This window comes from Bos grunniens, chromosome X, assembly GCF_055505025.1.
Source record: "Bos grunniens cultivar Pamir isolate PY7600 chromosome X, Bosgru_T2T1.0, whole genome shotgun sequence".
Lineage (NCBI taxonomy): Eukaryota > Metazoa > Chordata > Mammalia > Artiodactyla > Bovidae > Bos > Bos grunniens.
The window spans coordinates 115,238,911-115,310,999 of record NC_141194.1 but is presented as its reverse complement, the minus strand read 5'-3'; the positions used below and the strand labels follow the sequence as shown (position 1 = coordinate 115,310,999).

Genomic DNA, 72,089 nt, shown 5'->3' with positions numbered 1-72,089 from the left:
ATGTCCGACTCTTAGCAACCTCATGGACTGCAGCCTACCAGGCTCCTCCATCCATGGGATTTTCCAGGCAAGAGTACTGGAGTGGGGTGCCATTGCCCACTTCCTCTGATGTCCACCCTGCTCAATATACTGCCTTCTCCCAATATTTAAACAAAGTCATTTTAGAATAAAAGAACAGGAAGATGCTGTTGAGATGATAATCAATGTTTCAATATCAGCTACACTTGACTTTTGTCATGCCTTAGCCATTAAGCATGAATATAAAGCCCTAGTTTAACTTCTGACTTTGGGCAATTAATATCTCTGGGGCTTTTTACTGTAAGATCTTCAAGTTTCCTCCCAGCTTTGAAGTTCAGGGAATCTTGTTAGATACTTTTAAATCAAATAACACTTATGGCTTCATCTGCTGTTAAAGAAGCCAAACAATAAGGAGACTGACATGATTTGATTCCAGAGGAGGAAAAGTCATATATCTGGCTCCAATTCTTCCCTATCAGCCTCCCTCTCCATTACCACCTCTTCCAACTCACCCACCACCAACTCACACATTCACAATAAATTGTATAGCTGTTAGTGGTATATTTGCCACATGAAAATCTGTGTCTCCCACTTCCAGAACTGAAATGCTCATTTCCTCAGCTGGTGTTGGTGACTGATTTTTCTCAGCTGAATCAATTTCCAGAAACTTCCCATAGCTGGAGAGAAACACTGCTCCCCAAAATCACATCTCTTTTCCTTGGCGGCTTGTGTCCAATGACTGACTGGTCATGGTGTGGGGGTGGGGGGTGGGACGGTGGGGCAGTTCCATGGAAGGAAGGTGTGGAAGGTGGTTGTGGGGAAGTTGTGGGAGAAGTAATAATGGTCCAAGCCCTTTGGTCCAATTTGGGACAACCTTGCAAAGATATTTCAGTTCCAGAATTCTCTGAAGTATTGGGTTGAGGCTTTTGTTTAGAGGCCTTGATTGCACCCAATATAGCTTCTTAATCTTCTTTCCTTTACACCTCCTGAGGTGATGATCCTGAGAGCACACACCAATAAACTTCTGGCATGCAATTCCCTACCTCAGAGTTTGTTTTCCAGGGAACCCAAGTCATGACAGCAACTACACACCTTCTTCTGGAATCTGGGAGCATTTCTTTCTTTCTTTTTTTCTGCTTCCTTTATTTTACTTTTGGTCACACATGCTTATATAGCTATCATCTTTAAGTAAAATGGTATGTGTGTGTAAAATCACTTCAGTCGTATTTGACTCTGTGACCCTATGGACTATAGCCCACCCACGGGGCTCCTCTGTCTATGAGATTCTCCAGGCAAGAATACTGTAGTGGGTTGCCATGCCCTTCTCCAGGGGATCTTCCCAACCCAGGGAATCGAACCTGCATCTGTTATGTCTCCTGCATTGGCAAGCAAGTTCTTTACCACCACTGCCACCTGGGAAGCCCTTAAGTAAAATAACACATAGTAAATACACATAGTTGAACGCATTTCTCTGTGCTAAGGAAATAATGCTGGTGGTTTATTCACTAAGTCATGTCCAACTCTTTGCGACCTCATGGATGGTAGCCCACCAGGCTCCTCTGTTCAAAGGATTCTTCAGGCAAGAATACTGAAGTGGGTTGCCATTTCCTTTTCCAGGGGATCTTACCAACCCAGGGATCAAACCTGGGTTTCCTACTTTGCAGGTGGATTCTTTACTGACTGAGCCACTAGGGAAATCCCAAGGAAATAATAATAATGTTCCCTAAATTATTTTAGTAGGATTAACTAGCTCCAAACAGTAATGCCTGGAATCAGACACAAGACGCAGATCTGGAGTGGTTTTTGTCTTTGGCTATACAGTGAATTACTCATTTGCAACTGAGTGCCCTAAATTGGAGTCCTGGTCCTGAGAACTTGTATTCTACTATATGTAAGAATGGTCTCCTTATTGGGCTCTTTATAGATACTGGGAAAAACTCCTTTCTATTGAAAACATTTATTTTTCATAATGCATTTGCTCTGTAAGTTTCTGTTCTCAAAGTTAAGTAGCATTTCATACGTCTCTTTGACCTGAGTGTTTGTTAATATATATTTTCTATTAATTTCAAAATCATATACTTCACTGGGCTTGAAATTTGTCCTTAGGGAGATTCTAACAGCAAGTGAGCAAGCCTCTGCCCCAAGGGTCCTATGTTTGCATTTCTAATCAGAGGAGCTCATGCTAACTGCTGAATACCTTACACTGGAATAAAGCAAGAATGATATTTCCATTGCCTTTATACTGTTTGACTAAAGTGACAAGACTACAGTAGAGTCATTAAATGTTCAGTTGTTATTCTGGTCAATCATAAACAATCTATTTGGTTTGTTGTGATGATAGAAAATAACATACTGTTCAAACAGTGTGATTCATCAACCAGTTTCTTGTCATTTTAGTTATGAAATGAGATCAAGACCTCACTATTTTACTCTACTTAAAACAACTGATTGAGAAATCTATTTTCTATAGATATATGTTTTTAACATCATGCCTATGGGTTGGATCTAGATAACTTTCACCAAATAAGGGCATTACAATTCTTCTCACTTTGGCCTTTTCAAGCACTTTTGTGCTCACAGCTGCCAGGTGTTCTTTTTAAAGCCTAACTTCACCTAATTAAGAAATTGGTATCAAAAGTAGGATGAAACTGTAAAAATAACGGAAGTATATTGAGGTTATATAGTTGGTGTTTATAACAGAAACACATGAAAAACAAAATGTTAGTAGCATGTGTTAGGTTCTATTGATTCTGTTTGGCAAGATATTATATAAGAAAGATGACCTAAAAAAGAGTGGTTGGTTTCTGATAAGAAATCTAATGATCAAGGAAGGTTCAAAAAACTGGGGGCTTGTCGAGTTGGAAAAGCCATTTACTTGCATAAAGAAATGATAGGAGACACTATAAAACAGGCTTAAAGACTTAAATGCCCAGTAAAACTTGAGAAGTAAAACTTCTCAAAGTAACTTCAGATAGAGATCAAATTAAGGGGGTGTCATTTCCATGTGCTGTTCTAACTACTTTTAACCATAAGTTGAAAGAGGTCTGGGAGTAAAAGAAGCAAATAAACAAGGAATATTTGAAAGTTATGTCCAGAAAAATCTTTAATTATAGTTATTGACATAAAGAAATAACTAAACAAAAACAGATTTCTAAATTTGGAGGTAACTGTACTGTTAAAGGAGAAGGCAATGGCACCACATTCCAGTACTCTTGCCTGGAAAATCCCATGGACTGAGGAGCCTTGTGGGCTGCCCTCCATGGGGTCGCTAAGAGTCGGACACGACTGAGCGGCTTCACTTTCACTTTTCACTTCCATGCGTTGGAGAAGGAAATGGCAACTCACTCCAGCATTCTTGCCTGGAGAATCCCAGGGACGGGGGAGCCTGATGGGCTGCCGTCTATGGGGTCGCACAGAGTTGGACACAACTGAAGCGACTTAGCAGCAGTAGCAGCAGCAGTACTGTTAAAGAAACCATAAGCCTAGATGGAAGTACCTCAGATCATTTCAGACAAAGAAAGCCAGGTCCTTTAACCTTCCATGATTGGGTGGATGACTTCAAAGCTCTGCAGCCCCTAAGGACAGCTTTCTCCCCGAAACACACTTCAGATGTGGCCAAGGAGAATAATGAACAAGGAGTGGGTCCCCTAGAGGGTAGACCCATTAACCATCTCTGAGTGAAGAATCAGAGTCTAAATCAAGTAATGTTCCCAGTCCAAGTGTAAGGAACCTTCACAGAAAGGAATGTTCCCAGGGGGATTTCAAAATTACCACAGCCTAGTGACTTCTCTCAGAGAAGGCAATGGCACCCCACTCCAGTACTCTCGCCTGGAGAATCCCATGGATGGAGGAGCCTGGTGGGCTGCAGTCCATGGGGTCGCTAAGAGTCAGACACGACTGAGTGACTTCACTTTCACTTTTCACTTTCATGATTGGAGAAGGAAATGGCAACCCACTCCAGTGTTCTTACCTGGAGAATCCCAGGGACGGAGGAGCCTGGTGGGCTGCCGTCTATGGGGTCGCACAGAGTTGGACAGGACTGATGCAACTTAGCAGCATTAGCAGCAGCAACAGTGACTTCTCTCTGTCTCCTATTATTCCCCTTTCTAAATGGGAATTGTGTTAACTTTTGCTGTGGTTAAAATGTCTTCATATATTAGTAGTTTATAACAACAAGTATTCACTTCTCATTCACAGATTTGTGGGTCAGCTGTGGCTCAGTGGGGTTCAGCTCCAGGCTATGGGCTTCATTTTGGGCTGTGTAACATGTTTAACCCTGGGATGCAGGGTGAGGGTACAGCATTTACCAGGGTTGAGATCCCACTGCAGTTCAGGAACAGAGCACTAAAGTGAAAGCTAAGCCACACAAGCACATCTAAAGCCTCTAGTCCAACATGGCACAAGTTGGATTTGCACACACTCCAGTAACCAGAGCAAGGCATGTGGCTATAAACACAATCAGTTTATATGGACAGAGGAAAGACACCCTGTCCACAGTGTTAAGGATAGAAAAAGGGAAAACTGTGAATACCAATTATCATCTTGGGCTTCCCAGATGGCTCAGTGGTAAAGAATCCGCCTGCCAATTCAGGAGATGCTGGTTTGATCCCTAGGTCGAGAAGATCCCTGGAGAAGGGAACAGCAACCCACTCCAGTATTGTTTGGAGAAGGAAATGGCAACCCACTCCAGTATTCTTGCCTAGGGAATCCTGTGGACAGAGGAGCCTGGTGGGCTGCCATCTATGGGGTCGCAAAGAGTTGGACATGACTGAAGCGACTTAGCAGCAGCAGCATCCAGTATTTTTGCATGGGAAATCCCATGGACAAAAGAGCCTGCTGAGCTACAGTCCATGGGGTCGCAGAAGAGTCGGGCATGACTTAGAAACTAAACAACAACCACAACTATAGTCTACCACTAAAATGTTTCGCAATTATTTGTATACTGGATATGGGTGAATACAGGCAGGTAATCTATCTTTTAACCTGTAAGTTACTACATACAGATGAGATGAGGAATACTGTATGTCATTCTGAGAGTTTGGACTTTGAGCTAGGGACAGCAAACAGATAGAATTTAGGGCTGTATCTCTTAAGGAGTGGGGGAATGTCTTCTAAGAGTATAAAGGTAAATGAACCAGTTTGAAGACTAAAGGAAAAACTTGCAAACACAACGATAAGTGTCAGACTATGATTTACCCAACCATTCAGCCATTCCTGTTGAAGCTGCACACGTGAGAACTAAATATAATCAGAAATTGTTTCCTAACTGTAACCCTATGGCTCCCATCTGATCAAACTCTAATCTCCTGACAAGTCCTCAATGCAAAAATTAAATTCTAGGAGTGTCTTAAATATACTCTAGAAAAAATCCCAAGATATATGTCCTGCTTTCCTACATACTCTTACTACTCAGTTACTCATTAGTTTTCATTTGTTCACTGGCCATTTATACTTTAGAAAAAAAGAAAGTGAAGTGGCTCAGCGGAGTCCAACTCTTTGCAACCCCATGGACTGTAGCCTGCCAGGCTCCTCTGCCCATGGGATTTCCCAGGCCAGAATACTGGAGTGGATTGCCATTTCCTTCTCTCGTCTGAGCCACCTGGGAAACCCTCATAGCTCAGTTGGTAAAGAATCTGCCTGCAATGCAGGAGACCTGGGTTCGATCCCTGGGTTGGGAAGATCCCCTGGAGAAGGGAAAGGCTACCCACTCCAGTATTCTGGCCTGGATAATTCCATGGACTGTATACTTCATGGGGTTGCAAAGAGTAGGACATGACTGAGCAATTTTCACTTTCATTTATACTTTAATCTTCTCCCAATTACTTATGTATAGCTATCAGGATAGGCTTGGTTATGCTACACAAACATCTTCCAAATCCAAGTAGCCTACAAGAAGGTTGATTTCTCATTCCCACTCCATGTTCACCATAGATCAGACCCTCTTATTTCACTCCAGGACCCAAACTTATGGAGTTGCCACTATTTAGTAACCATAACAGTGATAGCTGCCATAGCCAATGGAATACAGAAGTTGATGAAGCGTGTACTGACTCATAATTCTTCTCTCTAGAAGGGATATATATTAATTTTGCTCACATTTCATTGGCCAAAGCAGGCCACGTGATCATGGAGAGTTCAAAAAGGCTGAGGAGTTTGATCCTCCAGAAAGAAGGGGAATTTCACATTAGGAAGCAGAAATAAAAACCTGATGCAGTCTAACCTTCTGGTAGACAAATACTGATCCTTTCCTCATCTCACTTTACCCTTTCTCTAAAGAAGATAACCTTAACCACTATTCAACCACTGCTTCAAGCTCAAAATCAAGAATCTCAAAGCACAGAGTATTTTCTATATCAGAGATTCATACCTCTAATATACAATAGTGAAATAGGCATAGAATGACTGCATTGAACTCTCCCATTGAGAAGGAGGAAGAATGGGAGACACTGAGTAGCCACTGACCCACAGCAATAATGAAATCTCAGCATACAGATGCTTAGAGGGGCCCCTGCCCTTGGCTTACAAAAGTATCCTCGGAATAGGCTCTGGTTGCTCTTCCTTCAAGCAGTTTTGCTCTCTATTGTTTGCCTGTGGCTCCTGACTCCACCATCCAGGAGGTTCTTTTTCATCTATCCTTCTAGGCCATATATGAAGTTGACATCAGGATATTGCCTTCCTTGGAAATTCAGCAGCTTTTCTGAACTGCTTCTCCTCCCAAAGAGGCTGAAGTTACAAGTATCATTTTAAGCCTCAGTCACAAACTACGTAGTCCAGACCTTTTGTCTCTCTGGTAGCACGATTTTCTTTTTCCAAAAACTTAAGTTGGTTTCTTATCAACTTCATTCTAGTCAGTTCTATGTGTCAGTAACCACATTTATACCTCTTTTCTTGATACCTAGATTTCTCCCTTCTCCTTAGGTTTGAGTACCTTAGGTCCACCAGTCTTCCACGGGCAAGTCATTCCCTTAGACTCCTTTTTCCTGAGCCATTTTACCCAAATGAAGAGCATCACACATTTAGCTGAACCTTCAAACTCTAAGAAGTTTTTAATAATGGGTGTGAGGATTATACCTTTAATTTGATACTGCACTGAGAAAATAGGTTAAAAAGATTTAAAGATTTTAACAGTAAGTATGGAGGAGACTGGACTTCCCAGGTGGCACTAGTGATAAAGAACCACCTCACCACCCCCACACCACCCCTGTCCCACTGCCAATGCAGGACACATAAGAGATGCAGGTTCCTGGATCCCTGGAGAGGAAGATCCCCTGGAGGAGGGCATAGCAACCCACTCCAGTATTCTTGCCTGGAGAATCCCATGGACAGAGGAGTCTGGCAGGCTACAGTCCATGGAGTCTCAAAGAGTTGGACTTGACTGAAGTGACTGAGTGCACAAGTATTTTGATTTTTACTTGTTTTAATTCTTGAAGTTAAATCTGCTTATTTCTCAAAAGGTTTATTTCACACTGTTTTTAAGTTTAAACTCAGTTTCAAGCCCTAAAATCACACCAATTTCTAGACTCTCAATTCTCTTTCATTTATGTTTACAAACCAGTTACTTATATAAGCTCATCTCTTTTGTAATAATTCAAAAAATGCAGACAAAAGTTACCAGCACATGAAAAATTCTCTTTTTCAACCTCTTTTCCTAAAACTACAAGCTCTTTATGTACATAATCTGCCTTTCAGGCTATCGTAGATCAAATTTTACTAAACTTTTTCTACTACTTGACATGTCTCACAATCTCCTAGCTTCTGACAATTTCCTCACTGCCTAGACTACAACCTTTAAATCAATGCCATATATTTTTATAGATTTTTGTCTCACTATCACCTGTATTCTGATACTGATTTCTATATGGGTCAGGAGACATGAGCTTAAGCTGTGGTGTCAAACAACCCCCAAATCTCAGAGGTTTTAAACAAAGATTTATTTCTCACTCACATAATATTTCAATATTGGATTGGTTGAGAGCAGTCACTATCCAGAATATCTCTGGCTGCCTCAGCAGTTCAAATGCCAAGTCTTAAAGCTTGTGCTTGTGACACATGTCATTGACTCAAACAAATCATTTGGCCATGCTCAAGTTTGCCAAAATAGTAAAGCATTAATTATCCTATAGGGAAGGAAAACAGATCATTGTGAACAGTCAACTACAATATCATTTATATACTTTTCGCTCTTGTGTCATCATTTTCTTACCAATTTATTGGGGCAATGTGCAGATTAATAGTATTAACCCTGTGCCTCATTTTATCCAACCTTGTCAGTTGTCTTTTAACTTTGCTTATGATAAATAATGATAAATTTTGTCATGCATAAATTTTAATTCTTTTTTTTTTTTTGCTATATCCTGCAGCATGTGGGATCCTAGTTTTCCAATCAGGGATTAAACCTGTACCCTCTACATTGGACCACCAGGAAAGTCCCCAGAATTTTTAATTTTGATGTAAGAAATATGTGAGATTACTTCTTCCTTCCTCCCTTCCTTCTTGCCTATATGGCTTCTGGGTTTCAGGTATTTCTTAGAAAGGTCTTATCAATCCCAAATATTATAAAGGTGGTCTGTTATAATTCTTCTCTAATATTTAAATTTTCTTAAATGTTTGGATCTTCAATCAACTGAATTTTTGTTGTTGTTTTTGTATATGGTATGAGGTAAAACCATAACCTTCTTCACCCCCTTCCAATAAGGTAATCAATAAACCACTTTATCAGTACTATTTATTGGGGAAAATATCTCTCAGGCCAGCCTAACAGGTAGTTAGATACATGGCACAAAGCCACGTGTCCAGCTGGCCCAGAGCCTGTACTACTTGTAGTACCACCCAACCATTCCCTCCTCATCTTTACAGATATCATTTTGAGCTAGAATCGAGAAGAACTGTCTACACTTTGATGGAAGCCCTTTCCTGTGGCTGCTGTGAGTTTTCCCCTGCTCTACTCCTTTATTCAATATGATGTCTTCCTTTTTTTCCATCTTGTATAAATTACTCAAAATACTTGATTTCTTTGAAGCAGTCTTTCTTATTTTTTCAATGCTACTATAGATTTATTCTTTAAATACACTTCATGTCTGATATTTCAACTTTGCAAATACGGCAGTTGTGCAAACTATCAAAGCTCAGGGATTGATCCCAACATCTATTATTATGTCTACTTAAAGCTTTCAAATTAAAATTAAAAACTACCAAGGAAGTGAACCTTGATGGAAGAGAAGGAATTTTCAGAGGAGAGACTACACATTTGAGGAAGGGGTAGAGATGGTGGAAAGAAGGTGGCAGAGTTTTGGCAAGATAAAGAAAGTCCTGGAGATGTATGATATTGATGACTGCACAACAACATGAATGTACTTAATGACAGTGAATTGTATGCTTAAAAATGGTTAAAATGGTAAATGTTATGTATGTTTTATCACAATTTTTATAATTTAAAAATATACAAAATAGTATAGACATGAGTCTCACTGAGATATACCAATTAAAATGGAAGAAGAGATTTTATAGAAATCTTAGCAAACTCAGGAGATGTATTTTTATTTTTTTCACTTTTATCCAAAATGAACTAAGCAATGCCATGTATTAAAAATTCATCTTTGATCATTCTCCTGTAACCAATCCAAAAAACTTGCCTGGTAAAATTACAGCTACATTATATTTCAATGAAATTTTTCAAGGCTATTGCAGTAGTATGCAGCATGAAAGGAAGAAAGGAAGACCCAAGATATCTTGAAGGAAGAATCCACAGATCCCTGATGAATCCAGGAGTAATCCCATGGGCACATGCTGGAAGAATGTGTCAATCTGTGACTATTTTGTGGCTGTGTACATGTGGTGTCTTAACATCAGATCATTTCTGGGAAATCACATAGAAATAGCAACCAGCATCTCATCAGAAATTCCTGTTTCTGGCTCAGAAGAACTAGATTAAAAATTCAAAAAATATCCTGCTCTGTTTAGTAGGTGTGATATTGGAGAGTACCTATTACACTATCCCAGATGGTGATTTTACCCTCAGCACATATCTTGTAAGTATTGCAGACACAGAATTATATTAAAAAATCTAATCGACCAAACACCAAATTCAACATTCTCTCCCTGGCTGATAAGAGAAGGTGATGAATCCTAATTTTCCTCTCCTGGCAGTGCCAAGTACTACCCATCTGAATATGATAATCATGATTAGGATACTAAAAAAGAGTGAAAAGCTTTCATCCCAGTCCCTCAATTCTGCTCCCTGCCGATCGGAAACCCTCTAGCCACAGACTTAGTGGGTTGAGTTCAACAGTATTTCTTCTTTGCAATCAAAGCAACAGATAACATGCAAAACCCTGTCCTACTTTGTGATGTAAAGCATCCTCCTTCCCTCCCTCCTCTCTCTCCCCTCCATCTATCTCCTGTTACTGGCTGTAAAGTAACTTCAAATGATTACTGGGTCACATTTAACTAAAAACTACCCCCGCTGCCAAAAGATCTATCTGCCCAGTCTTCTACATCCTCCCTCCTTCTCTGGAGTAGCTCCCTATAGTAAATCCATTCCGTTAGAAACCTGAAGCCATGACTCGCTGTCCACACTGGTAAACCCATTTACAAACAGTAGAAGGAGGAATTCAAAATCTCTGACACAAGGCTTCCAACACCTGAGCTTCCTATACACACCCATGGTAATGAAAGAATCACTATGGGAATAGATGAGAGCTTTAAAATTTGGAGGGATGCCCGCAGTATATCATTTTGGTGGGAGATTTGTATTATTTATCTAGCACTTCAAGAGTAATAGAAGGAGCCCACTGAATGTGAGCTATTTCCCACTCTCAGGAAGCATATTTTCAGGACAACCAAATAGAATATAGGGCCAGGATTTGCTGTAGAAAAAATAGATAAAAAAATTGAGATAACAATGAAAGCAATCATCTCCTACAGCTATAAAAAGAAGCTCCTGTGTTTTGAACATACTGATGCTTTTATTTATCTTATCAGTTTTATGTTTGCTGTTATACTGTTTTTCCTATTGCTATTTATAGGTCAATTTATAAATCATAAAATGTACTACCTCCTACATGTGATGTTTCATATCAGTAGTAACTGCCATAATTCCTTCCTAACTTTTACTAAAGATGAAGATATTCTTTCCACAGCACCCCTATGCAGGATGCCTGGGGGTTTCAGTTTCTGGACTTAAAATTCCAAGAGATCAGATTCCTGTTTCACACTGGCACTATTTAATGTTAAGTGGTAGGCTGAGAGAAACATTCACTCTATTCTTATCACCATTTACACAAAAGGTGAAGGGGAAAATATATACACAGAAATGATTTAACTAGAGACAATGTTACTAGAAATTCTATATATTGTGGTTCTATAATTATTGAATCACTGGAATCCATCCATTCTTTGGAAATCTATGACATTTCTGAGTAAGAGCACCATAGTTGAATTCCAAGTCTACTTTTCCCTTAAAGCATCCTTCTCAGGATTAAAAAGAGCAAATACCTTTTAGTACCATGTATAAGGTCAAGTGAACAGTACGTGAACCAAGAACTTCCAGATGTTCAAGCTAGATTTAGAAAAGGCAGAGGAACCAGGGATCAAATTGCCACCATCCGCTGGATCAGGTTCAATGAATGAGACAGGATGCTTAGGGCTGGTGCACTGGGATGACCCAGAGGGATGGGATGGGGAGGGAGGTGGGAGGGGGGTTCAAGACGGGGAACACATGTACACCCATGGCTGATTCATGTCAATATATGGCAAAACCACTACAATATTTTAAAGTAATTAGCCTCCAATTAAAATAAATAAATTAAAAAAAATAAAAGGCAAGAGAATTCCAAAGAAACATTTACTTCTGCTTCATCAACTATGCTAAGGACTTTGTGTGGATCACAACAAACTGTGAGACATTCTTAAAGAGATGAGAATACCAGACCACCTTACCTGCCTCCTGAGAAATCTGTATGCAGGTCAAGAAGCAACAGTTAGAACCAGACATGGAACAGTGGACTGGTTGCAAATTGGGTAAGGAGTTTGTCAAGGCTGTATATTGTCACTCTGCTTATTTAACTTATATGCAGAATACATCAATGCGAAGAGAAACTAAAGAGCCTCTTGATGAAAGAGAAAGAGGAGAGTGAAAAAGCTGGCTTAAAACTCAACATTCAAAATACTAAGATCATAGCATCCAGTCCCATCACTTCATGGCAAAGAGATGGGGAAACAATGGAAACAGTGATAGACTTTATTTTGTTGGGCTCCAAAATCACTGCAGATGGTGACTGCAGCCATGAAAAGTAACAAAGGGAGAAAAATCAAATCAATAAAATTAGAAATGAAAATGGAGAGATCACAACAGACAACACAGAAATACAAAGGATCATAAGAGACTACTATCAGCAACTATATGCCAATAAAATGGACAACGTGGAAGAAATGGACAAATTCTTAGAAAAGTACAACTTTCCAAAACTCGACCAGGAAGAAATAGAAAATCTTAACAGACCCATCATAAGCACGGAAATTGAAACTGTAATCAAAAATCTTCCAGCAAACAAAAGCCCAGGTACAGAGGGCTTCACAGCTGACTTCTACAAAAATTTAGAGAAGAGCTAACACCTATCCTACTCAAACTCTTCCAGAAAATTGCAGAGGAAGGTAAACTTCCAAACTCATTCTATGAGGCCACCATCACCCCAATACCAAAACCTGGCAAAGATCCCACAAAAAAAGAAAACTAAAGGCCAATATCACTGATGAACATAGATGCAAAAATCCTTAACAAAATTCTAGCAAACAGAATCCAACAACACATTAAAAAGATCATACACCATGACCAAGTGGGCTTTATTCCAGGGATGCAAGGATTCTTCAATATCCACAAATCAATCAATGTAATACACCACATTAACAAATTGAAAAATAAAAACCATATGATTATCTCAATAGATGCAGAGAAAGCCTTTGACAATATTCAACATCCATTTATGATAAGAACTCTCCAGAAAGCAGGAATAGAAGGAACATACCTCAACATAATAAAAGCTATATATGACAAACCCACAGCAAACATCCTCAATGGTGAAAAATTGAAAGCATTTCCTCTAAAGTCAGGAACAAGACAAGGGTGCCCACTTTCACCATTACTATTCAACATAGTTTTGGAAGTTTTGGCCGCAGCAATCAGAGCAGAAAAAGAAATAAAGGGAATCCAAATTGGAAAAGAAGAAATAAAACTCTATTTGCAGATGACATGATCCTCTACATAGAAAACCCTAAAGACTCCACCAGAAAATTACTAGAACTAATCAATGATTATAGTAAAGTTGCAGGATATAAAATCAACACGCAGAAATCCCTTGCATTCCTATATACCAATAATGAGAAAACAGAAAGAGAAATTAAGGAAACAATTCCATTCATCATTTCAATGGAAAGAATAAAATACTTAGGAATATATCTACCTAAAGAAACTAAAGACCTATATATAGAAAACTATAAAACACTGGTGAAAGAAATCAAAGAGGACACTAATAGATGGAGAAATATACCATGTTCATGGTTTGGAAGAATCAATATAGTGAAAATGAGTATACTACCCAAAGCAATTTATAGATTCAATGCAATCCCTATCAACCTACCAACGGTATTCTTCACAGAGCTAGAACAAATAATTTCACAATTTGTATGGAAATACAGAAAACCTCGAATAGCCAAAGCTATCTTGAGAAAGAAGAATGGAACTGGAGGAATCAACCTACCTAACTTCAGGCTCTATTACAAAGCCACAGTCATCAAGACAGTATGGTACTGGCACAAAGACAGAAATATGGATCAATGGAACAAAATAGAAAGCCCAGAGATAAATCTACGCACATATGGACACCTTATCTTTGACAAAGGAGGCAAGAATATACAATGGATTAAAGACAATCTCTTTAACAAGTGGTGCTGGGAAAACTGGTCAACCACTTGTAAAAGAATGAAACTAGAACACTTTCTAACACCGTACACAAAAATAAACTCAAAATGGATTAAAAATCTCAACGTAAGACCAGAAAGTATAAAACTCCTAGAGGAGAACATAGGCAAAACACTCTCCGACATACATCACAGCAGGGTCCTCTATGACCCACCTCCCAGAATATTGGAAATAAAAGCCAAAATAAACAAATGGGACCTAATTAAACTTAAAAGCTTCTGGACAACAAAGGAAACTATTAGCAAGGTGAAAAGGCAGCCTTCAGAATGGGAGAAAATAATAGCAAATGAAGCAACTGACACACAACTAATCTCAAAAATATACAAGCAACTCCTACAGCTCAACCCCAGAAAAATAAATGACCCAATAAAAAAATGGGCCAAAGAACTAAATAGACATTTCTCCAAAGAGGACATACAGATGGCTAACAAACACATGAAAAGATGCTCAACATCACTCATTACCAGAGAAATGCAAATCAAAACCACTATGAGGTACCATTTCATGCCAGTCAGAATGGTTGCGATCCAAAAGTCTACAAGCAATAAATGCTGGAGAGGGTGTGGAGAAAAGGGAACTCTCTTACACTGTTGGTGGGAATGCAAACTAGTACAGCCACTATGGAGAACAGTGTGGAGATTCCTTAAAAAACTGGAAACAGAACTGTCTTATGATCCAGCAATCCCACTGCTGGGCATACACTGAGGAAACCAGAAGGGAAAGAGACACGTGTACCCCAATGTTCATCACAGCACTGTTTATAATAGCCAGGACATGGAAGCAACCTAGATGCCCATCAGCAAATGAATGGATAAGAAAGCTGTGGTACATACACACAATGGAGTATTACTCAGCCATTGAAAATAATACATTTGAATCAGTTCTAATGAGATGGATGAAACTGGAACCTATTATACAGAGTGAAGTAAGCCAGAAAGAAAAACACCAATACAGTATACTAACGCATATATATGGAATTTAGAAAGATGGTAACAATAACCCTGTGTACGAGACAGTAAAAGAGACACTGATGTATAGATCAGTCTTACAGACTATGTGGGAGAGGGAGAGGGTGGGGAGATTTGGGAGAATGGCATTGAAACATGTATAATATCATGTATGAAATGAGTCGCCAATCCAGGTTCGATGCACGATGCTGAATGCTTGGGGCTGGTGCACTGGGACGACCCAGAGGGAGGGTATGGGGAGGGAGGAGGGTTCAGGATGGGGAACACGGGTATACCTGTGGCAGATTCATTTCGATATTTGGCAAAACTAATACAATATTGTAAAGTTTAAAAATAAAATAAAATTAAAAAAAAATAAAAAGACTACTACTCTTTAAAAAAAAAAAAAAAGAAAAGAAAAGCTATGACCAACCTAGACAGCATATTAAAAAGCAGAGATATTACTTTGTTGACAAAGGTCTGTCTAGTCAAAGCTATGGTTTTTCCAGTAGTCATGTATGGATGTAAGAGTTGGAACATAAAGAAGGGTGAGCACCAAAGAATTGATGCTTTTGAACTGTGGTGTTGGAGAAGCCTCTTGAGAGTCCCTTGGACTGCAAGGAGATCCAACCAGTCTATCCTAAAGGAAATCAGTTTTGAATATTCATTGCAGGGACTGATGTTGAGGCTGAAGCTCCAATACTTTGGCTACCTGATGCAAAGAGCTGACTCATTAGAAAAGACCCTAATGCTGAGAAAGACTGAAGGCAGGAGAAGTAGGGGATAACAGAGGATTAGATGGTTGGATAGCATCACTGACTCAATGGACATGAGTTCGAGCAAACTTTGGGAGATAGTTAAGGACAGGGAAGCCTGGCGTGCTGCAGTCCATTGGGTTGCAAAGTGTCAGACATGTCTGAGCGACTGAACAACAACAACAACATAAGGTCAAGGCTTCCAGCCCCTTATGAGGCTGAAGATGTATTATCAGTGTGTTCCATGTGTGTAGCCATGTGTTCCATGTGTGTAACACAGAAACTCTGAGTACCCAGAGTTGACTGAAAAGGAGCAGTCACAGGAGAAGCATGTGCTGCTTCTACATGCAACCAGCCTGCAGCCTTGCATCCAGTACAGAATCTTCTTGCAATGGGTACACTCTATATAAAGTAAAAGGGGAAGCCTCAGTAAGAGAGGTCAGTTATGAAATTTCATCAGTGCTTCTCCACCTAAGTACACATAAGTCATCTTGGGGGTCTTTGAAAAAATGTCATTTCCAGGGGTTTCACACCAGACCAGTTAAACTAGAATTTCTGGAGGTGGGTCTAGGGTAATAAATAGTATTTTTTAAACACTTCAATTGTGATTTTAATGTGCAGCCAAGATTGAGAACCATTGTTTTAGATGTTATTCAAAAGCATTATTAGGGAATAGAGCACACACCTGTGACCCAATTCTTAAAAGGTTGTTAGGGGAAACCAACATTTGAAAGTGCTTAGTGGAAGACATGGGCTTCCTGGATAGCTCAGCTGGTAAAGAATTCGCCTGCAGTGCAGGAGACCCCTAGTTCAATTCCTGGGTTGGGAAGTTTCCCTGGAGAAGGGATAGGCTACACACTCCAGTATTCTTAGGCTTCCCTGGTGGCTCAGATAGTAAAGAATCTGCCTGCAATGTGGGAGACCTGGGTTCAACCCCTGGGTCAGGAAGATCCCCTGGAGGAGGGCGTGGCAACCCACTCTGGTATTCTTACCTGGGAAATCCCATGGTCAGAGGAGCATGGCAGGCTACAGTCCACGGGTGGCAAAGAATTGGACACAGCTGAGCGACTAAGCACAGTACAGAACAGAAGAGGACAAAAAAGCAGTAAGTATTTTTTAAGAGTTTTTTTTTCTTTTTTTTTTTTTTTAAGTAAGTGATGTTTCTAACTAAACGCAGCTGCTTTTAAAATCTTAGGGGTGACTTTCCTTTGACCTCTGTAAATTGGCTTACTTCTTCTTTATAGAACTGTCTATAAAATTTTGTAACCATACACCCTAAAAACGTGATGGATTTCTCTTCCATGACATTCACACTGGCAGTTATTTTATTAAAACGGGGTCGTATATCTACCTCAATTTCTCATGACTTTTCAGCTTTCCTCAAACAGTGGTCCCAGTTCCAAGTAAGTAAAAACTAAATGTTCTAATTCATTAACACAAAACAAGACATGACAAAAAACAAAGTAAAGGTGAAAAAGAGATTTTTTTCTCCCCCTTTCCACCCCGTCTCTTCTACTGAATTAGCCTCACCTGGTTCTTGGACCCTAAGCTGATTTCCTGGCTCCTGAACAATGTCCTGGCAAAAAAAGGCACTCTGTCTTTGGCAGTGATGACTTTGTTACATGGACTAAGCAGCATGTGCCTTATAAAGTCATCTACCACTGTGGTTTCCCCTGATAAATTAACCCACTTCCCTGTGTTTTTAGAAAGGTTCAGTGTAGGCAAGAAGATGTGTGGTGAAGCCTCATCCATTAACTGAGGAAGTGCCCGGTAATAAGAAACAGTTTTTAGTTGTAGAGACCTTTGAGTCTTAAAAGGTGCATGCTCAGGAGGTGGAGCAGAGTAGGAATGTGCAGGCTGGCAAGGGAAGAGTGTTAATTCCAGATCACTGGAATCAAGCCGGAGATGAGAAATAAGAAAGCACATTCAAACAAGAATGGCTGGAAAAGAACATGCAAGAGTGGTACTAGAGATTAGGTAAGAGAAAAGGTTAGTGAGATAGGCAGGGAGCAGATAGAGATGAATATGAAAAGGACAAGAGTAGGAATGTGAAGACCACTAAGGAAGTTACAACAAAGATCCAGGCAGAAGTTGAGGAGGGCTGAAGCTAGGACAGTGACATTAAGAATGGAGAGGGACTAATATATAGTGATAGCAAGTTCATTCTATGGATGTGACCTAGTGATGGAGATGATGCCAAGAGGGAAGAGTCTAATATCTAGTGTATCTTCCAGGTTTCCGGCTTGGGTGCCTGGCTGGAAGGGAGGAGCCTTATACTGTGTTACCCGCTGTTAGCAACAGGAACCTGGCAGTGAATGGTTTAGGGTAAGGTTGCTGAACAAAATACAACACCCCCAGTTAATTTGAGTTTCTGAATAAAAATAAAACATGTGAGGCATATTTAAAGAAAGGTCAGAGTAGAGGTGGATTGTAGTTAATGAGATAGCAGAGGAGATGAAAAGGTAGGACAAACCTTTATTTGAGAGATTATTTTTTCACAGGACCCAGAAACAGCAAACAGTCAACAAAAGATCTTGCTCTTGGGCTCTTACAGTGATATCTTGGCTTACTGTACCATATATATATGATAGAATTTTTCCATTTCAATCTGATGCTGGGTAATTTATTTCATGTTGCCATAGTGAAATATTCAACTTGGGCTTAAGAAACAGTACTGTGGAAGTGAGGAAAAAATAGAATCTTACTGACAGCACATTTACGTACCAATTTGTTTTTCAAGATATTCTGGTCATATTTTAGACCTAGGAAATCATGATTTCCTAAAACATACTCAATTGGATTGATGTTCTTTACTATTCATCTAATTCTGAAAATGTTAATGTTCATGGTTCATTCGATTTCCTTCTCATTAAAGTGGCATTTTTCTTCTTAGCAATTCTAACTTAAGTATGGACAGGGGAAATGAATTTTTATAGAGGCAGGAGGAAGTTGCTAGGCTGACAAGAAAAACGTTCTTTTCCTCACAATATGTTCCACTTTTCTAGAATAAATACTACTTAGTTATTGTCACTAAAATATCTCCAAGTGAAAATAGACACTTGGCTTTCATTTGTTTAGGGCAGTAGATAGAATGATAGTTTGTTTTTTTTTTTTTTAATCAAGTTAAAACATAGATGTAAAGGAAAACAGGAGACTCTAAAAACAAACACTACTGATTGGCATCTATAAGGCTTCCAGAAGCCGTATGTTGCAAGAATGGTCCTCAGAATTGATCAATTTCCATAGGCTGGGTAGCTAAGAGTCATAAGGAAGTGGGATTCTGGAGTGGGGTCTTAGAGAATGAGTAAGATTTAGATTAAGTCATCTAGAGAGCAAGGAGGACATTCTAAGAGGGAAGGTAGCTTGGGCAGATGCACAGAGCAGGATCTCACCACAGTCCCTGCAGGCGATGCTCAGATTATGAACCTACCTGAACAAGAAGTCTGTGTTGGGGAATCAGAGGGAGTCAGTTTGAATAAAAGTGCAGTAATAGAGGGTCTTAAAAGTTATACAGAAGGGTTCTGGCAAAAATGAACCAACAGAACCAATATTGTCCTGAGAATGTTCTAGCAGAGTGGTATGAAGGATTAGAGGCAAAAGATAGGGGAAAGAAAGGGAGACTGGCTAGATGAACAAGCTGTGTGGCTCAACTATGCTAGAGAGAAGGGATCTGCAGATCCATCCTTTCTTAGAACAGTTACTGAATTCTCACTGCATTCTTCTCTTTCTATAGGGCAGAGTGTGTGCACCTAGGGCAGAGTCAGTCATGTCTGACTCTAGACCCCATGGACTGTAGCCTGCCAGACTCCTCTGTCCTTGGAATTTCCCAGGCAAGAATACTGGAGTGGGTTGCCATTTCCTACTCCAGGGGATCTTCCCAACCCAGGGATCAAAACCATGTCTCTTCCATCTCCTGCACTGGCAGGCAGATTCTTTACCGCTGCACCACCTGAGATCTCATACTGCAGGGAGGGGTCAGGAAATTGCATCTGCAAAGGGCCAGATAGATTTATATATACATTATATAAATTCATATACAGTTTATGAAGTCGCTCAGTCATGTCTGACTCTGCGATCCCATGGACTGTAGCCCACCAGGCTCCTCAGTCCATGGAATTTTCCAGGCAAGAGTATTGGAGTGGGTTGCCATTTCCTTCTCCAGGGGATCTTCCCAACCCGTGGATCGAACCTGGGTCTCCTGCACTGCAGGCAGACGCTTTACCATCTGAGCCGGATTAAACAGCATATAGTTTAGGCTTTGGGAACCATAAGGCAATCTCCATTCCAACTACTCAACCCTGTCATTGCACCAAGAGAGCAGCCATAATTAATACCCCAAACAAATGATGTTTGGTCTTCCAATAGAATTTTATTTACAAAGCTAGGAAACGGGGTAGATTTGGTCTGTGTGCCATAGTTTGCCTACTCCTACTCTAGGGCATTTGGTAAATCCAGATTTATAAAGCTTTTGGACAGCTTGGATGAAAAGCACTACTATGTAATTCTAGTTGCCTATTTTCCCTGTTATTCAGACAGTTAAACTCCTTAGCCTATAAACATATATGGGCAGGGAAAATTTTTTCTTGGATTGTTCTTCTCTGGAGTAGAATTAGTGTCATTATTATTGCTAATATATTCTTCCCTAGTCATCTGTCTCATTATTTTTATGACTCATGTCCCTGTGATGAAGGCAATAAATGGAATGGGTAATGTTCATAGAATGTGAGCATAATAGAGGGGGGACAACTTAGCATGTGTGATGGAAATGATTCAAGTCTTTCTTGAAATCTTAGGGTGATATAAAAATAGGACCACATGTATTGTTGTGCTATCAGGCAAGTTTCTAAAGTTTATCTGTCAAATGCATGGATATTTTGATTAAGGTTCAGTTGTTCAGTTTTAGAAACTCTCAGCCCAGGGAAAAAGCAAGTGGGGAATACAGAGGTGGATTAGAAGAGGTAAAGATTAGGTGCAGGAGGATGAGAAAAGAAAGAGACAGAATAGAGAAGATAGGGGATGAAAGGTAAAGAGACTAGTGAGAGAGAGAAAGGAGGGCTCTAGTTTCTGGGTTTGCTCAAGACTGTAAGTAGATCCATGTGTATACAAGGAAGGCTTGCTCATAAAATAAAACTTCCAGAGGGACTGGACTGAATACATATAATTGAAAGACTCTCTTCTGTTGACTGAAGAAATATGCATAACCTAAAAGCTGCAGGGGACCTTACTAAAGCCTGGGAGACAACCTCTTGGATAGCTCTGAGTAGACAAGATATAGGAGTTCCTAGGGGTGGGTGGTACTGGAACCATGGAGCGGTACATCAAACAATTATTGCTAATCACAAAACACAAACATCTCAAGTTAATGAATTTAGTGCTTTTCTTCATATATGAAAGTGTTAAATCACACAGCTGTCTGACTCTTTATGAACCCATGGACTATAGCCCACCAGGCTCCTCTGTTCATGGAATTTTCCAGGCAAGAATACTGGTATGGGTTGCCATTTCCTTCTCCAGGGTATCTTCCTGACCCAAGGATCAAACTGGGTCTCCTGCATTGCAGGCAAATTCTTTACCATCTGAGCCATTCTTTGTATGGGAAGAGATAAGAATCTGGGCTCATTGAAAGTATTTCCTAGATACACATCTTAACTATCCAGGGCCAGTATCCTGTTTTTCTCCATCCTGAATTCCCCCACAGTGCATACAGTTGTGGGAGATTCAGTGGCTAGTGACATGATGGCTAGTCTGGCAGGCCACAGTTTTTGTCTGCACTTTTATTCATCTCAATCTGGTAGGTACTGTCCCAGGCTCTGTACTAGGTCCTGGGTATACGAAGATTGCTGCTATCATCAAGCAGCTTACTGTCCAGTATAAGGAGGTAAGCCAAGCCCCATTATGATATACAGTAAGGATCCTCATCAATTGTACTTCTTAGTCTCTAACCTAGAGAAATTCTAGCACACTTGCATGATAGAAATATACAGCATCTATGTATTACCTAAAAATTGTCAATAACTTAAATATTCACCAATAGAGGCATGCATAAATACGTATGTATCCTCCAAGTTCGGAGAAGGCAATGGCACCCCACTCCATCCCATGGATGGAGGAGCCTGGTAGGCTGTAGTCCGTGGGGTCGCTAGGAGTTGGACACGACTAAGCAACTTTGCTTTCACTTTTCACTTTCATGCACTGGAGAAGGAAATGGCAACCCACTCCAGTGTTCTTGCCTGGAGAATCCCAGGGATGGGGGAGCCTGGTGGGCTGCCATCTATGGGGTTGCACAGAGTCAGACACAACTGAAGCGACTTAGCAGCAGCAGCAGCATCCTCCAAGTTCCATATCATATGGAAACTATAATACCATTTATGTGAAAATAATGTATAAAGAACAATGCCACATTTTCAAAGTATCTCAGTACATACAAAATGTTCTAGACAGATTAATATTAACTATTTAATTATATTCATAATACTTATTTATTAACAAGGAAAATGTATTACTTATGGAATTAAAAGATACTTGAAAAAAATTAGGAAGAGCTACAGGAGAGATATAGATCAATGTGAGGGGAGTTCCTCAAAAGAAGACTAAGATCAGAGAGGCCAGTTCTGCCATCGAGAGCTAACAGAGCATTACGTCAAACAGATCTGTTCTAAAAGACTCTGACACCTCTAAAATATGACCCATGCAACTTTAACTTTTCTGAGTCTCAGTTTTCTCATTTGTGGAAAGTGAATACCAACATCTGTCCTTTGTATCTGATATCACATCGCACATTTCATTAATGGTTTTATCATTTTCTGAAATAAACTGCTTCACTCATTTGTGTTCCTGTTATTTGCCTATTTCCCAATCTGCACATCACACCTTTTTGACAGCAGACTTGTCTTCTTTATTACAATGTCTTTAGGCCCTAAGAACAGTATTTAGCACACAGAAGTTACTTGACCCCTTCAAACTTGTTTGAGCCTCCGGGTCTTTACACACATTCATCCCTTTAAAAAAACTCTTCCTCCCATCTGCTCAGAGCTGGCTCTTTCCTGTCACATAGGTCTCAGTTACAAGGACATCTCCACAAAGATTATCTCTCCTGACAACCCTATCTAACATTGCCTTCCCACACCGTCATGTTCTAACACATGCCACAACTTCATTTTCTGCATAGTACTAATAACTGGAAATTATTTACTGATTTATATACTTAATAACTTACTACTATTTTCTTTTATTTTGTGTCTTTCCCAACTAAAGTGGAAGCTAGTATCAGAGCAAAGGCTTTATATGTCCTATTTGACATATACAGCCCCAATACTTAAAATGCTTGGAACTGACTAGGTGCTCAATAAATAATAAATTAATAAATGAATTAGTGCATGCATACATGAACGTCTACAAGCAAGCCAATAGAGCTATATGGGAGACAACAAGAGAAAGCATGCTAGAGGATGAGACACAAAAGATTTAAAAGCACATGTGGGGCTTTGTAGATCATGTTAACCAGTATTTTTTTCTCCAATTTTGCCGAACAATTTGTGCTCCTTAATATATACATATATTTTTAGAATTATCAGAATGAAGCAGATACCCTCCATTAATCCCCTTGCCCATGTCATCATTATTTGTTAGCTAGACTAATGCACTAGGCTTTATTTATTTATTTATTTATTTTTTGTTCATGCAAAGATCTCATTCTTCAAATTTATTTTTGATGTTAGAATTAATAGGTAATGTATGGTAGATAATCTGAGTCTTATACTTAGTAGCTACTTAAATTGTTAATGTATGAATTTTGAAGTTTTTGTAAAGGTGCAATGAAAATTGCCTCTACTTTTCCATTAATTTTCATCCCATCCAACTTTTCTGTTTTCTTGGCTATTACCATAAAGGCTTTTGGTAGTCACAGTCACTGACTTTTAGTCAGTAGCAAAGGTTTAATTTCATGGCTACAGATGTCCTAAGTTATTTGGGTAGTGTTATGAGAAATCTTTTGCATCTGTGAATGATTTTCATCTGTGAGTGATCATTATCTCACATGAAACAGATTTAAAAATTTCTGTAGATTATTTAATGATGGTTTGTCTACTGAGACATAAAATGCATGTAGGGAAATACATACGTTTTTTTTTTTTTTTAATTTCTTTAATTTCAGGTATACACGTGCTCCCCATCCTGAACCCTCCTCCCTCCGCCCCCCCCATACCATCCCCCTGGGCCGTCCCAGCGCACCAGCCCCAAGCATCCAGCATCGTGCACTGAACCTGGACTGGCATCTCGTTTCATACATGACATTTCAAATGTTTCAATGCCATTCTCCCAAATCTTCCCACCCTCTCCCTCTCCCACAGAGTCCATAAGACTGTTCTATACATCAGTGTCTCCTTTGCTGTCTCGTATACAGGGTTATCGTTACCATCTTTCTAAATTCCATATATATGCGTCAGTATAGTGTATTTATGTTTTTCCTTCTGGCTTACTTCACTCTGTATAATAGGCTCCAGTTTCATCCACCTCATCAGAACTGATTCAAATGTATTCTTTTTAATGGCTGAGTAATACTCCATTGTGTATATGTACCACAGCTTTCTTATCCATTCATCTGCTGATGGACATCTAGGTTGCTTCCATGTCCTGGCTATTATAAACAGTGCTGCGATGAACATTGGGGTACACGTGTCTCTTTCCCTTCTGGTTTCCTCAGTGTGTATGCCCAGCAGTGGGATTGCTGGATCATAAGGCAGTTCTATTTCCAGTTTTTTAAGGAATCTCCACACTGTTCTCCATAGTGGCTGTACTAGTTTGCATTCCCACCAACAGTGTAAGAGGGTTCCCTTTTCTCCACACCCTCTCCAGCATTTATTATTTGTAGACTTTTGGATCGCAGCCATTCTGACTGGTGTGAAATGGTACCTCATAGTGGTTTTGATTTGTATTTCTCTGATAATGAGTGATGTTGAGCATCTTTTCATGTGTTTGTTAGCCATCTGTATGTCTTCTTTGGAGAAATGTCTATTTAGATCTTTGGCCCATTTTTTGATTGGGTCATTTATTTTTCTGGAGTTGAGCTGTAGTGCACTAGGCTTTAAAATGATCATGATTTGCTACATTTTCTCCTTATTTAAGTATCTGGCATGTGTCATACCTAAAATTATGTGCTCAGGCTACAAAGAAAAATCAGATTATCCTTGCCCTCAAGAGGGTCACAGCCATGTTGAAAGATACCTATAGCAAAGAAAATTATCAGCTGTAAGGTTCAATAACAGAAATACCATATGAGAAGCATAAACACAGTTCTATAGAAATACAAAGTTTTTTTGAGTGAGGAGTTCAAGGAAGGCATTATGAATAAGGGAAGACTTTAGCTGGACTTGAAGAATTTACAGCCTATTGATAGTGATGATAAGGGTGACTAATGCAGGCTGAGGGAAGAACAGGGAAGCACAAAAGATGGAAAAGCCCATGGATTGTGTCAAAATTGGCAAATAGCACAGTATGACTGAAGCAGAAGTATAACAAAAGAATAGTGAGATATGGCAAATGACAAACCACTCCAGTGTTCTTGCCTCAAGAACCCCATGAAAAATATGAAAAGGCAAAAAGAAATGACATTGGAAGATGAGCCACCCAAGTCAGCAGGTGTCCAATATGCTACCAGGGAAGAGCAGAGAAATAGCTCCAGAAAGAATGAAGAAGCTGTGCCAAAGCAGAAACAAACCTAAAATTTTAATATTATACTTCTGCTTTAGTCATACCGTGCTGTTTGCCAATTCTGAAACAATCCATGGGCTTTCCCATCCATGCTTTCTATCCTGTTCTTCCCTCAGCCTTCATTAGTCGTCCTTATCATCACTGTCAATAGGGTGTAAATTCTTCAAGGTCCAGTTAAAGTGTTCCCTTATTCATAATGACTTATGAGGTAAACTGGACATGGTCAAGCAGGAGATGGCAAGAGTGAACATCGATATCTTAGGAATCAGTGAACTAAAATGGATGGGAATGGGCAAATTTAATTCAGATGACCATTTCTACTATTGCGGGCAAAAATCCCTTAGAAGAAATGGAGTATCCATCATAGTCAACAAAAAAGTCTGAAATGCAGTAAGTACTTAGGTTAAATCTCAAAAATGACAGAATGATCTCCATTTGTTTCCATTCAAAATCACAATAACCCAAGTCTATGCCCTAACCACCAATGCCAAAAAAGCTGAAGTTGAATGGTTTTATGGAGACCTACCTACAAGATCTAGAACTAACACCAAAAAATATGCCCTTTTTATTATAGGGGATTGGAATGCAAAAGTAGGAAGCCAAGAGATACCTGGAATAACAGGCAAGTTTGGTCTTGAAGTACAAAATGAAGCAGGGCAAAAAGGCTAATGGAGTTTTGCCAAGAAAATGACTGGTCACAGCAAACACCCTCTTCCAACAACACAAGAGACTACTCTACACATGGACATCATCAGATAGTCAATATTGAAATCAGATTGATTATATTCTTTGCAGCCAAAGATGGAGATGCTCCATACAGAAAGCAAAAAAAGACAGGGAGCTGGCTGTGGCTCAGATCATGACCTCCTTATTGTAAGATTCAGGCTTAAACAGAAAAAAAGTAGAAAAAACTACTAGACTATTCAGGTATGGCCTAAATCAAATCCTTTATGATTATACAGTGGAGGTGATGAATAGATTCAAGGGATAGACAGAGTGCCTGAAAAACTATGGCCAGAAATTTGTAACACTGTACAAGAAGTGACCAAAACCATCCCAAAGAAAAAGACATGCAAGAAGGCAAAGTGGTTGTCTGATGAGGCATTACAAATAGCTGAGAAAAGAAGAGAAGTGAAAGGCAAAGGAGAAAGGGAAAGATATACCCAAATGGATGCAGTGTTCCAGAGAATAGCAAGGAGGAATAAGACGGTCTTCTTAAGGGAAAAATGCAGAGAAATAGAGGAAAACAACAGAATGGGAAAGACAAAACATTTCTCCAAGAATATTGGAGATACCAAGGGAAAATTTCAAGCAAAGATAGGCACAATAAAGGACAGAAACTACAAGGATTTAACAGATGCAGATGAGATTAAGAAGAGCTGACAAGAATACACAGAACTATTATGGCAGAGAGTGAAGAGGAACTAAAAAGCCTCTTGATGAAAGTGAAAGAGGAGAGTGAAAAAGTTGGCTTAAAGCTCAACATTAAGAAAATGAAGATCATGGCATCCGGTCCCATCACTTCATGGGAAATAGATGGGGAAACAGTGGAAACAGTGTCAGACTTTATTTTTTTTTTTTTGGGCTACATAATCACTGCAGATGGTGACTGCAGCCATGAAATTAAAAGACGCTTACTCCTTGGAAGGGAAGTTATGACTAACCTAGATAGCATATTCAAAAGCAGAGACATTACTTTGCCAACAAAGGTCCATCTAGTCAAGGCTATGGTTTTTCCTGTGGTCATGTATGGATGTGAGAGTTGGACTGTGAAGAAGGCTGAGCACCAAAGAATTGATGCTTTTTGAACTGTGGTGTTGGAGAAGAGTCTTGACAGTCCCTTGGACTGCAAGGAGATCCAACCAGTCCATTCTAAAGGAGATCAGCCCCAGGATTTCTTTGGAAGGAATGATGCTAAAGCTGAAACTCCAGTACTTTGGCCACCTCATGGGAAGAGTTGACTCAATGGAAAAGACTCTGATGCTGGGAGGGATTGGGGGCAGGAGGAGAAGGGGATGACAGCATGAGATGGCTGGATGGCATCACTGACTCGATGGACATGAGTCTGGTAATGGACAGGGAGGCCTGGCGTGCTGTGATTCATGGGGTCGCAAAGAGTCGGACATGACTGAGTGACTGAACTGAACTGATACGAAAAAAGGTCTTAATGACTGGGATATCCATGATAGTGTGGCCAGTCACCTAGAGCCAGGCATCCTGGAGTGTGAATTCTAGTGGGTCTTAGGAAGCATCACTGTGAACAAAGCTAGTGGAGCTTTGTTCATCTGAGCTATTTAAAATCCTAAAATATGTTTCTGTTAAAGTGTTGCATTCAATATGTCAGCAAATTTGAAAAACTCAGCAGTGGCCACAGGATTGGAAAAGGTCAGTTTTCATTCTAATCCCAAAGAAGGGCAATGCCAAAGAATGTTCTAACTACTTCAAAATTGAACTCGTTTCATATGCTAGCAAGGCAATGCTCAAAATGCTTCAAGCTAGCCTAGAGCAGTATATGAATCAAGAACTTCCAGATGTTCAAGCTGTGTTTAGAAAAGGCAGAGGAACCAGAAATCAAATTACCACCATTCACAGGATCATCAAAAAAGCAAGAGAGTTCCAGAAAAACATCTACTTCTGCTTCATTGACTAGCAGAGTTGACTGTGTGGATCACAACAAACTGTGGAAAATTCTTAAAGAGATGAGAATATCAGACCACTTTACCTGTCTCCTGAGAAACCTGCATGCAGGATAAGAAACAACAGCTAGAACTAGACCTGGAACAACAAACTGGTTCAAAATTGAGAAAGGAGTTTGTCAAGGCTGTTTATTGTCACCCTGTTTATTTAACTTATATGCACAGTAGACCATGCAAAATGCCAGGTGCTGGATGAAGCACAAGCTGGAATCAAGATGGCGTGGGGAAATATCAATAACCTCAGATATGCATATGACACCACTCTTATGACAGAAAGTGAAGAGGAACTAAAGAGCCTCTTGATGAGGGTGAAAGAGGAGAGTGAAAAAGCCGGCTTAAAGCTCAACATTCAAAAAATGAAGATCACGGCATCCAGTCCCATCACTTCATGGCAAATAGATGGAGGAAAAGTGGAAACAGTGACAGATTTTATTTTCTTGGGATCCAAAACCACTGTGGATGTTGATTGCAGCCATGAAATTAAAAGACGCTTGATCCTTTTAAGAAAAACTGTGACAAACCTAGACAGCGTATTAAAAGGCAGAGACATAACTTTTCTGACAAAGGTCCATATAGTCAAAGCTATGGTTTTTCCAGTAGTCATGTACAGATGTAAGAGTTGGATCATAAAGAAAGCTGAGCACTGAAGAATTGATGCTTTTGAACTGTGGTGCTGGAGAAGACTCTTGAGAGTCCCTGGGCCTGCAAGGAGATCAAACCAGTCAATCCTAAAGGAAATCAACCCTGAATACTCATTAGAAAGACTGATGCTGAAGCTTCAATACTTTGGCCACCTGATGTGAACAGCCAACTCCTTGGAAAAGACATGGATGCTCAGAAAGATTGAGGGCAGGAAGAGGAATGGGAGACAGAGGATTAGATTGTTTAATCTAATCATTAAACAGTGATTATATCACGGACTCAATGGACATGAGTTTGAGCAAACTCAGGGAGATAGTGAAGGACAGGGAAGCCTAGAGTGCTGCAGTCTATAGGGTTGCAAACAGTTGGTCACAACTTAGTGACTGAACAACAGTTTTATATGATGTTTAAAAAAAAAGTAGATTACATGGCTTGAAAAGAGTGGAGGAGTAGAGAGAAAATGTGGTGGGACAAGAGACAGAGCCAACAAATAAAGATACAAAAGAGGGCTCAACTGATGTTAGAAGCTGAAGTCAACAGTGAAACCAGTGTAGGGATCTGAGTGTTAGGCTAGGACCTGTCTGGGTTGACCATAGTGGAAAAGGGCACAGCTCCAATTACAGGTCAAAGAGGCATGGGATCCTGGAATAGCAGTGGGGACACTACTGAAAGAGACTATGCAGGGCTCCAGCCTGCTCTAGGTGGTAAACAAATCTGAACTAAGCAATAGTCTGGAAAAAATAGATGAGAGGCTGGACATCACTGGCAGACCAAGGCCTTGTGGATACTCAGTGCAAGTGAGACTGCAGGAGATCTGAGAAAACAGAATGTCTGGGTTTCAATATGAGAACTCCAAAATGGAGCATTTTGAAGTGATAACGATATTTAAGGTGTAGGATTGCTTCAACATAACTGAAGGGTAGTAAAGATCAAGCTTCCTAAAGTTGAAGGTGGTGTAATTTGAGTACACTAGGTAAATTTTTAAAAGACAAGAGCAGTGAAATTGGCAGGATAGAATCTTGAACTTACCTCCTTCCAATGGCATGCCCAAATTACAACTATTTACAAAGCAACTATGTATGAGAATGACCTAAAGACTAGCAGAAAAGACTTTACACTCTTAAAGATATAAAGAACAAACCAAAACAAAATGGACACAAGGAATGGAGACATGGTAAAGTCAAAACCCATACATCCAGGTAGATGCCCAACGAATGAGAGGATAGTCACAACTGCAGAAGTTTTCCCCAAGGAGCAAGAGGTCCAAGCTGCATATTAGGCTCCTTAGCCTGGAGGTCCTGCACCAGGAAGACAAGACCTCTGAAAGGCTGGCTTTGAAAGCCAGCAGAATTTGCATATAGGAAAGTTAGAGAGCTGTAGGAAACAGAGACTCTCCTCTTAAAAGGTGCATGCAAAATCTCACATGCTCTGAGATTCAGTACAGAGCAGTAATTTGAAAGGAGCCTAGATCAATCCACTTGCTGATCTTAGAGAGGCTCCCCAAGAGGCAGGAGGCAATTCCCCCTGGAGACACAGACACTGGCAGAAGCCATTCTCCAGAAGCTCTTTCTACCATGATGACACCAGGGCTGGTAAGCACCATTCTGCAGTCATCCTTCTAGCCTATTAGCTCTGGGGGCTTAATGACCCACCAGCCAGTCTGAAATAGTCCCAGGACTTCCCCAGGCTGAGTAGCCAGCTGCATGGGGACCCAGTCCCACCCCAATGCCAGCCCCAAGCTCACTCAGGTCCCCTAGCAAGACGCCCCAGTACATGACATCAGTGGGCAGGGGACAGCCCTAGGATTCCATATACCCGGAACCCAGCTGCCCTGGGAACTGGCCTCACTCATCAGCATGTAGGCACTAGCTTCAGGACTCCCAGGCCCTGCAGCCAGCCAACCTGGTGCCCAGCCCCAGTCCCACAATCAGTGGTCCTGATCACCAGTGGACCAGTGCCAGCCCTGGAACCCTCACGTCTTATAGCCAAACAACGTGGGACATGGCCCTGCCCTCAGTGAACAGCTGAATAGACATTTTTCCAAAGACATACAGATAACCAACAGATATATGTGAAACGTGGCTAGCATCACTAATCATTCAGTTCAGTTCAGCTCAGTCGCTCAGTCATGTCCGACTCTTTGTGACCCCATGAATTGCAGCACACCAGGCCTCCCTGTCCATCACCAACTCCTGGAGTTCACCCAAACTCATGTCCATCGAATCGGTGATGCCATCCAGCCATCTCATCCTCTGTTGTCCCCTTCTCCTCCTGCCCCCAATCCCTCCCAGTGTCAGGGTCTTTTCCAATGAGTCAACTCTTTGCATGAGGTGGCCAAAGTATTGGAGTTTCAGCTTCAGCATCAGTCCTTCCAACGAACACCCAGGACTGATATCCTTTAGGATGGACTGGTTGGATCTCCTTGCAGTCCAAGGGACTCTCAAGAGGCTTCTCCAACACCACAGTTCAAAAGCATCAATTATTCATTGCTCAGCTTTCTTCACAGTCCAACCCTTACATCCATACCTGATTACTGGAAAAACCATAGCCTTGACTAGACGGACCTTTGTTGGCAAAGTAATGTCTCTGCTTTTTAATATGCTATCTAGGTTGGCCATAACTTTCCTTCCAAGAAGTAAGTGTCTTTTAATTTCATGGCTGCAGTCACCATCTGCAGTGATTATGTAGCCCAAAAAAAAAAATAAAGTCTGACACTGTTTCCACTGTTTCCCCATCTATTTCCCATGAAGTGATGGGACCAGATGCCATGATCTTTGTTTTCTGAATGTTGAGCTGTAAGCCCACTTTTTCACTCTCCTCTTTCACTTTCATCAAGAAGCTTTTTAGTTCCTCTTCACTTTCTGCCATAAGGGTGGTGTCATCTGCATATCTGAGATTATTGATATTTCTCCCGGCAATCTTGATTCCAGCTTGTGTTTCTTCCAGCCCAGCGTTTCTCATGATGTACTCTGCATATAAGTTAAATAAGCAGGGTGACAATATACAGCCTTGATGTATTCCTTTCCCAATTTGGAACCAGTCTGTTGTTCCATATCCAGTTCTAACTGTTGCTTCCTGACCTGCATATAGGTTTCTCAAGGGAAATCCAAACCAAAACCACAATGAGATATCACCTCACACCTGTCAGAATGACTATTTATAAAAAAGAAAACAAATAACAAGTACAGGCAAAGATGCGGAGAAAAGGGAACCTTGGTGCACTGTTAGTAGGAACGTAAATTGGTACAGTCACTATGGAAAACATAGGTTTCTCAAAAAATTAAACATAAAACTACTATACTGTCCAGCAATTCCACCTCTGGGTATTTTTCCAAAGAAAACAAAAACACTAATTTGAAAACATATATGCACCCCTATGTCCATTGTAGCATTATTTACAATAGCCAAGATATAGAAGCAACATAAGTGCCCACTGATAGAAGAATGGATAAAGAAAATCTGGTGTGTGTTTATATATACAATGCAACACTACTCATTATAAAAAAAAAAGAATAAAATCTTGCCATTTGCAACAACATGGATGGGCTTAGAAGGTACTACCCCAAGTGAAATAAGTCAGATGTAAAAAGACAAATACGGTATGGTATTACTTATATATGGATTCTAGAAAACAGAACAAGTGAGCAAGAGTAATAAAACAGAAACAGAGTCACAGATACAGAGAAAACAGGTTCTTGCCAGAAGAAGGGGAATAAGGATGAGTGAAATAGGTAAGGGAAATCAAGAGGTACAAACTTCTAGCTACAAAATAAATGAGTCACTAGGATTAAATGTACAGCATGGGGTTATAATCAATAATACTGCAATCAATATTTTTGTATAGTGACAGATGGTAACTAGACTTACTTATCATGATGAGCATTTTGTGATGTATGGAAATAACGAGTCACTACATTATGCATTGGGAACTAACACAGTGTTATAAGTCAATTATACTTCCAACAAAGAAACTCATAGAAAAAGAGATCAGATTTGGGGTTACCAGAGGCAGGGGATGGTGGGAGGGGGAATTGCATGACGGTGGTCAAACGGTACAAACTTTCAGTTGTAAGATAAATTAGTACTAGGAATGTAATGTACAACATGATTAACATAATTAACATTGCTATATGTTATCTATGGAAGTTAAGAGAATAAACCCTGAGTTCTCATCACAAGGAAAAATATTTTTTTTCTTTTTCTTGTATTGTGTATCTATATGAGATGATGGATATTCACTGAACTTATTAAGTTAATCATTTCCTTACGCATGTAAGTCAAATCACTATGCTGTACACTTCAAACTTATACAGTGCTATATGGCAATTATGTCTCAATAAAGCTGAAAGAAAAAAATAATGAAATAAAAGACAAGAGTTGCATAAATCATCAATTACATGGGGAAGAATGAATGTGATTTCTTAAAAAGCTAATTCTTAGCAAGTAAATTGTGCAGGAGCAAATCCTTATTTAATGTCTTTATTCCTGTTTTACAGATCTATCATATATAGAACTTTCAAAGACATATAATTGTCAGCTGTGTTTTGCTTTTGCAAAAGGTAGCTCAGAATATTCCTTTAAAGTATAACAGGATATAAATTACAAACTGTGCATTAACTGTACGGCTTTCTTGGAATTTCTGATTTAATTGATTTAGAGAAGTTTTAATCTGCTCTCAATCTGCTATAGGAGTTTAAGCAGGGGCTTCCTTGATTAAAGACTCCACCTTCTAGTGGTTAAGAATCCACCTTGCAATGCAAAGGACCCAGTTTAACTCCTGGTTTAAGAAGATCCCACATGCCTAAAAGCAATTAAGCTGGTATGCCACAACTATTGAGCCTGTGTTCTAGAGCCTGGCAGCCACAACTACTGAGCCCACGTGCTACAACTGCTGAAGCCCGAGTACCTGAGAGCCCGTGCTCCACAAGGGAAGCCACCACAATGAGAAGCCCGCACACCACAAGTTGAGAGTAGCCCCCACTCACTGCAACTAGAGAAAGCCTGTGTGCAGCAACAAAGACCCACCACAGCCAAAAATAAATAAATAAATAAAAACCTTTAAAAAGAGTTTAAGCATATCATTTAATAAATATCATCACTGAACCATTAAAGTCATAATCAGGGAATTATTATTTATTTAATTTGATATTTCATGATAGTAACATTCTATTTGCTACATATAAGAATAGAACATATTTTAATTGACAATATTTTATCCCATCTATACAAAGTACAAGCATTTTTTATCTTTAACATTCCCAGTATGATTAAAATGGTTGAAGGAACTTTCTTCAGATGATTGACAATTCAGGTGAGCTGTTTATCATTTGACATTACCAGGAGTTTAAAAAAAACTCTCAGTCTCACTTTTATAATTACATTAATTGAACATGACTCAACAGCATGAATTACTCATACTGTCATTACCCCAAAGTAAAGTTTTTGGCAGTATTCAAAAGACAGAGGCAAATATGGACAAATAGCTCAAGTTCCAGAAGATTCCATGAAGTCATCAAACACCTTTTACAGGCTTCTCAAAGTTTCTCAGATATAGTGGTGTGACTTAACCACAAACTGAAATTATTAAGGTCTCTTTGACCTTGGCTGCATTTTAGTGGTGGTCTTTGTAAAGGGCATAAATTGTTTTTAACAATTTTCCTTCTCTCATAGTATAAAAGAAACCTTATTTTCAATGTATTTTCGTTTTTAGGACTTCTAATCCATCTCAAGACAACTGAGGCCACTGAAGTCTCTATCTAGCAATGTTCCCTCCAAAACAATAAAAGAAAACTAGGAAGAAAAAATAAGAATGCACCAAAAACAAGAAAAAACAAAAGAGAAGAAACAGCAAGGGCCCAAGGTGAGTCTAAAACACTGTGAGAAAGCATAAATCCATCCTCAGTGTGAAAGTACTGAAAAACAAATGTCTGAACATAAATAGAGGACTTTAAAACTATACTCAATTTGAAGGTGAAGCATTCAAAACTCATAGCTTCTTGGAGAGAAAAGCAGTAAGAGGGAGGGAAAATCATCCATTGGATGGTGAAGTGGAAAAGGAGCAAAAGAGAAAATTTTAGAAGTCATGCAAGGCAAGAGATCCATTAAGTCAGAGGATGCACAATCAATCTCCACCAACCAAAAAAGCAAATGCATTGAAATGTTTGGAATTTGATATTCTGACAGGTGTATCATTAAACTATGAATACCACAAAAATGAAAAAGAAAATTAATTGGTTCATATAGAGTTCTGAATCAAACTAGAAAATTAAATTCAGTACTTAACAACTGAGGTAACCCAATCCCAGAAAAGCAATCATGAAGCAAATAAATAAATAAATAAATAAATAATGTAGGATAATACTTCAAATGGAATTAAATAGACACAAATAAAAACTTGGTGATTTTTAAAAATAAAAAATTACCTTGAATCAGAAATTCAAAAGCTTAGAACAGAAATGGGCAAAACACAGATAGAAATTAAAGGAGTTGATTGAAGTCACGAAAAAAATGAACAAAAAGATTAAGATATTTTATAATTCAATAATAAATTACAAAGCTCTCAAGTGAGAATAGAAGCTAAGAAACCTTAATAGGGTGCACTGAAGAATACTAAGGATCAAGAAAATAACCAATAGAATGAAAATGAGATCAGGAAAGTAAAAAGGTTAGCACAGAAATCAAAGGCAACAGAAGACAAGCAAAGAAGCAATAATGTATTGCTGCACTCCTGGTGGAAAGATAATCAATGGAACAAAACTCTTACTTAATGTATGGCAAAACCAATACAATATTGTAAAGTAAAAAAATAATAATAATAAAAAAGAAAGAAAAAAAGAAAAAAAATTATAATCCAGGAAAACTTTCCAGAAACAAAAAAGACCTATGTTTATCTATACATTAAAAATGAACATGTCAACTCCAAGATATAGCCTACTTCAACTAAAAGTTTTTAAAGATAAAGATAAAATCTTTGAGGCCTACAGGCAAAAAGATCAAGCAATATATAAAGGCAAAAACACTGGACTGGCAATCAGACATTCAAAAACAGTATAAAAAGCAAAGCAAAAATAGATAAGCACTTTACAAATACTCAATGAAATTAATTATGAAACAGGGATTTTATATCCAACAAATTGCCCAAGTATCAAGGCTTTTACATACGCATACATACAGTTTTTCAACCTACAAAATCTTAGGGAATTCTGTAATCAGAGCCCTTTTTGAGAAATTTACTAGAACAAATATTGGCAAACCATTTATGCATCCACAGATTATATCAAGCCTGTTTTGTTTCTGACAGAGACTGAGATAAGAATGTTTTTTACATTTTTTAATTGGTGAAAGAAAATTCTAAAATTAACAATATTTTGTGATCTGCAAAAATGATATACAAGTTAAATTTCAGTGTCTATAGATCAAGGTTTATGAGAATACAGCTACATTCATTTATTGTCTATAGTAGTTTGTGTGCTACAAAAGCAGAGCTAAGCAGTTGTGACAGAGACTGTATGGCCTGCATAGCCTAATATATTTATTATCCAGCCTGTTAGAGAAAAAGTTTGCAAACTTCTGCACTAGAAGATAAGCTTCTCTCACCCAAAAATATTTGGAAAAATTCAGCAAAAGGACTGGTGGTAAATCATTTTGTACATAGGTAGGTAAGTAGATTGAAGGACGGATGGACAATACAGATTTATGCAACAAAACAAATTTGGGATAAATGAGAGTGAAAGATATATATATATATGATGTTTTGACAAAGTAACAGCAATTCAACCAATAAATGTGATAAAGAAAAGCAGAGAAGAAAAGAGAATAGGCAATAGAAGGCATGATACAAATAAAAGATGATAAACCAGACATCAATGAGTTAAATAAGAAAACATGTATATTTAAAAAGGTATGAACTAAGATAACCACTAAAACAAAGCTGCAAACTTTTCTAAACACCTAAAATATGTAAAGGGCAAATGATTCACACATGTTATAGAGAAACATAGCAAATATAAAATACACACAATTGCATATTTAGAGCTGATTCATGTTGTTGTACAGCAGAGACTAACATTACATTGTAAAGCAATTATCTTACAATTTTAAAAAAAAGAATAATGTAAAGTTTAAAAATAAAATAAAATTGGAAGAATAAAAAAAAAAACAAAAAAAAACAAAAAAAAAATATTACTATTAATCAGCAGATTGTGCACGGAACCTGTTTTTTATGTTTACCATTAATAGTGGCTATAATTAAACATCTTTTTAAACTAATGCAGCATCAAAAAAAAAAAAGAATAAGTTTATAAGAGAAATAAAATACACACAATTCTAAAAGATTGTGACAACATTGAGAATAAACAGATAATTCATAAGGATAAATGGGCTTTACCTACTCAGTAAAAGAAAACAATTTTCAAGTTCATTCACAGAACAAAACTCAACTCTCTTGTAAACAAGAAACATATCTCAAACTGATTCAAAAAGGTTATAAATAGAGGGACAAAGGTATACCAAATGGAAACAGAAATATGGAAACCGAACAGTAGAAGAAAAGGAATATATCCAGGTATCAGCAACATAAAATTCAAATCTCAAAGCAAAAAATGTAACAGAAGAGGGACATTTTTTTATATTAAAGGCCACAATGCAGAATAATATAACATTTAAGAATATTACCAAATAGTAAGCAACACCTTAATGAAGTAAAAACTGTGGAAACTGCAAGAAGACAGAAACGGCAATACAATAATAATAGAGGAGATTTTAGTACTCCATTCTAAAGACAAGGCAGATCAAGTGAACAAAAAATCAGGAAGGCCAGAGAAGACTTAAGCAAACTAATCAACAAGGTAGAATTTACAAATATATGTACAATTTTTCACTCTGATCATAGGGAACGCACCTTTTTTTCAACAGCCCATGGCATAGTCACAAAAACTGATCAGATATTAAGTTACAAACAAACATTAATAAATCTCACAAAGAAGCCACATTACAAACAACTCTCATGGATCATAGAGCAGTTAAACCAGAAAGTACTAATAAAAACAAAATTCATTCATTTTTTGTCATACGAAAAAATTGATATTTGCAAACCTCCACCATTAGCCAATATTAAAAAAAAAAAAAATCACAAGCACCTACCATGTGCCAGAAACCGGGATTCAGAGATAATCAGCTGTGATCCTTGTTCTCAAGAGCAGGACCTCTGGCAGAAGGAAAAGAAAGAAACAATCACCATAGAATACAGTAAGGCTTGCAACAACATGTGTTAACTGCTATGTCTTCTGGTTCTAACCATCCGCTGGCACTATATAGATACAATCTTTATAAGAATATCTTTATTTTTTTATTTTTGCTGCCACCATGTAGCATGTGGAATCTTAGTCCCCTGACCAGGAATAGAACCTGCACCCCCTGTAGTGGAAGCATGAAGTCTTAACCACTGGACCCCCAAGGAAGTCCCCAGAAATATCCTTACGTTCAGGAAACACATACTTTATATTTAGCAGAAAGGGGCTAGGAGGCACACAAGTGGTTCAGAAAGATGGAGAGTAAACAATGAAGCAAATGGAATAAGCAATAAAATACTGAAGTGAAATCTGGATAAAGGCTATCTGGTTTGCCCGATACTGTTCATATCTCAGAAGGTTTTTAAAGCTTGAAATTGTTTCCGAAGAAAAAGTTTGAGTAAAACAAGAAATCACCTCTATGCAAGGCATTTCCTCCTTTAAAATTAATATCTGTGATATGAAACAGAGATAAAATATCTCAACATTTTCAGTTTTTCAATTTATCTTTATATGATCTTCCCTGGCTACCTTTTCTTTTTCTTACACCATGTCGCCCGCCTTATTCAAATACCAGATTTTAGACTTTGTCTAAATACTTATAAACAATTTCTTTCCATTACTTTCAAATTCGCTCTTTTTTGTCAGGCTGAGCATCAGTTATTTAACAGAATATTCCACAACATGGACACAAAGTTTAAAATGATAGACAGTAGGAAAATCTTTGAAAATTAGAAGTTACACAGTTTACACTTCTAACAGCAAAGACCGCATTCTTAAAGAACTTCATTTTTGAGGTGGAAAGAGGACTAAAGAGTATAGGGAGAAAAACATCACAACTGCCAGGGAAATTAGGTAGCGAGTTCTAAAAGGTGGCAAAGCCCTATTTTGAAAGACAAGCAGGAGTTCGGGGTGCCCCCTCCCCCAAAAAAGGGGGTAAAGACAAAAGGAACAGCATTTACTTGTAAAATATATACACTTCTGAAGAAAAAGCTTCCTTCCTCCTCATTATTTTGACTTACCCTAAATGAACTTCTTTCCATTTGCATTTGGCACCTTCAGATCACCCAGGACCAAGAGTCCCGTCAAGAGGAATAACGACCTCCATCGTATCAGAAAGACCGTCACTCTCTCTTCCTCCCAGGCTCACAGCAAGCACTATCTATCCCCGTCCCCTTCTGGGTTCAGATCAAGTCACATGGGTGAGTCCTGGCCAATGAAATGTGGAGGAATAGGACCCAGTTTGCGTGCACCTCTCTTCCCCCAATCCCACGTTTGTGAACTAGGCCTGCTTACTATTTTTTTTTTTTTTTTCAAATTAGACAATATGTTCTACCTGTTCCCTTGTGTTGCTGTGCTGGAAGAGAATAACCTGGTCCCTAAAAATCAGCCATGCTATTTGACATTTTCTCTTCCTTCATTTGGGGCTTCCCTGATACCTCAGTAAAGAATCCACCTGCAATTCAGGGGACCCCAGTTCCATTCCTGGGTCAGGAAGATCCCCTGGAGAAGGGATAGGTTACCCACTCCAATATTCTTGGGCTTCCCTTGTGACTCAGCTGATAAAGAACCTGCCTGCAATACAGGAAACCTAGGTTTGATCCCTGGGTTGGGAAGATCCCCTGGAAAGATCTCTTTCCTTTATTTGTAGTCTAGTTGCAAAGAATCCAGATTCTGAGGCCCAAGGAGCTGGCAGAACCATGTAATGGAAGAAACGTGTCTGACTGACTGCACTGAACTGTGCCATGTGTAATATACATCAATCATTATTTGTTAACCCTCCCCCTACACCCCACCAAATACACCTTAGAGAAGATTTGCAGATTAAGTGAGGACTGTACTGGCACATATTGGTACCTGGCACATATTGTTACAGAAGTGCTTATAATTATTGTTTGTTTTGCAGAGATATTCTTGGCTTCAAAGATGTTTACTAGCTTTTTAACTCAAAAACAATTCTGCAAGTTCTTCAAGCTTCTTTCTTCATTTGAAAATGGAGAAAATCCATTTACCCAATTGTGCCCATATATATATATATATATATATATATATATATATATATATATATATATATAATTACATATATATTTGGGTACAAATATTCCTTAATAAATACCAAAGAGTCATCTAAGTTCAGAAGACATAAAATTGAACAAGATCTATAAGGTTTTTGCTTTTATAGTGCTTACATTCTGGTAGGGACTGAGGTTCCCACAAAAACAAATATTACAGAGAATAAAATCATACAAATTATTATGAAGAATAGAAACAAGGTGACTTGATTGTAAAACTAGGAATTAGTTCTAACTTAGATGGGGGTGACTTAAAAAGTTATTCTGAGAAGGTGGCATTTGAGCTAAGACCTGAATGGCATAAAAGAGTTAGTTGTGGGTGCAAAGTTCAAGGAGAAAAATGTCCCAGGTAGAGGGAACAACCAGGGCACAGGCTCTGAGGAGGAAATAAGCTTAGCATGTTAAACAGGGCAATGTAGCTACAGTTATTGGCAAATGTGGGAAAGAATAGAATAAGATGAGGTTGCAGACTAAGGCAGGAGACAGATCTTGTTGAGATTTTCTAGTTGACATCAAGCATTTTGGACTAAGATGTAAGACAGTTTAAGATTTTAAGCAGAATAATGGCATGATATGATTTAACTTTAGAAAGAAAATTTTGGCTGCTGCATGGAAATCGGACTATAGGGCAAGAAGCAAGAGTGAAAGTCAAAGGACCAATTAGGTAACTATTGTAATTCTTTATACAAGAGATGGTGATTTTAGCTAGACTAGTAGCAGGGGAGATGGAAAGAAGTGACTTGTGATATGTAGTTTAGTGGTAGAGCCAACAAGATTTGGTAGTGCACTGGGTATAGATGTGAAGATGCATACACGGTCATTCCCAAGTACTGGCTTGTGCTTTTAGGTAACTATTCTAACTAAGGAACACTAGAAGAAAAAGCGATTTTGCGTCACTTTCTCCCTTCCTTTCTCTCTGTCTTCGAGAGGAGGAACCTCCTGAAGTCAGGTAAATAACAGTTATACTATTAATGAAATTAATGAGAACAGGATCCATTTTGTTGAGGTGAGAGTATTGCTGTTCTGTGTGAATGTGTGTATGGCACTACACAATCATTAGATATGGTTTTGACCTAGGTGAGTAAGTAATTGCTGCTTCTAGAAAGTTAGATCCCTGTTCCAGGGCACTGATCATGGAGAGCAATAGCTCAAACAATGGAGGGCGCCCAAGTCTTCAGTTTAGTGGAGCTAAATCCAGTCAGCAGCTAACTTAGGACCTCAGGGGAAGATGTGACTATCTTGTATTGTCTGGTGGCCTTGATGTTTTGAAATTCCAGAACAAGGGGGCTTCCCTTCTTCAAAGTTTTAATGCTTTCAGAGATTTTATCTTGTGAAAGTCACTGATAAATACGTTGCTCAGCAAAACACACTGTGGTACTGTTTCAGATTTTGACCAGAAAATTTATAAAAAGAAAGCTCTAGTAAGATGTGTTCATTTATTACAAGTCTTTCGTTTTAGTTTCATCACAAACATAAGAAGGCCTGGGATTCTGCCTCAATATTTATTCTCAATCCTCATTTTAATTCTTCACAACACTTTTGCACATATGGAACTGGGGTTCAGAGAGATTTTAAGACTTGCCTAAGGTCACACAGTGGCTCAGATCAGTGCTTCTCTGGTGGCTCAGACAGTAAAGAATTGGCCTGCAATGCAGGAGACCTGAGTTTGGTCCCTGGGTTGGGAAGATCCCCAGGAGGAGGTCATGGCAACCCACTCCAGTATTCTTGCCTGGAGAATCCCCATTGACAGAGGAGCTTGGCAGCACAGAGAATAAGAGGTGAAGCAGGGCACTCCAAACCAGGTTTGTCTGACACAAATATCACTGTGCTTTTGCCTGTACCAGGTGATATCCCGGGTTCCCTATAGGGCAGACATGATCTGCCTTTTATTTGACAAAGAACAGCTCACTAATGGATTTTCTATAAAAATCAGTTAGAAAATAATAGAGATTGGGGTCAGTTGCTGCCAAATCTCATGAACTGTGGGGGGAAATGTGGTCCCCAAAGTAAATCAAGGGGTCTTTGAATTCCAAAATGGTCTCCAAGTTCCTGCCCAAGTTTCTGGTATACACACCCTGTATAATCTTTTCTCCTTGAGTGTGGATAGGGCTTGTGAATATAATGTGATAGCATTCCTGTAATTATATTACATTATATGGCAAAGGTGAAAGACCTTTTCTGATGTAAGTAGAATCCCTATTTGTTGATTTTTGAGATAGTCAGAAGAGAGTATACTGGGTGGGTCTGATCTAATCAGGTGAGTCTTTTTAAAACCAAGGTCTAGGCTTTCCTTAGAGTCAAAGTCTCAAAGCAGCACAGGATCTTGAATAAACCAACCAGGTTGTGAACTGCCTACGGGAAGGAGAAACTGCTAGGAGCCAAGGTCCTCTGATCCACTGTGGCAAAAAACTGAACTCTACCAGCAATCTAAATGGGTTTGGAATAGGACCCCAATCTCCAGATTAATACATGGCCTAGCTGACACATGTGAATGCAGCCTTATGAGACCCTGAGTAGAAGATCCAGCTCAGACTGCTGACTGTCTAAACTTTGAGGTGATAAAGACGTGGTGTTTTAAGCTGCTAAGTGTGCAGTAATTTGTTTAGCAAAAATAGAAATTGAATGCAGGGTTCTTCTCTTGTTTCAGGCAGGCTAAAATATTGAACAACCCCTCTGGGGTGCTTGCTGGTTGCAGGTGTTCTGGGTCGCTGCCTAAAGAAGATGATGGCTAAGCTGAAACATAAGATGAGAAGGAGTGATCTAGGTGAAGAGGAATATAAATGTGTTAGGAAGTGAGAAGCCTCATCCTCACTTGAGACATCACAGAATGCTTTTCAGAAACACTGAGACTCACCATATTTGTGAAAAGGGGGAAGAAAATCCCTCCTTCTCCCATTACAGCTTCTTTGGCAGAACACCCGATTCAGAGTATCCCAGAGTACATTTCATTGACCCTACCAGCTTTTAGGCTTTTCGCAGATGGCAGTGAAATAATTCATCACCAACAGAAGTTTGAAAACAGTCCATTCAGTGGGGAGAGAAAAAAAAAAAATTCCGTCAACTGGCTTGGAGACCAAACAACTAGATGATTGAATTCCTTTCCTTAGGAAGGGACAGCTGACACTTTAATTGAGAAAAGCAGCATTTGCTTCTACCCCTAGAGAAGAAAAGAGTTTCGTTTTTACAGTTGATATATTCCTTCTGAATGAGGAAGTATTTCATCACCTCATTTTATGTTGTGATTTAATTTCATTTCTCTTAAACTGATTAACTACCACCTCAGTTCTGCCTCTTCCCTCAGTGTGTACTGAGGGGAGATCCTAGCTTGGCCTCTGATGCCTGAGGTCAGAGGACCAGAATCAAGAAGTTGCTCTTTTGCTTATTTATTCATATATTTAATTATGGAAGTAGAGTTCATGTATCATTAAGTTTACTTTTTGAACATGTGCAATTCAATGGTTTGCATTATATTCACAACATTGTGTAACCATCACCACCACCTAATTCTAGAACTTTCCACTACCTCTCCCCAGAAACCTTGTATCTATTAGCAGTCAATCCTAATTCCCCTCTTTCTCTGTCACATAAAAATGATTAATAGGATTTCTGTCTGTATCGATGTCCCTATTACAGACATTTTTATAAATGAAATTATATAAAATGTGGTCTTTTGTGTCTACGTTCTTTTACTTAGCATAATGTTTTCAAGGTTGACCCATGTTGCAGCACATACCAGTAGCTTACACCTTTTTATGGCTGAATAATATTCCCTTTTGTAGCTATACCACTTTTTGTTTATCAATTCATCAATTGATGGGCATTTGTGGTGCTCCCATTTTTGTTGCTTATCATGGATAATGCTGCTATGAAAATTTGTGAGCATATTTTTGCATTAAAATATGTTTTCAATTATTTTAGGTATATACCCAAGAGTTCCTTTGCTGGGTTCACATGGTAATTCTATGTTTAACATTTTAAGGAACTGCCAAATTATTTTCCACAGGGACTAAACCATTTTACTTTATCAGCAACAATGTATGAAGGTTTTAATTTCTCTTCATCTTTGTCAACACTTGTTATTTTCCAGTTTCTTTTTTCTTTTTATTATAACAGTCCTAGTGGGTGTGAAGTGTTCTTCCATTGTTGCTTTGATTTGCAACTTCCTAATAATTAATGATGTGAAGCCTCTTATCATTGGCTTGTTGGCAATTTCCATATCTTTGGAGCAATGTCTATTCAAGTCCTTTGCCCAAGTTCTAATTAGGTTGATTGTGTTTTTGTTTTTGAGTTACATATTCTGGGTGTTAAACCCTTATCAGACATACAATTTTTAAATATTCCTCTCATTTGTGGGTTGTCTTTTCACTCTCTTGATAGTGTCTTTTAATGTGCAACATTTTTAACTATTTAAATTTGAATGTATCTATTCTTTCTTTTGTTTCTTGTGATCTGGGTATTAAATGTAAGAAATCCAAAAACTTCAAGTCTGCCCCTGTTTTCTTCTAAGAGTTTTATAGTTTTAGCTCTAACATTTAGGTTTTGATCACTTTTGAATTAATTTTTTTTTCTAATTTTATTTTATTTTTAAACTTTACATAATTGTATTAGTTTTGCCAAATATTGATTATGGTGTGAGGTTGCAGTCCAAACTCATTCTCTTGCACACGGATATCCAGGACTACTTCTTGAAAAGACTATTCCTTCCCCACTGGATGATCTTAGCACTTATGCCAAAAATTAATCACAAATAGATATATGGATTTATCTCTATACTCTCAATTCTGTTGCATTAGTCTGTGTATGTCCTGATGCCAGTACTAAACTTTCTTGATTACAGTAGTTGTATAGAAAGTTTTGAAATTGAGAAGTTTGAGTCCTTCAATCTCATTCTTGTGTGTGTGTGTGGCTATTCTGGATCCCTTGTATTTCCATATGAATTTAAGGATCAGCTTAACTGTGGCTTCTTAAAGTGAGGTGAGCATCCAGCCACAACCCCAGTCCATTAGCAGCAGTTATTTTCATTTCTAAGGAGGTGAAAATGAGAGATGGGGCAGACCACAGGACATAAGTCCCAGGTCCTCAGGACCATAGTGGGTCTGGGCAGCAGGATTCACAAAGGGAGCAGTAATGCTCTGTAGCATCACTTCTCAAGCTGTAATGGCTCATGCAGCCATTGCGTTGTAAACCAGGTTCTGATTTAGTTGGTCTGGGGTGAAGCCTGAAACTTTATTTCTAACACATTCCTAAGTGATGCCAATGCTGCTGGTCCCTGAATTACACTTTGGGAAACAAGGCACATGTGCCATTCGCATCTACCTAGTAGTTCAAAGTATGAAGCTGAGACATCACTTAGGTTTATTCAGACTGCTCTTTATGCCAAATAAATAAATAAAATTTTAAAAAGGAAAGGAAAGCTAGGCCTTCAAGGGGAAAGAAAAGGACTTGGCAAAGCCCACAAGACTAGGTACAGGCAGAAACTAGGAATTCTGATTCCAAATTCTCAGTTACGTTCTCATTCCCCCAAACTGTGGGTGCTTTCTGTCAATCACCTTCCATTCTGCTTAAAAACACCTGTCCTGCCCACGGTCTCCAGCCAATTTTTCCCTCCTTTGCAGCTTGTTTCCAGCATATTTCCTCAAAAGATAAACTTTCGAATTAAAAGGAGAATTTGAGTGTGATAAATGTTCACACAAGTTGCTATCTGTATTTCCTTAGGACTATCTCTGGGTACAGAATGAGGGGATATACTATATCTCTGTAGGCAAAGTGGTTAAATTCCAGCATAAAATTATACATGCTACATATGACAGAACTCTAAGATGATCCCCAAGATTCCCCACAACCTGGTGGTGTACACTTCCTGTATAACCCAGAGACTGTGAATATGATAGATTTCATTCCTGTGATTCCATTATAATATACGGAACAGCTGATTTTAAGAAAGGCAGATTCTTTTCCTCCTCCGCCTGGGGAGCAAGCGGAGGTTCTCAGCAGGTGAGAAGCATGACCGGATTGGCCAACGGATGGATGATCCGCATTATAATTTCTCCGGCGCGCTCTTCCGACCTTTGCCCGAAAAAAAAAAAAAAAAAAAAAGAAAGGCAGATTCTTTGGGGAGTCCTGATCTAGTCACATGACCCCCTTAAAGTAAGGTTATAGACAAAGAAGTAAGAGATTCAAAGCACAAGACAAATTCAATATATTACTGCTTACTTAAAGATGGAGGAGGATATGCAGCATTTTAGATGATGTTGTGTTTGTACTTTGTTGTGTAGATTAAAAGAACTGTGTTGAATAAACCTAGGATTAGAGTGCAAAAAAAAAAAAAAAAAAAAGATGGAGGAGGACATACAGCAAGGAAATTGAGACCTCAGTCCAACAACCACAAGGAAGTAAATCCTGCCAACAAGGAGAATGAAATTGGGAGCAGACCTTTCCAGAGACTCAAGATGAAAGCTCAGTCCTGGCCAAATCCTTGACTTCAGGCTGTGATACTCTTAGAAAATAACCTAGCTGACTTATGACCTATAGAGCTTTGTTGTTTTAAGCCATTGAGTTTGTGGTAAGCAAATATATAGTGATATAAATACCTTGCCTTCTTGACAACAGACTGAACTGTGTCTCTATGTTTCCTTCTCTTTCAGGGAACCCAGAGTCAAATTTGAGGCAGAAATGTTAAAAGTTTTAGGTCTTTACAGTCTGTACATCTATTTTAAATGTTTTTCTCTTAGTAACGGCTTTCTGCATTTTTCTGTATTTTTTTTGATTTTTTCCGTTCTTAATTATGTTTTAACATTCAATTTTATGTAATCTTTTTCTAGTCTCATTATAAAAGCAATATGTGTTCATTGTAGAAAATATGGAAAATAAAGTTATGCAGAAGAAGAGGAAAAAATTAAGCAATAGAATTCTATCACTTCATCTGGATAAAACAACTGCTAATGTTTTGGTGTGTTCTTTCCAGTCTTTTTCCCCATGCCAATATGTATATTTTTATATAATGAGATCATGCTGTATTATTATTCATATTCTTGTCATAAGCTACTGCTAAACATTTGAGGAAAGAACAAGATAGAAATTAACATATATTCTGTGGTTTGAAGGTATTTTTTTCTGATAAGTTGGTTGTTTGTCAGCAGATCTCACCTTTTTATTTGCCTCTTTCCTTCTGTTACTCCCATGACTCCTGGTGTTCAGCTATGTTGAGGGTTCCCAAGACAACCCTCAGGTTCAACAATTTGGTAGGATTACTCACAGAACTCAGCATATGGTCTCACTCACAGCTATGACTTGTTACAGCAAAAAAATACAAGGGAAAATCAGCAAAGGGAAAAGTAGCATGGGGACCAAATCTGGAAGACATCTGATAAATTTTTCAAGAGTTCTCTCCCAGTGGACTCACAAAGAATGAACTTAATTCAATTTCTCCAGCATCAAACTGTGACAACACATGTGAAGTATTGTCTTCTGGGAAAGTTCATTAGAGACTCAGTGTTCAAGAGTTTCAATAGGCTAGTATTATAGGTGCTCTTTGCCTAGCATGTTTCAGAATTCCAGACTCCAAAAAGGAAAGCAGACATTCAGCATAAATTATATTGTTTGTATAAACAGTTTAGGCACAGCAAGCCACTGTTTTCAGTTAGGGCATGGTGGGGACTCTCCCAAAAACCAAGTTCCCAGACTCCAGGCAATGGCCTACTCTGAAAGCAAGCCAGTCTAAGGATAGTGATCTCAAGCCTGCTATGTTAAATCTTTCCTACCACCACCTAAATGCCACATTCCCATGGTCCTACTGCAGTTATGTGTAATACTCAACACCTGAATTATACATTCTCTCTGACATAGAGTATATTAGCATTTGAGTGCTGAGTGCTAAGTCTCTTCAGTCGTGTCTGACTCTATGCAACCCTATGAACTGCAGCCCGCCAGCCTCCTCTGTCCATGGGATTCTCCAGGCAAGAATACTGGAGTAGGTTGCTGTGCCCTCCTCCAGGGGTTCTTCCAAACCCAGGAATTGAACCCGTGTCTCTTATGTTTAACCTGCATTGGCAGGCGGGTTCTTTACCACTAGCACCACCTGGGAAGCCCACGTATAACTTAAAGTAGAGTGGGTGTCTTAAACAACCAACTTTTACTTTTCACGTTTCTGGAGGCTGGGAAGTCTAAGATCAAGGTGCTGATGGATCCAGTGTCTAGCAAAGGCCAGCATCCTCATTTGCAGATGGCCATTTTCTTATTATATCTTCACATGGTGGAGAAGAGAGAAAGGAAGCAAGCTCTCTTCTTACACAGGCACTAATTACAAGGGCACTAATCCTATCATGAGGGCTCCACCCTCATGACTTAATTATCTCTCAAAGGCCTCACCTCCTAATACCATCACATAAGACATTAGATTTTAGGCATATAAAATTGGGGGTGGACATGAATATGCAATATATAACAATGGATGAGAATCACCTCTATATATTTTACAATCAATCACAAGCAAATGTCTATTAAAGCCATTATTAGGAAAGATAGTGAAAGTGAAATCACTCAGTCCTGTCCAACTCTTTGCAACCCCATGGAGTGTGGCCTACCAGGCTCCTCCATCCATGGAATTTTCCAGACAAGAGTACTGAAGTGGGTTGCTATTTCCTTCTCCAGGGGATCTTCCCAACCCAGGGATTGAACCTGGGTCTCCCGCATTGCAGGCAGATGTTTTACCATCTGACCCAACAGTGAAACCTCGGGAAAGTAAGAGCTGATTATGAAAAAGACCAATGCTATGATGAAAACTGATACTTTGGTGTCCCTCCTAGAGAATCTGAATCTGGAGTGCTGCTTCTGTTTCCCCAAGGTTTCTTTCTGCCTTTCCCTGCCCCACCAGAACCAAGATGCTTAAGCAAAGAAGAGTCTCATGATGTGCTACACATGTAGGATCAAGAGCTGTGTCACTGAGCCTTGTTCAAGGACATAATCTCAGAGAATCTGTTCCCTCTGATTCAGGCCCATGTTGAATATCTCCTTACAAGGCAATCAGAAGCAAAGGACTACCTTTGTCTCTGCAATTAGGTTTCTGTGATTTTGTTGCCTCAAAAAATCAGCCACTTGTATTATAAATTTTATTTGGGGAGCACCTGATAGTCATAGACTATACAGACAGGTGTTTGTATTTTCTCCTTGAGCAGAAGTTGCTTTTACTCTTGGATTAAATGTGTCTTTAGGGGGAAAAAAAGTGTGCCTTTGAAAGGAAAGGGGAGACATTAGTCAATAGGTTGCCTTTTTAAGGATAACTTGAATCAATAAATGATATCCCTCCCAGACTTATACAGCCGGGCTTGGGCACACTGGCAGAAAAATGCTCTCTCTGTGATGAAGTAGGTCCCTGCCATTGTACCAGGCTTGATGAACAGAGCTATGGCTGGATTTCAGTTCCCATTCAACCCCTCTGCTGGGGCACCTTTTGTGCTAACACATTGAAGACAAACAGGTTTGATGGGAAGGTTGGCAAATATGTGGCCTTTTCTTCTTTATCAAAAGGAATAAAAAAATCCTGTGCTACAACTTGCCCTCCAATTGAGCTGAATGGCTTGTTGCGTCCATATGAAATATTTTGAATTCAGCCCCCACAACTAGACTAACACAGAAATGGTTGTTTGATGCAGGGGAGTAGCATGGTTCCTCACCAGTTGATCTCACCATGGAATATACATAACTTGTAATTGAATCATTGTGCTAAAGTGTTCTTATAACTACCTTTGAAAGAAGATAGTAAATGAGTATGAGTGTTGAGACATGGAAAAGAACATTTTAGTATGGAAAGCTGTTTTTCTGTTATGACTGTTGATATAATTTAAGAGCCTAAATGAACCTCCATTTCCTCATGTATAAAATAGGAAAAGAAAAATAATATTGGATTGGCCAAAAGGTTCATTCCAGTTTTTCCATAAGCTGTTACAGAAAAACCCAAACAAACTTTTTCGGCCCACCCAATACCTAGCAGCAGGATGTTCTACAGGCTAATTGAGAAGTCATACAAGTCAACAAATGTCAGTTTCCTCTTCAATCCTTCCTTTTTTGCCCCCAATTCCTCACACTGACATGGTGATAGGATGATAAAGCACTTGCATTTCCAAAGTGTCATCTGATCCTCGAAAATGCCCTACAAGGTAAACAGAATGAGGATGGATAAAGGCTCCAGGTTCCAGTAGGTCTGTATATACTTTCACATTCCTGAATATGGGGTTCAGTTTCAACCTCAAAGACTCTCCTCTCTCCACCATCCATAATATGATTAGGACACAATAAGAGCCATTTGAAAAACTGATCACACATGAATATTCTTCTAGTGTTATGTTTGGGGCAGCTTTCATCAAGTGGCAACCAGGTCTTATTTTTTTATGGGTAAACAGGATGGGAAAAGAGATCCTTTAACTGGTTCAATCTGTCATGTTCATTGAGTTTTATACCAGAGGAGTCATTAATATATGGCTGGTTCTTCCATGCCTCAATCTCTCTTATAATTGTTAAAATCAGCAGTCCTATAATAGAGGATCTAAAAATGAAATGAGTCGCCAGTCCAGGTTCGATGCACGATACTGGATGCTTGGGGCTGGTGCACTGGGACGACCCAGAGGGATGGTATGGGGAGGGAGGAGGGAGGAGGGTTCAGGATGGGGAACACATGTATACTTGTGGAAGATTCATTTTGATATATGGCAAAACCAATACAATATTTTAAAGTTAAATAAAATAAAATTTTAAAAAAATAAATAAATAAAAATAAAAATAGGGAATATAGTACAGATAGGGAAGTGTTAAATCCTATCACCCAAAGCACTGAAGTTCTTATTCTTTAACATTATAATATTCTGTGAAATAATTTGTTGTGAATGAAACAAAAGCTCTACTCAGGAACCTGTGGGTACGCTGAAAAGTTACCCTCTTGAGAAATAATTGCCCAGGTTCTTCTTTTATGTTTTAAGTAAGATTCTTTTGGTTGAAGCTAACTGAAACTTCCACTTTAAAATACCACAAGCCAAAAATCAGGCATTTTATCAGTAAGATAATGAGGCAGCCCGTGGAGTCAAAGGGCGAACAGCTAGGTATCACAAAGCAGGTGCTAGAAAGCCCTCAGGATACCCAGGCTTCAACTAGCTACTGTCCTTTTACGTTTACTTCTCCTTAGGTATTTTCGACTCACTGCATTGGTATCCACAGGCCAAAAGGTGGGTCACATGACTGATCATGGTGCAATCAGCTAGGATGGGAGGACTGGGGCTGGAAATAGACTGTTTATATTATGGCTGCTTGACCTAAGACATGTAAACAAGTGTAAACTTGTCAATGCCCACTTAAACAGGTAGTCCTCCTTTTCTCTTGCTTGATCACCCCATTATCTTTGTTTCTATTTGCTCATTGGTTCATTCATTCTCATTTGCCATTTGCTTCTGCCATTTTGTAAAGGGCAGTTTGGAGTGCTTGAGTGTCCACATAGGCTGACATGGCTAATGTATGCCTCTTGCACTTATGTGTTTTCAGTTTGGCAGACACTGACTAGTGTCTCTCTATCCCAATCCCATCTTTTAGGAAAAGAGAAAGAATCCATTACTGTGAAGATCAAATCGGTTTATGTACCTTAATATCTGGCATGTAATAAGCATTCTATATGCATGAGCTATTCTTCTTCAAAAACTTACTTGGGTGTTCTCTGCCCAATCTTTATGCCATTACCCTTGCTCCCTTGGCCCCACCTAGAATAAAACATCCTTCATCATCCATTCCATTGAACCTTGTATACACTGTCTTAACTGTGTGTATTCTGTGGTCTATTGCTGCTATTGATTGGGAAGGCCTGTCTCTCATTCTAGACTGCAAATTCCTTGTGGGCATGGACAAGGTCCTTCTCTGTTTGAACTCATTGGTGGAGCTGGGGTGTTTTCCAGTGGCTAATACCTGGTGAGTGCTTTCGAAATGTCAGCTGGACTGAATGGAAGGTTCAGTTCAGTTCAGCTCAGTTGCTCAGTCGTGTCTGACTGTTTGCGACCCCATGGACTGCAGCACGCCAGGCCTCCCTGTCCATCACCAACTCCCAGAGTTTGCTCAAACTCATGTCCATTCAGTCAGTGATGCCATCCAACCATCTCATCATCTGTCATCTCCTTCTCCCGCCTTCAATTTTTCCCAGCACCAGGCTCTCTTCAAATGAGTCAGCTCTTCGCATCAGGTGACCAATGTATTGGAATTTCAGCTTCAGCAGCAGCCCTTCCAATGAATATTCAGGACTGATTTCCTTTAGGATGGACTGTTTGGATCTTCTTGCAGTTCAAGGGACTTTTAAGAGTATTCTCCAACACCACAGTTCAGAAGCATCAATTCTTCAGCACTCAGCTTTCCTTATAGTCCAACTATCACATCCACACATGACTACTGGAAAAACCATAGCCTTGACTAGACAGACGTTTGTCAGCAAAGTAATGTTTTTTAATATGCTGTCTAGGTTGGTCATAACTTTTCTCCCAAGAAGTAAGTATCTTTTAATTTCATGGCTGCAGTCACCATCTGTCGTGATTTTGGAGCCCCCCAAAATAAAGTCAGCCACCATTTCCACTGTTTCCCCATCTATTTGCCATGAAGGGATGGAACCAGATGCCATGATCTTAGTTTTCTGAATGTTGAGCTTTAAGCCAACATTTTCACTCTCCTCTTTCACTTTCATCAAGAGGCTCTTTAGTTCTTCTTCACTTTCTGCCATAAGGGTGGTGTCATCTGCATATCTGAGGTTATTGATATTTCTCCTGGCAATCTTGATTCCAGCTTGTGTTTCATCCAGCCCAGCATTTCTCATGATGTGCTCTGCATATAAGTTAAATAAACAGGGTGACAATATACAGCCTTGACATACTCCTTTTACTATTTGGAACCAGCCTGTTGTTCTATGTCCAGTTATAACTGTTGCTTCCTGACCAGCATACAGATTTCTCAAGAGGCAGGTCAGGTGGTCTGGTATTCCCATCTCTTTCAGAATTTTCCAGAGTTTATTGTGATCCACACAGTCAAAGGCTTTGGCATAGTCAATAAAACAGAAACAGATGTTTTTCAGGAACTCCCTTGCTTTTTTGATGATCCAGTGGATGTTGGTAATTTGATCTCTGTTTCCTCTGCCTTTTCTAAAACCAGCTTGAACATCTGGAAGTTCACAGTTCACATATTGCTGAAGCCTAGCTTGGAGAATTTTGAGCATTACTTTACTAGTGTGTGAGATGAGTGCAACTGTGTGGTAGTTTGAGCATTCTTTGGCATTGCATTTCTTTGGGATTGGAAAGAACACTGACCTTTTCCATTCCTGTGGCCACTGCTGAGTTTTCCAAATTTGCTGGTATATTGAGTGCAGCACTTTCACAGCATCATCTTTTAGGATTTGAAATAGCTCAAGTGGAATTCCATCACCTCCACTAGCTTTTTTCATAATGATGTTTCCTAATGCCCACTTGACTTCACATTCCACGAGTCTGGCTCTAGGTGAGTGATCACACCATCATGATCAGGGGCACTAGGTGAGTGATCACACCATCATGATCAGGGGCACTAGGTGAGTGATCCCACCATTGTGGATTAAAAATTTACAGAGCATGGACCCACCAGTCAGAACAAGACCCAGTTTCCCCCTCAGTCAGTCTCTACTACTAGGAAGCTTCCATAAGCCTCTTATCATTCTCCATCAGAGGGCAAACAGACTGAAAAGCACAATCACAGAAAACTAACCAATCTAATCACATGGACCACAGCCTTGTCTAACTCAATGAAACTATGAGCCATGCAGTGTAGGGCCACCCACGACAGATGAGTCATGGTGGAGAGTTCTGAAAAAATGTGGTCCACTGGAGAAGGGAATGGCAAACCACTTCAGAATTCTTGCCTTGAGAACCCCATGAACAGTATGAAAAGGCAAAAAGATAGGACACTGAAAGATGAACTCCCCAGGTAGGTAGGTGCCCAATATGCTACTGGAGATTAGTGGAGAAATAACTCCAGAAAGAATAAAGAGAAGGGGCCAAAGCAAAAACAACACCCAGCTGTGGATATGACTGGTGAATGGAAGGTATGTTACAGGAATGGCAATTCAACATTATCTTTAGGGTCAAATTTCTCTTACTTGTAGAAACTTGAATATTAGCTCATTTTCTGTGACCCCCCTGCCTTTCCTTGTTTACTTTCAACCGGCAAATAAAAAGGTAGATTTGCAAATTAAGTGTTACCTTTGAGCAATTAATGAGGGTCCAATGTTTCCTGGTTCATTTTTGTGGCTCACCAGTTGAGGAAGATTTTAATCAAGATGAACTTCATAGGAAGCCAATGTCAATGAGAATTAATCCTATCCTCGCTCCTAAAGATGACTTTGAAGTGAGAATGTTGGGAGCAAATATGCATGTTTTATACATAGCGGTGTATAACCATCTCCACAATGGTGTGAGTTGCAATGATGATTAATAAAGGGATGACATGTTCAAACTCAGTCCTTGTTCATGGCTTCTTTTCCTTACACCCCCTATTCCTTTTGCATGCTTCTGCCTCTCAGCCCTCATCATCCATTCTTCCTCTGCCATCTAGCCACCATTCCGGTATCCTCCCAGATGTCTGTCTGGCTTTGGGGTTTGTTTGTTGCAGGCCTACAAGTATCTATTTCCAGTGTTTTTAGATTGATGATGTACAGGCTTTCAAGGCACACTGGCACCTTTATTTCTAAGATTGATGTTGACACAAGTCCACTTAAATTAAATGTTCTCATCTCAGCTAATTTACCTGCTGAGAGTAAATTCGTATGAAAAAGTGAACAAAGAGGGTAGAAGCAACAGGAAGAAAGTGGAGCTAGGGAATATCTTTTACCATTTAACCCCCAAACAACCCAGGAAGATAAGGAGGGCAATTTTTATCATCAACTCCAGTAAAGAAATGAAAAAAAAGACGGAGCTCAGAAAAGTCATTTGTAAATAAAGATCACAGATCACATTTGAAACCTAGATTTTCACATCCCCACTCCAATGCTCTTTCCATACCACCAGGATGTTTTTAAAATATGTTGCTTAAAAAAAAAAATAAGATCATCGCTTATGTATTACACACCCACCAGGTGTTAATAATTTAGGCCAGGGTTCTGCAAACCATAGCCTGTGGGTCAAAGTCAGCCTGCCACCATTTTCTGCAACAGGAAGCTAAGAATTTTTTGAAACATTTTGTAATGGCTAAAAAAATATCAAAAGAATAATATTTCATGGCACACGAAAATTATATGAAATTCAAATTTTCACATCTATTGTCTATGGCTGCTTTCATGTAACAACACCAGGGTTGGGCAGCTACAATAGAGACTGTATGACCCTGTGCAAAGCTGAGAATATGTACTATCTGCCTCTTTGCGCCAAAACACTTTTCTGATCACTGATTCAGGTCCTTGCTACCTAAAGGGCTACCCAAGTGCTGATCACCAGATCATGTCAGAAATGCAGAATCTCAGGAGCCTTCCAAACCAAAGAACTCAGAGGCTGCATTTTAATAAGAGCCCCTGATTCATATCCCCATTACAGTTAGGGAGGCTCAGGCTCAGAAGGCAGTTGATGAGGGCTTTTTCTTATTAGACAAGCAGTGTGGGTTAAGGCAGCAGCCTTAAGGTCAAACAGGTATGAGTTTGAAATTCTCTGTCCACTGCTGAGTGGCTTCAGCTTCCTCACCTAGAAAGTGAGGATAAGCCTGTGTTCCTCATAAATTTGTCTTATTAACATGTCAGCAGGGCCATTCTCCCTCTGAGAGCTCAAGGCAAGAAGACATCCTCATCTCTTTCAGCTCCTGGTGGTCCCGGGTGTTCCTCAGCTATGGCCACATCACCCAACCTCTGCCTCCATCTTGACATGGCCTTCCTCTCTTCTTACAAGGACAACAGTTATTGAATCAAAGGATCATCCTAATTCCAGAATCATATCAGCTCAAGATCCTTAACTGATGACATCTGCGAAGACCTATTTCCAACTCAGATCATGTTCTAAGGTTCTGAGTAGATGCGAATGGGGACGGTGGACACTATTAAACCCACCACAGATGACACCAATCTAGGTCAAATGTCTGATGCATTGTGAATACCTAACACATTTCTTCCACCACGTTTCCCTCTTTTACTCAGATGACCCCAGGCTCAGAACAGAATGGATCTTTCCCATTTTAAAAGAGGGGCATTTCCTGGGCTAGGACACACAGAAGAAAATGCTTTCATGACATGTGTCCTGAAACTAAACCAGTTCTTTTATCCTCTATATATTTTGGAGCAAAAGTTCCTTTCAAGTGAAGGACCAGATGAATGAAAAGCAATAAGATGTAGGCCAAGGACAGCCTCACAGTGCAGAGGTTGTACTCAAAAAGTTCTTATTCTCTCCTCTCTTCTTCTGTTGGGCCTACCTTGGGAATGGATTAATATTCTCCGTGATATTCCTGTGGGCCATGGCTTTCTGTTGTACCCCTGAGGGAGAGTATTTCCCCCCTTTACTATGAAACCCATGTATATATCAAGGGAAAGCAAGATAGGTATCAAATTTCAACTTGCTCATGAGCAAATCGTGACAGGTGTTAGCTTTGGGGTGAATCAAATTTGGGGTCTCCTAGTCGATATCACTGTTGACAATTTTGAGACCAACAAAATTGCATGTGACAAGCTTTTCAGGTAATTCTACAATCCCATTTCCCAGTGCTTTTGTGTGTATAATCAGCAATGTCTCCTTTCTGAAGTTCTGAATCACTCTCCTTCTCTATTGCACTTGTATCATACAGATCTGGTCTGTTTCATATTAATTACCTCATTAGCCATCAGTGGTGTGCATTTCAAGTTTGTGAATTTCCTGTAAACAGTCTCCCTGAGAGGAGATCTGTGGAAATCTCCTCAGTACCCAGCAACCCAGTGCTGTAATTCTCAGTGCAGCACCTGTCTTAGAACTGAAACAAATCAATAGCTAAATGTGACTGCAGCTAGATTACTAACTCAATTTTCTATTCTCCAAGGAGGAAAGAGGTGGAACTTTTAATACTGAGGAGTCTGCCAAACAAGACTGGGAGCTTATTATTGGTAAGAAGAAATCTGCCAGAAAGGGGGAGATCCTAATCTTGGAGAGGTTTTTATTTTTGCACCTTTCAAGTTTATTTTTAAAAAGATTGTTTGGTACTTCTTTCCTGATCCTATTTTAGAAATTGTTAAAGGATATTGAATCATATCCATTGATATGGATATGTTGCTCTGCATGTAACAGTTTATAGAAAACACACTTTCTTTTCCTACAGAGTAGTTTGGAGGAACAAGGTATCTTGCCCCACCCCCAAAAAAATAGGAAATAAGGTGGCCTTTGAAGAATTAAACTTTCAGCTCAACGCATATTCAGTTCAGTTCAGTCGCTCAGTCGTGTCCAACTCTTTGCGACCTCATGAATCGCAGCACGCCAGGCCTCCCTGTCCATCACCAACTCCCAGAGTTCACTCAAACTCAACTCCATTGAGTCAGCGATGCCATCCAGCCATCTCATCCTCTGTCATCCCCTTCTCCTCCTGCCCCCAATCCCTCCCAGCATCAGAGTCTTTTCCAATGAGTCAACTCTTCACATGAGGTGGCCAAAGTACTGGAGTTTCAGCTTCAGCATTATTTCTTCCAAAGAACACCCAGGACTGATCTCCTTTAGAATGGACTGGTTGGATCTCCTTGCAGTCCAGGGGACTCTCAAGAGTCTTCTCCAACACCACAGTTCAAAAGCATAGATTCTTCGGTGCTCAGCTTTCTTTGCAGTCCAACTCTCACATCCATACATGACTATGGGAAAAACCACAGCCTTGACTAGATGGACCTTTGTTGGCAAAGCAATGTCTCTGCTTTTTAATATGCTATCTAGGTTGGTCATAACTTTCCTTCCAAGGAGTATCTTTTAATTTCATGGCTGCAATCACCATTTGCAGTGACTGTGAAGCCTAAAAAAATAAAGTCTGACACTGTTTCCACTGTTTCCCCATCTATTTCCCATGAGGTGATGGGACCAGATGCCATGATCTTCGTTTTCTGAATGTTGAGCTTTAAGCCAACTTTTTCACTCTCCTCTTTCACTTTCATCAAGATGCTCTTTAGTTCCTCTTCACTTTCTGCCAAAAGGGTGGTGGCATCTGCATATCTGAGGTTATTGATATTTTTCCCGGCAATCATGGCATCTGGTCCCATCACTTCATGGGAAATAGATGGGGAAACAATGGAAACAGTGACAGAATTTATTTTCTTGGGCTCCAAAATCATTGCAGGTGGTTACTGCAGCCATGAAATTGAAAGATGCTTGCTCCTTGGAAAAAAAGCTATGACCAACCTAGACAGCATATTAAAAAGCAGAGACATTACTTTGACAACAAAGGTCCATCAAAACAAAGCTATGGGGTTTCCAATAGTCATGTAGGGACGTGGGAGTTGGACTATAAAGAAGGCTGAGCACTTAAGAATTGATGCTTTTGAACTGTGGTGTTAGAGAAGACTTTTGAGAGTCCCTTGGGCTGCAAGGAGATACAACCAGTCCATCCTAAAGGAAATCAGTCCTGAATATTCATTGGAAGGACTGATACTGAAGCTGAAGCTCCAATATTTTGGCCACCTGATTCAAAGAACCGACTCATTGGAAAATACCCTGATGCTGGGAAAGATTGAAAGGAGGAGGAGAAGGGGATGACAGAGGATGAGATGGTTGGATGGCATCACTGACTCAACGGACATGAGTTTGAGCAAGCTCCAAGAGTTGGTGATGGACAAGGAAGCTTGGCATGCTGTAGTCTATGGTGTTGCAAAGAGTCAGACAGGACTGAGTGACTGAAGTGAACTGAACCTCAATCTCTATCTCCCTTTCTTGCTTTAATTGTCTCCTTTTCTGTTTTTGTCCACCTATATATTAACTCCATGTGAATATGTACTTTGTTTTTGGCTGTTTTTTTTCCATGCCTGTATCTCTAATGCCTATTAGGGAGAGCCTAGCACATGGTAGGAGGGCTTCCCTGGTGGTTCAGTGGTAAAGAATCCACCTGCCAATGCAGGAGAGGCAAGAGACATGGGTTTGATCCCTGGGTTGGGAATGTGCCTGGAGGAGGAAATGGCAACCCATTCCAGTATTCTTGCCTGGAAAATCCCATGGACAGAGAAGACTACAGGGCTACAGTCCATGGGGTTGCAAAGAGTTGGACACCACTTAAGTGACTAAACAACAGCAGCACGTGGTAAACACTTACATATGTCCAATAAATGAATGAGTAAATGGATGACTGGGGAAGAGAATAAATAAATGAAAGGAATGACAGAAGCAAGTTTTCCTCTTCCTTTGGCAAACAATTCCTATCATAAATACAATACAAGGATATCCCTGGTAGAACAGTGACTAAGACTCTGCCCTTCTACTTCAGGGGGCAAAGGTTTGATCCCTGGTCCCCTGATTGGGGACCTACGATGTATGGCCAAAAGAAAAAATTAATTATCTTTAGTTGAGTCCATGAAATATTACAAAGTAATAGTTTAAGGATTTAAGGTTTGAACTCAAATATGTTTGCAAAGGAGAGAAAGAATATGCTGTCCTTAAAATGATCTAGATCCTATAACATTAATGAGTCTTTCTGCATATTAACAAATTGACACTCACAGTATACTTTGAATTATACACACTATACCTCTGAATTATAGACAAAGATAGGGAGAAAAGGAAGACAGTGAATTTGTGCCAACTATCTAATTCTTGTAACATACTTTTCATTGTACATTAAAAAGTTATCATTTGGATTTTATATTAATATATTTTTGCTCTGAGCTTGATTCCCACCAGTGTACTCTGGAGAAGTCAGTGAATGGATTCACCTCTCCTCTCTATATGTGACTCATTCAGCTTTCTGAGTCTTCAGTGCCAAGTGTTAGACCTCAGATCAGAGCAAATTCACAAGGTCATAAGGACAATCCCATGAAGCTATTTCCACCTCTAAAGTAAAGAGAGTTTTAACATTTTATAATCCATACCATGTTGTATTAAACAGAAAAATAATGATAACTTTCTTGATTATGATTTAAAATTTCTAAATACCTAAAGTGAAGATCAAGTTATAACTTGTTTTCCCAGACTACACAAATTGCCCTCTTATCCATCCTCACTCCCACCTGCAATGATTCTGGTTTTATCACTTGTTTGAAAAGCTTTCCTCCAAAGGAACCCTTCACTAGAACACTTGTAGAGTTGACAGTCCCTCTGGTCTTCCACTATAACTGGCAGGCCCTCTCTATGGGGACCAACATCTGCTTCCTCATAAAGAAACAGAGTCCCCTAAAACTGAGTTCCCCCACCAAGTTCATAATTAACCTCTCTATCCAAAACTGTATTCTCTTCTTGTCCAACCCCAGTCCACTTTAAGATTGAGGAGTAGCAAAGAAAAGAGGCGCTTGAAACCAGACAGGACTCTGCAGGGTCCTCCCAGATACAAAAGCCCCTCTATGTCCTCTGTTTCTTATTTGTAGGGAAAAAAAGGCTTCTAGGCCTGGCACGCCACTCCAGCGTTCTTGCCTGGAGAATCCCAGGGACGGGGGAGCCTGGTGGGCTGCCGTCTATGGGGTCGCACAGGGTTGGACACGACTGAAGCGACTTCACAGCAGCAGCAGCAGGCCTTCTCTGAGTTTCAAAGGGCAGATTCAAGCAGTTAGTAGGATAGAGTTCCCAGATTCCTAGTTCCTTCTGAAGGATTATATGTAACAGTCTGAGGCATATCTTTGAGTTGTACAGAAACTAAGACCCCCAAGCAGATGGAGGATGGTGACTATTTGTGATCATGAGTAAATAGACCGCAGACTAGTTGGAACTAGAAGGTTGAGATTTCTGGAACACCGCCCTATTATCTCACCACCAACCAATCAGAAGAAAGTCATACACCTTGCAGCCCTTGTTCCAAATTTTGCCTTTAAAAATTCTTCACTAAAAACCATTAGGGAGTTCAGGTCTTTTGAGCACAAGCTACTCATACCCCTTTCTTGGTCCTGCAGTAAACATCTCTCTGCTCCAAATACTAATGTTTGGTTTGTTTGGCCTCACTGTACATCAGGCACACAAACTTGGGTTCAATAGTAATAACTCCTATGCATCAGTCTTAGCCTCTGGAATAAGGAAATCTTTTTCGAATAGAATTATTTTAAGATTTTTCTCATTGCCTCCTTAGTCTTCTAACGTTTTGAACCCCAAATCAACAAAACAAAACTAAAATACAGAGATACTTCCATGAGTTTAGTCTATGGACCAGTTGCTATCCATGGGTTTGGAGGAAGAGAAGGGAATTTGAGCCCTAGAATGAAGTCATTCCAACACCAAGAAACAGCTCCCTGATCTGTCTTCGGCTCGCATGTGTACAGACAGTTCTCAGTACACAGATGTCTCAAATGGCATCTCTTCTGGAGGCTCAGGGCTTCCCAGGCTTCCATTTTGTGTAGCTGTCCTCAAATCTTAACGTCACCAGGAACCTTATATTAATGGCAATGATAACAGACAGCAACAGCAATACAACATTGAAAGGATTGTGCCTTTCTGGACATCATTGACCTGGATGCCACTCTTCAATACAGTATGAGTTTCTGGAGCCTGCACACATGAGGTGCTGAGGGCAGAGTGGTCTTACAGTTATCAGAGTCTCCATTATGGGGAGCTTTTCTATTTTATTCACCCTAGTGATGGCACTTTCCTCTCATTACTGAATCATCTGTTGCCCATCTATTGAACCTCTTCTCATCCCCCCACCCAGACCCTGCTTATCAGTTATTAATGTGCATAAGAATCACCTGGGCATCTTGTTAAACTGTAGGTTCTGATTTAGTAGGGGCCCATACTCTGCATTTCTAACATGTTTCCCAGGAATGACAATGCTGCTGGTACGTGAACCACACTTTGAGTAGCCTTGTTATCTAATGAAACTTTCTGCCATGATGGAAATGATGCACTGTCCAATGTGGTAGCCATTAGCCACACATGGCTACTTGAAATGTGGCTAGTGTGACTAAGCAACTGAATTTTAAATTTTATTTCAATTTCTTTTTTTTTTCTTTTTTGACCGTGTTATGAGGCATGCAGGATCTTGGTTCCCCAACCAGGGATTGAATCCGTGAGCCCTGCAGTGGAAGTGTGGAATCCTAACCACTGGACCACCAGATAATTCTCCACTTTCATTCATTTAAATTTACATAGTCAAATGTGACTAGTGGCTACTATATTAGACAATGCTGCTCAAGAGCAGGAACCAGCCAGGAAACTTTTTCTGTTAAGGGCCAAATAGTAAATGTTTGGGGCTTTATGGGCCATATGGACTTTGTCACAAATACTCAACTATGCCATTGTAAAGTGGAAAAAAAAAAAAAACACATAGAGAATACATAAAAGAATAGGCATGGCTGCATTCCACTAAAACTTTATTGGCCAAAGTAGGTGGTAGGACAGATTTGGCTTATAGACTGTGGTTAGCAGACCTCTGCTTTAAAGTGTAATTTGCTGATGTTAAAATAAAGATTTTAAAAATCACCTGAAGCATATTTCTAAGATTGAAATAAATATCTTTCTTTAAACTTAAATCTGAACTGCATAAAACCTTAGTTTTACTTTTTAAATTTTATTTTTAAATTGATTTATTTAATTTAATTGGAGGCTAATTACTTTACAATATTGTGGTGGTTTTTGCCATACATAGACATGAATTAGCTGGGTACACGTGTCCCCCCATCAAGAGCCCCCTCCCAACTCCCTCCCCTATCCCTCTGGGTTGTCCGAGAGCACCAACTTTGAGTGCCCTGCTTCATGCATCAAACTTGCACTGGTCATCTATTTTACATATAATAATATACATGTTTCAATGCTATTCTCTCAAATTGTCCCATCCTCGCCTTCTCTCATAGAGTCCAAAAGTCTGTTCTTTACATCTGTGTCTCTTTTGCTGTCTTGCATATAGGGTCATTATTACCATCTTTCTGAGTGAGTGAGTGAAGTTGCTCAGTCGTGTCTGACTCTTTGCGACCCCATGGACTGTAGCCTACCAGGCTCCTCTGTCCATGGGATTTTCCAGGCAAGAATACTGGAGTGGGTTGCCATTTCCTTCTCCAGGGGATCTTCCTGACCCAGGGATCGAATCCTGGTCTCCCGCATTGTAGGCAGATGCTTTAACCTCTGAAAGATGGAAGCCCTACCATCTTTCTAAATTCCATATATATGTGTTAATATACTGTATTGGTGTTTCTCTTTCTGACTTACTTCACTCTGCATAATAAGCTCCAGTTTCATCCACCTCATTAGAACTGATTCAAATGTATTCTTTTTAGTAGCTGAGTAATATTCCATTATGTATATGTACCACAACTTCCTTATCCATTTATCTGCTGATGGACATCTAGGTTGCTTCCATGTCCTAGCTACTGTAAATAGTGCTGCAATAAACATTGGGGTACACATGTCTCTTTCAATTCTGGTTTCCTCAGTGTGTATGCCCAGCAGTGGGATTGCTGGGTCATATGGCAGTTTTAGTTTTAATTCATAAAAATTCCATAAGCAAATTGTCTGTTAAAAATTTAAACCTAATATTTTATGTTATTGTAGAAAAATTTTTCCCATGAATGTTTATTACTGTTAGTCTATTGGATAGCTGTTCTATACTTATTTTTATTTGATTATTTCTTATGCTATGTTATTTTTTGGCCACACTGTACAGTATGCAGAATCTTAGTTCTCCAATCAGGAATTGAACCTGTGTCCCCTGCAGTGGAAGCATGGAGTCCTAACCTCTGGACCACCAGGGAAGTCCCTGGATAGCTGTTCCATACATACACATACACTTTTTGTATGGTTTTTGGTCTTGAAATCTTTACTGCACTGCCCCTGGGACAACGTAAGCAAGCCCTGTGTGTTAGTATGCAGTTAAATACTTTTGACACACTAACCTCTCAACTCAATAATCATGGCAATGGGGTTACTTGTTTTAGTATGTATACTCTATCAACACACCAAATTACTGGGTTAGGCAAAAAGTTCATTCAGGTTTTCCTGTAAGATACTATAGAAAAACCCAAACGAACCTTTTGGCCAACCCAATGTATGTAGTCAGTCCCTGTTAATCTAACTGTATTTCTTTGTTGTTGGTTTTCACAACAGCTGCCTGGACCAATATTTTATATGTATTTTATTAGGTTGGCAACATTTTCCCAGTTATGCTATCCATCTTGAAATGATGAATGACATGCAGGGGCATTGTTAGTTTGCATAATTAACCATTAGAAACAGTAAGGAGTTATAGAGTAATCTCTCATTGTGCTAGGCACAAAATGTTTTTTTCTCTAAAATGAGCAATCTAAAGATAATCACATTTTATGGGTGCAAAAGATTTCACATTTCTTATGAGCACAATCTGTGTTCAAACATCATTATTGTGCCAGTTTAATAAGCCATCACACTGAAATGGCTATAAATGTGCTTGGTGAAGATGGTAAATATTAATGGGAGAGTGGTCAGAAGTCATACCTCTGGTCTAGGAAGGAACAGTGGAGGACTCTGGCATTACCAAAATATCTCTGTGTGTGGTGGGAGTATGGTGCAACTTCAAGTGGTGAAGTTCTCCAGAGGAACTGACAGTGTCTTTCTATCATGTCTAAAGGCAGCTCAAATCAAAGAGGATGCAGTGATTTTGCATTCCATTGGGCTGATATTGATATCTGAGGTACACATATTCCAGTGAAGTGACCAGGTAGTAGGCACCTGGGCAAAGGAGAGTGATAGGCAGGCAGGTTGCTATGCCCATGGTTAACCTGGCAGTGGAAGGGTGGAAAGTTGTGGAGCAGCAATTAAGTCTGTGATTGGTTAGTGAGGATCGAGGGGCAGGGGAATGGGACCTTCTTCTAAGAGCCTAAGCCTTATAAGCTGTGGCTTCAAATTGTCCCGTGAAGAGGTTAAGCAGATATCATTAGAGACTAAGAATATAAAGTAGGGTATTGGGTAGAGACCATGTTGGTATTTGTGTTTCTATCCTAGGCATCTTAGATCCTAGCTTTAGGGCACATAACTACTCTTGTCCCCGGTTACTTGTGGCAATGAGTCTTAATATCAAACCAGCCTAGAGTTAAGGCAATAAAGCGAAAGAATGTAAGTTGCAAAAACAAGGACAAAACATTTTGGAGACCTTTTATGTTGCAAGTTTCTGCACCCCCTTTAAAGCTCAGAATAATTATCTTTTCTTTTGTAGCTTTCTCTAACTCTCTCTGTCTTTGCCTTCCTCCTGTCTCTGCTCCCCCCTAGACTCTATATGCACCTCTCCTATCACATCACACTACCAATGCTTCCCTGACAAAGTTTATGCATTTTTCTCTCTATTTGACTGTGAACTTCTTTAGGGTATGACTATCAGGTTCATCTCTGTATTGCCAGTGCGTAGCACTCAGTATCTGATTGAATTAGGTATCAATAAAGAGAAAAAGAAGTTTACATTGACTATCCTAGGCTAAATGACATGTATTCAAAAATAATTTTATTATGAAAGTCACCCATTTAATTGAACATTTTCAAAATGCATTAAGTAAAAAGGAATGTATTATTTTTTACAAATCTGCAATTATATTCAAGACAGAGCATTTAAGCTTGCTCTTCTGGTTAAACATATCATGAGCATTTTGTTCTTTTAAATCTCTACAAAATGTTTTTTTGCTTTTTGTTTTTTTTTTTTCACTGCTCTGGTAGAGATGTTGGTGCTTACCAAGCATTCCATTTGGTCCTCTGCATTTAGGGGTGCATTGACTAATTCTGGCCAATGAGCATAAACACAAAGGACAAAAATGAGGAATAAATTTCTGGGCCAAAGTGTAAAATAGCTGCTATGTGCCATCCACCAATTTATTTCTTTTTCTGCTACATGATGGGTGACATCTTATGGTCGATCTTCCATCAGCCTTTGTATCAGAATGGCTATGTGAAGCTAAGAGACTTCTGACACTCAGAGTTGGACAGGCAGCACAAGTGAGAAATAGGCCCTTATTTTGGTAAGCCAATGGGATTTCCAGGTTAACTTGTTATGGTATAATAATTTCTATCCTATCTTCCCTAATATATAGGTACATAGGATATGATCATATGGATATACCATGATTTGACAATTCCTTATTTTATGTATTTTGATTGTTTCTGTTATTCTGCTAATATAGAAATGCTGTGATGCTTATCATTACATGTAAGTCTTTGTGGAAATTCATGATAATTTTCTTAAGATAAACTTCTAGAATGGAAATTACTAGGTAAAAGAATTTGGAGATTTTTAAGGCTCGAATATATTTACAAAATTTTCCCCCAGAAAGGTAGTGCCAGTGTATAGTGTCTTTGACCCCAGTTTGATTCCTGGGTCAGGAAGACCCCCTGGAGAAGGGGATCTTCTCCAGGCTATCCACTCCAGCATTCTTGGGTGTCCCTGGTGCCTCAGATGGTAAAGAATCTGCCTGCAGTGTGGGAAACCTGGGTTTGATCACTAGGTTAGGGAGATCCCCTGGAGGAGGGCATGGCAACCCACTCTAGAATTTTTGCCTGGAGAATCCCCATGGACAGAGGAGCCTGGTGGACTGCAGCCCATGGGGTCACAAAGAGTTGGACACGACTGAGTGATGAACCACACATGCACATAGTCTCTTTAGCGGTATATATGAGTGCTTATTTCACCATGCCTCTCCAAATTGGGTATTATTCTTCTTTTGAATACTTGCAAATTTAAAAGTGAAAAATTATATTGGAGTCAAACCTGGTTTATTTTAATAACAAGATGACCTTAATATTAATGGATTTTTTTCACTGGAGCTGTCTCTTAATGGGTCTTGATTTCATAAGCCTAAGTAAGTTGAGGATGGAAGTGTAACCTATTTAGTATCGAGATGAATCTGATGCTATAACCAGTGTCTCAATGATATATGTCAGGGCAACAATAGCAGAGTTGAATCATTACTTTTTTTCTGGAATATTTTCTTTTGGTCTGTCCAGAGGTTTATTCCTGAATTATGAGAAAAAATAATGTGGGATGTCCTCAGACAGTTTACATATTCAAAGACAGCTCATTTCTGCAGCCTCTGCTCATGAAAAACTAAAAGATTTCTGACTCCTCCAGTGAATCCCACCGCCCTGCCTTAAGAAACAATATACCTTGAAATAGTGGAGAATGAAAAATAGATATATTCCCAATAAAAGAGTGAGGTCACAATTGAACTGTATCTTTTGTACATAGTACTTAGTAAATATTCAGTAAAAGCTTAGTGAAAGAAAGGAAGGAAAAGAGAGAGAGAGGAGAAAAATAGTATGTCACACCAGATTTGGAGCAAGAAGGGAATTGAGACATCATCCTGTGTACTCTCTTCATTTTAAAGTAAACTCCAAGTAATAAAGTGAGCTCTCCAAGGTCTCAAGCTCAAAGCTAGGAAATAGTTGGAGTAGGACCTAAGCCCAGTCTTTCAGCCCCTCTCCACTACCTCTGCAGCATTGAGTAGCTGGTGGATATTTCTCTGCCACCTAAGTCAATTTGGATGAGAAGCATTCACTCAACAGTTATGAACATCTATATATAGGACACTATGGTAATGGTGATTCACAGAATCACCAGGGGTCTCACCATCTAGTAGAGGAGATGTATGTGGAATCAACCAAGAGCTGCAATAGAAACCCATGAAATATGCCATTGAAAAAGCCAACAGAGTAGAGAGTCACTCCAATTGAGGCCTGAGGGCAGGTTTCTTTAAGGAGCTGAATTTTGGGTTAAGTTTCCAAAGATAATATTTCAATAGCAGAAGGAAGAGAGAAGAGACACTTTTAAACTAAGAAAATGCTAAACATAAATAAACCTTTGAATATAATGCACACGGCAAATTTAATGTTCTGTTTAAGGAAAGCTGTAGAGATTAGTGGGCAAGAGTTGATTTGAATGCTAGCAATATTATTTACTATTTTTATGACCTTGTATTTTGGCTGAATTAATCAGTTCAGTTCAAAGGAACAATTTTACTTTTCCCCAATAAATCCAGTTGTGGGTTCACTTTGTAGAAACAGAGCCTTATTTATTTATTTTAGATCTAAATATTAAAAAATGTCTGCAAAAATATGACTACATTAAAACAATGATTTGTGAACCAAACTCTTTTACCTTTTCTTTCTTTTTTTTTTTTTGCTTCTCATAGAAACTGATAGTATCAGAATCTATTCCATTTATTTACAAAACTATTTCTAACATATAATAAGGTATACATGAATTGAAAATAAAGGAAAAAAATTCTAAAAGTTTAGATCCTGAGATGGTAAATGTAATTTTCATTAAATGATGTAGAAGTAGTCTCTAGTACTAGCAGATCATAAAAGTGAAAATGTGTATGTCTTTTAAGTAAAGACAGCTAAATAAAATGTGCTTAAATGTTAAACTGGAACTTAATTTCTTTTAATTTAACGATACTTTCCTTTATAATCAAGCACAGGCCATTGGGGCAATACTAACCATGATGGTTAATTATATTTGTCAACTTCACTGGGCCACAAGGTACCCAGATATTTAGTCAGACATTATTTTCTGGATGTTTCTGTGAGGGTGTTTTTGGATAAGATTTACATTTAAATTAGTAGACTGGGTAAAGCAAGTTTCCCTCCCTAAGGTGGGTGAGCCTCATCCAATCCACTGAAAGTCTGAATAGAATAAAAAAGCCTGATCCTTCCCAAGAAAGAGAGAATTCCTCTTGCTTGAATGCCTTTGAAGTAGTATGCCATTTTTCTCCTGCCTTCAGACTCAAACTGAAACATGGACATTTCTTCAATCTCTGGTCTGCAGGCCTTCTGACTGGAACCACACTATGGGTCTCCAGGTTGCCAACTCAGCCTAAAGATCAGATCTCAGGATGTTTCAGTCTCTATAATCATGTGAGTAAATTTCTTAGAATAAATCTCTCTATATATGTATACATATTCTCTTGGTTCTGTTTCTCTGGAGAACCCTTACTAATACACGAATTTTCTTCATTAACTATTCAAATAAAAGAAAATATGTCATTCCAAGTTCATAGCTTTAACTAAAAAAAAAAAATGTGCATGTAAAATGAGATGTAAACATAATTATACCAAGCCTGGACACCAGCACTTTCATGAGCTGTTGCTTCTTTAATAGTGCTTTCTAATAAGGACTACACATAGCACAGACTTATTTACTTGCACTTCCTGATAGATATGAGTGGTTAGAAATACTCTCTTTCTTAAGTCCAGAGACCTGGGTTTGAATCCCAGCTCTGCTGATGATATGCTGTACGATTCTGCATAAGTCTAGTTAAGCAGACTCACAGTAGTTCCCACATCTTAAAAATGGACCTTTTATAATTTTATTTACTCATTTAGCTTTGGTTGTGCTGGGTCTTTGATGCTATGCAGTCTTCCCTAGTTGTAGCAACTAGGGGCTACTCTTTAGTTGTGATGGGCAGGCTTTTTATTGTGGTGGCTTCTGGGTGCCTGAGTTCAGTAGTTGTGACGTGCAGGCTCAGTAGTTGTAGCTCCCAGGCTGTAGAGCACAGGATCAGTAGCTATGCAGCAAGGGCTTAGTTGCTCCTAGACATGTGGGGTCTTCTCAGACTAAGAATCGAGCCTGAGTCTCCTGCATTGGCAGGCATAGTCTTTGCCACTGAGTCACCATGGAAGCCCCAAAATGGACCTCTTAAAAAATGTTAACCATATTTATATATAGTTCAGTAGCACTAAGTACATTCACATTGTTATACAACTCTCACCATGGTCTGTTTCCCGAATTTTTTGCTTTCCTAAACTGAAACTCTGTCCCCATTAAACATTAACTTCCCATTTCCCCTCTTCAACCTCCCATCTCCCCAGTGACTGGCATCTACCAATGTACTCTCTGACTCTACAAATTTGACTATTCCAGGGATCTTGTAGAAGTGGAAATCAAACAGTGTGTGTCTGCTCCCCCTGCATATCGGAATGCATTTTTAAGGCTAACAATGTATGTCCTACACACAGATTGTACCTTTTTTTTCCCCTTGTGCTATACAGTAGGTTCTCATTAGTTATCTGTTTTATACATTGTAGCATATATATGTCAATCCCAATCTCCCAATTCCTCCCACCCCCACCTCTCCCTGCTTGACGTCTATACATTTGTTCTCTCTGTCACCTCTGCAGAGTTGATTGGAGGGTTGAATACATTTATGTATATATAGCATATGGTCTCCTTGGTGGCTCAGACAGTAAAGAATCCGCCTGCTATGCAAGAGACCTGGGTTCGATCCCCGGGCCAGGAAGATTGCCTGGAGAAAGGCCTGCCAACCCACTCCAGTATTCTTGCCTGGAGAATTTCATGGACAGAGGAGCCCGGCGGGCTATAGTTCATGGGGTCGCAAAGAGTCTGACACAACGAGCAACTAACACTTTCACTCCACTTTCATTTATAGCACATACTGGTGGTGCCAAGCCCATTTACAAGTCTCTGGGTCCTTTATAACCTTCAGAGGATTGTGCTCGGGTGCTGCAACTGTCTTGCCAGTTTGAAAAGCTATGAGTTCCTGAACGTTTTGCCATTTCTGTTGGGAATCGCCCGCAGGCCAGGGCTGACTGGTCTCGGAGGACAAAGCCCTAGCTTCTTTGACCTAAGGTAGGATCAACTTTGGAGAAGGCAATGGCACCCCACTCCAGTACTCTTGCCTGGAAAATCCCATGGATGGAGGAGCCTGGTAGCTGCAGACCATGGGGTCTCGAAGAGTTGGGATCGACTGAGCGACTTCACTTTCACTTTTCATTTTCACGCATTGGAGAAGGAAATGGCAACCCACTCCAGTGTTCTTGCCTGGAGAATCCCAGGGATGGGGGAGCCTGGTGGGCTGCCGTCTATGGGGTCGCACAGAGTCGGACACGACTGAAGTGACTTAGCAGCAGCAGGATCAACTTTGAAGTGTCATTTAACCTCCAGGGTTCCCCTGGGGACCCGGATGAAGCTGAGACTTCATGAAATTGCACTCTTTCATGTGTTCTTCCCCTTCACTATCATGATTCCTCCACTCTTTTTTTTTTTAATTTAAATGTATTTATTTTAATTGGAGGCTAATTACTTTACAATATTGTATTGGTTTTGCCATACATCCTCCACTCTTTTATTCCTTTCTCCAGGGAGCCCTTCCTTACTAAATCTCTCATGCTTAAATTCTTGGTTCAGAGTCTGATTCTGGGAGAACCTGTCCTCAGACAGCATGTGAGTGAAAGTAAACCATATATAGGGTGACCATATGTCCCAATTTGCCTGCAACAGTCCTACTATAGGCCTGCTGTCTGTGTACCTATTAATAATACCTCCTTTCACTGGCAAAAACATAACTTTTATGGTCACCTTTTGTATAAAGCCATTTAGAGAAGCTTGATAAAATAGGAAGTACAATAACCAGAATGATAACAATTGAACCCAAACAAGAAATTTGCCTAATTTTTCCTCAATTAATAAGTTGTTTGATTGAATTGGCACCATATGGACATCTCAAGATGAAGAGTAATTTGATTTTTTTAAAATAAGCATTCAGAATATACTGTGCTTCTTATTACCTATATGATGGATATGAAAATAAGAAACCAGTATTTTAACAACTAATATGCTTTAAAAGTTGATATCAGCAAAGTTATTTAGCATAAAAATTACTTATAAATGTAAAAAAATAATTTGCAATAAATCATCATTGAAACCATATATTTTATACAAGGTGAGATCTTAGTAAAAGAAAAAGTAACCAGCAATCCTATGAATATCTATGATAATAAGTTTTTATTTTCAACATTCTCAGGTTTTATTTATATACAGATTTTGTTTATAAATTGGCATCAAAGGAGGCGCCTCAAAAGCTTGGAGCCATTCATACAAGAAAATAGAAAGTTCTTTGGGAGGCAAGACCATGTCTTTTGTCTCTGTGTAGCT

At 39.3% G+C, this 72,089-nt stretch overlaps 1 long non-coding RNA gene across 1 annotated transcript; it reads left to right on the top strand.

Annotated features, from left to right (window-relative positions):
• Window positions 1-42,399: 42,399 nt before the first annotated feature.
• LOC147341224 (uncharacterized) lies at window positions 42,400-46,404 on the top strand. Its single transcript, XR_015159481.1, has 2 exons — window positions 42,400-42,655; window positions 46,376-46,404. It is a non-coding gene; the product is annotated as an uncharacterized LOC147341224 (long non-coding RNA).
• The last annotated feature ends 25,685 nt before the right edge of the window (window positions 46,405-72,089 follow it).